Source organism: Pleurodeles waltl, chromosome 7 (assembly GCF_031143425.1).
Source record: "Pleurodeles waltl isolate 20211129_DDA chromosome 7, aPleWal1.hap1.20221129, whole genome shotgun sequence".
NCBI classification, from domain to species: domain Eukaryota; kingdom Metazoa; phylum Chordata; class Amphibia; order Caudata; family Salamandridae; genus Pleurodeles; species Pleurodeles waltl.
The window spans coordinates 1,465,295,333-1,465,367,421 of NC_090446.1; the positions used below are offsets into that span (position 1 = coordinate 1,465,295,333).

The 72,089-nt window shown below is 47.5% G+C and overlaps 1 protein-coding gene across 1 annotated transcript; it reads right to left on the reverse strand.

Annotated features, from left to right (window-relative positions):
* Positions 1 to 3,294: 3,294 nt before the first annotated feature.
* On the reverse strand, positions 3,295 to 49,097 carry LOC138246502 (immunoglobulin superfamily containing leucine-rich repeat protein 2-like). Its single transcript, XM_069201151.1, has 3 exons — positions 48,929 to 49,097; positions 20,934 to 21,080; positions 3,295 to 6,531 (listed from the first exon to the last, which is right to left on the reverse strand). Exons 1-3 carry the CDS (start codon positions 48,948 to 48,950, stop codon positions 6,083 to 6,085), a joined length of 618 nt encoding a protein of 205 aa, XP_069057252.1. The 5' UTR covers positions 48,951 to 49,097; the 3' UTR covers positions 3,295 to 6,082.
* Between the last annotated feature and the right edge of the window lie 22,992 nt (positions 49,098 to 72,089).

Sequence of the window (72,089 nt, forward strand, 5' to 3'; positions counted from 1 at the left end):
TTGATCTGTGAGGAAGCTACCTGGCCCTCCAGACAGCCAATCCAAATTTTTTAGAACCACAACCTAATTTTTAGAATGACAAACTTTCTCGACCCACTTAGCTTTAATGGACATGAAGCATGTGATTATTTTTAATGTAACTATAACAATGTGTGGTAGTGCAGTCACTTCAGACAACATATTGTATCTTGAAATGGCCACTAAATATGCACAGACATACAGATTTACTGATAAAACTATATTGCACCCAAATGATAACGTCTGGAAATATGGTTTCAATTATTATCATTTGTGCATGGGCTTAGCCAGGTATCAATGAGGAACAGCAGGTCCAGGGTGTTGTCATCCAGCAGGTCCCATATCTCTCTGGCGTGTTTGCTGAGCGAACGGGTTTCGAGGAACATATGTACGTGAGTGAGGAGTGGGGTATGGGTCATGGCTGGTTCGAGTGTGTGTGTGTGTGTGTGTGTGTGTGTGTGATGCGGTGTGCTGTTGGTGCATGTGTTGTGTGTTTTGGGATAGTGTGGGTGAGAGTAAAGTGTCTTAATTTGTTTGGATCCTATCAAAATATTTGTTTCTATCAACCTTCAGAATCACAAAATAAATGTGCATCAGTGTTGCTTTCCCAAGTGCTCAATGTGTACAGTCCATTTACAGGTATTTACATTTTGTTGTGTGTTATAACAATTACATATTACAACATTTCCTTTCACACACTCCCTGTACCCCAGCAATACTGTTGCTTTACTTTTCTTTCTCTGACTGCAAAGTGAGAGGAGTTTGTAAACACCATTTCCCATGGTAAGAAAATAAGCAGCAATTTGTCCAAAGACATACCGTGCCTATTGACCTTTGTCTGTGAAGCACAGCAAATGTTACAAGATAAATACAGAATTTAAAGGCATCTCTATTTATTGTTTGGACTTCCACGACCATCCGGAAATCGGCTCACGACCCACCAGTGGGACACAACACACAGTTTGGGAAACACTGCTCTGTACGCTTCTTTGCTAAGCTAAGCGCTATTGGTAGAAGTTGAGAGTGAACAGTCTCAGTTTAGCAGAGCCAAGCTTCCATTATATACACAAGTAACTTACCTTTTGTAACATTCTTTCGGGTGGATGACTCATGTGTTATCGTTGTATGTATTTGTATTTGTAACCCGTAATATTACCCGCTAGGGACTTTTGGCGCTGAGCAGATGTGAGAACATAGACGGTGGGTAGGGGAAATACTCAAAGAGCCTGGTCTTAGATTCTAATGTGTAGTGGGCGGTGGTTCCATGCTTTAGGGGCAGTTCAGAGAAGGCTCGCCCTCTGGTTCTGTTTCTGTGTATGCATAGGATGTGTGTGAGTAGGAGCGTGGCTTAGCGAAGGTGCCTGCATGGTGATGACAGAATACGCGTTTGTTCAAGTATGCTGGACTTGTGTAGTTCTTTATATGCCTGCACACTTGTGTATCGGGACCCTGTGGAGCTCTGTCAGGCGTGGTGTGATGTGTCTTCTGTGCGGGAGGTAGAGGGTGAGACTGACCACTGCATTCTAGATGGTTTGAAATCTTCTGGTGAGATACTTTAAGATTCTCTCACTTCTGAGGCGTATGGGGCCAGAATGACTGTTTAAGTTCATACTATCACAAATGAGCAGGTCCAACCCTTGAATACCAACCTTTTGTAGTCAGCTGATGAGGATGGGGTGTGAAACTGTGTCAAATGCTGCAAGAAAGTCCAGTAGGATGAGAAACACTGTTTTTTTCTTTATCCATGATCATGTGGATGTAGTCTGTCATTGCAATGGCAGCTGTTTCTGTGCTGTGGTTGGGTCTGATCCCAGACTGTGTAGTGTCTGGGAACTGGTGGTTGACGAGGTGGTCAGTGAGGCGTCTTGTGATGGTTTTCTGTAGGACCTTCGTCGGTAGTTTGTGAACTTGCCTGGGTCTGCTGGGGATTTCATCAGTAGGGCGGTGACAGCGGCAAGTATCCAGGCCTCTAGGAAGGTGAATGTGATGCCGTAGAGTCCTTTGTTGAAGGTGTGGTGGAGGCATGGGGCTTATGGGAACCTGGAGCGGATAGTCTCCATAGTTTTGGCAGTCGCGTTTGTGGTGAGGTCTGTCCATATGGTGAGAGTCCGTTCTTCGGCTGATACTGGAAGGCCTGCTGTGAGGTCCGGTTGAAGATCAAAGCTGTCATATATGGACCGAATCTTGTTGAAAATGTCTGAGAGCTCCTTGCAGAGGTCTTCTGTGGTGGTGATGTTGCTGCAGTGGCTGCAGCCGTGATGAAATCTCTCGATGGAGGAGATTTCTTTGCTGCTTTTAGTGCCAGGGTCGATGCAGTCTGCGAGGGCCATTCTCATGGTGTTCTGGATTTGCTGGCAGTAGCGCTTCAGGGCAGATTTGAGGACGTCCTTGTCCCCGTCTCTTCAATTAGTCAATTTCTAGAGCGCTGCTTATCACACAGGGTCCAGTGGTTCAAACCTAAGTGCGCATGTGTGTTTGGCCGGCCTCGGACAGCTGGCCAAACACACATGCGCACTTAGTGCACTCTTCCCTCCTCCCCCCTCCGCCTCCCAAGGCCCAGCCCTGCCCCTCCCTGCACGGAGGTGCCAGAAGCATTAAAAAAACGATAGGAAACTAATTTTTATTTTTCTGCGTCTGACACAACCAGTGGGGCGACGCACCTCCTCCTTAGCGAAGGAGCTGCCCCTGCTTCTATCCTCTCCGTTTCAGTCTCGATGAGAGTGTGGAATATAAGGACAGAAGTGACTTCATCAATGCTGTGGCATGTTGCCACTTTCAGTGCCCACTATCAACATCATTTAGCTCCACCTGACCCCGGTGACAGCTTCTAGGGGCTTAGAAGCTGTCACTTAATAACGTCCATGAGCTGAGACTTCCCTCAGAAAGAACACTAGATAAGCCTTTCGATTTGATGAGCCTCGGGATTCACGGTCCCATAACTCCCAAAATCTTCTAATTTCTTACTGTCTGACCTTGGTTTTATGTTACTGGTTGTGAGATCATGAGGGCTGAGACGGGACAAGGCTCACGATGGATGGATGGATGGATGGATGAATGAATGGATGGATGAATGGATGACATCGACTGAATGTACGAGAGCTGGTCAGCTGACAGTATAAAAGTGGTCATGATGGGAGGGGGGATAGTTGAAGGTATGGAGGAAACTATGAAGAAGATATGGGGGGGAGGGAGGAACCACTGGAGGAACGACAGCTGTGAAAGAAGTGGGGGAATGATAAAATGTGCAGGAAATGAAATAATGACCAGATGGACGAATGAATGAATAGATCATTTATTTATCATTTCGTTCTAGCGTTTCCTGAAGTGTAAAATAAACCCAAACGGGCATCGAAGCATTTTACGAGCAAGAGACGTGGCATTATAGAGCTTGAACTAGGCAATTGAGTGTTATACACTATAAAGGCAAACTGGCTAAATAAAACAATTGAAAAGCAACCTGTTGGGCCAGAAATTTGAAGCAAAGTAATTAACATTTTGCAACCAATATTGAACAAAATAAACAAAAATGGCCTTCAGTTTTCGGAGAAAGTTCAAGTCCTGAGAGGGGAGTGGGGAAGGGATTGGGGAGAGTGTGAGGGAGATGGGAGGGAGGTAAAGATGGACGAGAAGGGGGAAATAAAGGGTTGGTGAACAGGAGACGAAGAAAGGAGGGATTAGGGACGTGATTGGCGGGCTAAGGGCAGTGCTTAATTTGTGCTTATTGTTTCCGGTGCTGAGCACGGCACTTATTTTTGAGAGCCGGTGCTTATTCTTCTGCCTCAAGCATTTACTGTGAGCAAAAGACACATATGGGAAAGACGGAGGAAGAGAAAAACGAAAACGCGTCACAAAGGAAGAAAGCAGAAAGCTGCAAGAGAGAGCTGAAGGGGCAGGGAGTGGCTGTGAATGGATTGAAGAGGCCCGAGATGATTTCAGGATTACGCCGCCTCAGTATTCTGTGATGCAGGAGCCGCGTGTTGAAGAGGAGGGCTTTGAGCGCCAGCACGTATTTATTTACAAATTAAGCACTGGCTAAGGGAGGATCGGGGTACCTAGGAACAAGAGTTTTCAAACGGGAAGGGACGCGGGAAGAGAGGCGGGTCACAAAAAGGAGGCATGGGGGGGGTCAGGGAGAAAGGTCGTGGAGAGAGGAAGAAGGGGCTGGAGAGAAAAAGATGACGAGGTCGGAAAGAGAAGATGAACGGATAGAGGGTGGAAGTGAGGGAAGGAGAAAGAGGGGGGAAATGAAAGGCAAGGAACGAGTAAAGGTAGCGGGAGATTGAAGAACTGGGAAGGAAAAGAAGGAAGTTAAAATCAACCAGTTTTTTAATCGCAGGGTTTGTGTCATTATTTAAACGCCTTTGTGAGGTGAATGTCAAATGCAAATGCTGGGGTATTGTTGGCACTTTACAGAAGTCGTAGCGCTCGGCGAGGCTGCAAGGTGCATGCTAAGGAGGTCGCTTCGTCCTCTGTGTATCAAGTAAATCTACGTCAAGTGAGACACCTTTAACAGCAGCCCCAGGGATAACTGGGACTTGTAGCTCATAGTTCAGAACTACAAGTCCCAGCATGCCCAGTGCTGCTGCATAAAGATCCTGCAGGATTGGGATGGTGGTCGCGGAAAGGGATGGGCACGTAAGTCAGGTCCGTGTGGAGTGCAGTAGAGAAGGGGGGTCACCTCTGAGGCAGACACTCGCCCCGCTTTCTTCTTGTCCTCAGCCACTGCCAGCACAGAGCCTAGATGGCCTCAGAAAAGGGGGTTGGGCAGTTTGGTACACGCCAGGGGCAGTCTTTGGGGTACTGGGATGGAGGTAAAGAGACGGCGGAAGGGCTGGCTGTTCTGGTGGGTATCCTTCTGGGGCATTACTCCTGCCCCCTGCTGGGCCCCAGTGAGTTAGAATGAACACCGACACTACTCACTCTGCCCCCACCCAAGTCCCCAACTTTACACCTACAAACCATTGTTTTCAGCTGTGTTCATCTAAATATTTCAGTGGAATAAAATGACTACAACACCCATAATGCTTTACGTTATCACGTGAGAGTCAATAGGTGTCGCTAAGTGGCCAACTCTGGCCTAACCTCACAAGTCTCTGGAAGAGGGGTTCCCTTGTCCTTTCCTCCTGTGCTACAGAACCTGTAGAGCGATTCTGTGCTACTCTCCTTGCTGGCGGAATGCGGGTCCCTTACCCATGGCAGGGTGTTTACTGTCCTGGCTGTAACCTAGGTCGGCTGTTCTGCTTGACATGAATTGTTTTAGAGAAAGCAATGTTTATCGTTAAGGCAAGGCTTTAAAAAATGGGTATCTGCCATTGAGGGTGGGAAGGAACCCAGGATCTAGGCATATGCAATGGACTACGTAGCAATTTGGCTACTAGTTGCAAGACATGGATGGGGTGACCAGATGGCCCTGTCACTGGGACACCGCTTTTCAGTCCCTGGACTTTTTCACATATTTTTGTAATCAGGCGTCTAGGTCCGGTTGGCTCAAATAAAATGAACTGCGACTATAACTCCCAGAAGGCCCTAATACAGTGGTCTTCAGACGTTTTAATGCCGCTACCCCCCAGTTGAAAAATAAAAATCGTTGGTCCCCTCTCAGAATTTTTCACAATTATTTTATAAAGATGCCAGTGTTTCAATATTTCTAGACTTAATTAAACGCTGCAATAGTTACTGTCACCTTTCTCAAAATGCAATAACACGTTTCTGCATAAAAAAAGCACTGTTAACTGTACAATGCTTCTTTTGGCCAAAGCCATGGTGTCCCCCTATGGGATCACTTGAGGCCCCCTGAGGGGGCCCTGCCCCCAGTTTGAAGACCCCTGCACTAATATGTAAAAGCAAAGTCCAGGAATGGAAACGTGGTGTTCCTGTTAACATGGAGCTATCGGGTCACACTAGTAATAGGACCATGAGGGGGGTGCTGCTGAGCTGCCGACAAGAACACAGCAGAGGCAGCCTGCAGTGATTTAAAGAGGGCAGGGACAGTGCCAGGGCTCAGAGAAATGGACAAAGTCAAGGATCTGAGTGAAATGAGAGAGGCTCTTGGTTCAGAAGCCTCCTATGTATTAGTAGGTGCAGCTGTAGGTGCAGCTGAACAACCCATGTCGTTTGGGGTCAGCCCCAGGAGGGGTCTCCTATGCACGGCCGGAGGGGTGGCACAGGTGATGTACATGCTTTCCGCCACCTTGTCCTCCATCTTCTTCAGCCAGCTCTGCAATGGAAGGAGATCACAGGTGCAGTGCCAGGGGTTGTTGTCCAGGTATAGCTTCTGTAGGGAGTCTTCTAGGGGCTTTAGATGTTCTACCGTCAGGGTTCTCAGGTGATTGTAGCTCAGGTCGAGCACGGTCAGGTGCGTCAGGTCGGCGAATGCTTCAGGGTCAATGCTGTCAATCTGATTGGCGAAGAGGTAGAGGAAAGAAAGGTCATCCAGGCCTTCAAAACTGGACTTGTTCAGCGTTCTAACTTTGTGGTGGACAAGGTTAATAGAGAAGACATCAGCTGGGAAACCTGGAAGAGAAACAGAGGTCAGGTCATAAACGTGCACCAATAAGAGGAAGAAGTATGGTGACTGCCTCAGCAGTCTGCAGTAAGAACCGGAAGTAGCATCCACACCAGAAAAACACCTGCCAATCTAAGCTCTGGTCCACACTTCCTCTCACTTAAGTTTCCTGTGAGATATGAGGTCCAGTGCTCTTATCCTGGAGCTACCATCCTGAAAATTTTAGTTTTTACCTCTGGAACAAACTCCGAATAAACCCCAAATTTTAGAAACATTGTATCACAATCCCACATTAAGACCACATTGTGTAAAATCTGATGAGTTGATGAGTTTATAATTACATCAAACCATGAAACCGAATGCCTTCTGACCTCAATAAAAAATCTAAAATATGTAATTAATCCACTGAGGCAGATGGCCAACATAACATCCTTGCGGAGTAAGAGATGACCCTTGTTGAAGGCACTGTGGCTCTGACCATCTGGGGTACAACTCTTTTCTTGTTGCTATACTCAGACCTGTTTGCGAGATGAGATACACAAATGTATGTGGAGCCTCAGCATGCTTGTGATCGGTCTTACAAGCTGTAAATGAAACCATTATTTATCCTCCCGGTCTCTCCTCCCTGCGTCCCTCAGTTGTAGACCTGTTGCTATGGTTCCTTCTGTGGACCTTCCCACCTACCACATCCTGCTTTGCAGAGAAGTTGTTTTTTAGATGTCTGCCTGCAGAGACAAGGCCAGTTAAAGCAGAAACAAGTTCCTTAGATGCCAAGCTCAGGGAAAAGTTCACCAATAGGTTTTAACAGCTGATTGTCTCTTCCCGCCAAAAAGAGGAAGGGCCACCCCTGATTGGAAGATGGATTGCTAGCCAGATTTCAGTGAGCAAGTTTAACTGTAGTTTTAGCCCCAATACAAGCCAATGTTGACAATCCCTACTCAACCAGACTAACCTGTATTGATGGTCCACAGAATATAGACGAGAACCTGTGTGGTCAGTTCCATACCAAGCTGGAACCAAACTAGGGCAAAACGCAGCCCTATCGATCTGCATGTTGCTTGTGCGGCCTGCTGATGAAGAAGCTGTCTGAAGGCCAAGGTACCCCATGCATCAGCAGCAGGGGAGTCCTTTAAGGCACAAAACATATCTCAAGCAGCAGGGCAGTCCACTGAAATACAAGGCAGTCCTTCTGGATGCCCTCCTCCAGGACTGTACTGAAGAGTTGGCTTAAGGGTCTAGTAGTTATATTATACCTGGTGCCATCCTTTGAAGTGGGGGGAACTCTCTAGGCTTTCACCCACACCCTTTACTGGAAATGTCTTTTCTTCCTCTGCCAAGGATCCAGGTGGTCTAGGATGACAAAATTCTGGTGTTCAGTTCCTTTGTGAGTGGGCTGGAGGGAATCCTTTCAACAGCTCTGCTCCACGCAGTCTGGGAAAACCTAATCTCTCTTTGTATCACTGTCTAGAAACAATACACAACTGCCAACTACTCATAGTAATATGATTCAGGACACAGGCTACAGGCACCAAATAGTTAGGACAGGAAATGCCAACTATCTAAAAGTAGCATTTTCAGAATTGTGACTTAAAATTAGTTAAAGAGGATATTAAATTAGAATTCTTTTGGACTGAACATGACACTTCTATTTCTTCAGAATCAAGCTTTCCGACTTCACCATTGAAAAGGATTTTACATTATAATTCCTACCTGCTCCCAATCACAAATTACTACTTATCAAATGTAATAAGGTAACCCAATGTTATCCTATGGGAGAAGCAGGTGTAGGTGGCTGCCCTGGCTTATAGTAGGTACCTTGTGGTACTTACACCTTGTGCCAGGTCCAGTTATCCCTTATTACTAGAATAGAGGTGTTTCTAGCAGCTTAGGCTGATAGAAGGTAGCTATGGCAAAGCAGCTTAGGCTGAACTAGGAGACATGCAAAGCTCCTACTGTACCACTTATATCATACAGCACAATATCATAAGAAAACACAATACTCAGAATTACTAAAAATAAAGGTACTTTATTTTTATGACAATATTCCAAAAGTATCTCAGTGAGTACCCTCAGTTAGAAGGTAAGTAACATACACAAGTCATTTGTACACAAACCCAAAACAGGTAAGTAATAGTAAGAAAAGTAATGCAAACAGTGTAGGATTACAATAGGATGCAATAGGTGAACATAGGTCTAGGGGCAACACAAACCATATACTCCAAAAGTGGAATGCGAATCACAAATGGACCCCAGACCTATGGGAGCTTGTAGAGGGTCACTGGGACTGTAAGAAAACAGTCAGGGTGTCCAAGATACCTCACCCTAAGACCCTGAAAAGTAGGAGTAAAGTACACCTACTACCCCAATAGGACACAATAGTTGTGATAGGGGGATTCTGCAAGAACCACAAACACCAGCAAAGCACTGAAGACGGATTCCTGGACCTGAGGACCTGCAAGGCAAGGGGACCAAGGCCAAGAGAGGCAATAGTGTCCGGGGGGGCAGGAGCCCAGGAAACCCCAGATGAAGGTGCAAGAAGGCTGCCTCTGGGTGGAGGAAGCCAAGGATTCTGCAACAACGAAAAGGGCTAGGAACTTCTCCTTTGGATGGAAAAGGTCCCACTGCGTGCCAGAGGTTGCAGAAGTGTTTCCACGCAGAAATACCACAAACAAGCCTTGCTAGCTGCAAGGGTCGCGGTAGAGGTTTTTGGGTGCTGCTGGGGACCAGGATGCACCAGGGTGTCGTCCCTTGGAGGAGGAGACAGAGGGGGTGCTCAGCAACTCAGAGAGCCCCCACAGAAGCAGGCAGCAGCCGCAAAAGTACTGGAGCAGGCACTTAGAAGATTTGTGAACCGGAGTCCACGCAGAGTCATAAAGGAGGGTCCCATGACGTCAGAGTCCAAATCAGAGGGTTGAGCACTGCAGACGGAGTGCTGGGGACCCAGGCTAGGATGTGCACAAAGGAATCCTTGGAGAAGTGTACAGATGCCGGAGCAGCTGCAAATCACGCAGTACACAGGTTTGCAGTCTAGCGTGGGGAGGCAAGGACTTACCTCCACCAAACTTGGACTGAAGGATCACTGGACTGTGGGAGTCACTTGGATATAGCTCCTGTGTCCCAGGGACCACGCTCGTAGAGATGAGAGGTGACCCAGAGGACTGGTGATGCAGAAGTTTGGTGCCTGCGTTAGCAGGGGGAAGACTCCGTCAACCCATGGGAGATTTCTTCAGGATTTCCAGTGCAGGGTGAAGGCAGACAGCCCTCAAAGCATGCACCACCAGGAAGCAGTCAAGAAAGCCGGCAGGATTAGGCGCTACAAGGTTGCTGGTAGTCGTCTTGCTACTTTGTTGCAGTTTTGCAGGCGTCCTGGAGCAGTCAGCAGTCGATCCTTGGCAGAAGTCGAAGAGGGAAGTGCAGAGGAACTCTGGTGAGCTCTTGCATTCGTTATCTGAAGAATACCCCACAGGAGAGACCCTAAATATCCAGAAAAGGAGGTTTGGCAACCAAGAAAGGAGGATTGGCTACCAAGAGAGGTAAGAGCCTATCAGAGGGGGTCTCTGATGTCACCTGCTGGCACTGGCCACTCAGCGCCACTCAGAGCAGTCCAGTGTGCCCCTAACACCTCTGAATCCATGATGGCAGAGGTCTGGGACACACTGGAGGAGCTCTGGGCACCTCCCCTGGGAGGTACTGGTCAGGGGAGTGGTCATTCCCCTTTCCTTTGTCCAGGTTTGCGCCAGAGCAGGGCTGGAGGATCTCTGAACCGGTGTAGACTGGCTTATGCAGAGATGGGCACCATCTGTGCCCATCAAAGCATTTACAGAGGCTGAGGGAGGCTACTCCTCCCCAGCCCTTCACACCTATTTCCAAAGGGAAAGGGTGTAACACCCTCTCTCAGAGGAAATCCTTTGTTCTGCCTTCCTGGGCCGGGGCTGTCCAGACCCCAGGAGGGCAGAATCCTGTCTGAGGGGTTGGCAGCAGTAGCAGCTGCAGTGGAAACCCCGGAAAGGCAGTTTGGCAGTACACGGGTTCTGTGCTAGAGACCCGGGGGATCATGGAATTGTACCCCCAATACCAGAATGGTATTGGGGTACAATTCCATGATCTTAGACATGTTACATGGCCATGTTCAGAGTTACCGTTGTGACGCCATACATAGGTAGTGAACTATGTATAGTGCACACGTGTAATGGTGTCCCCGCACTCACAAAGTCCGGGGAATTTGCCCTGAACGCTGTGGGGGCACCTTGGCTAGTGCCAGGATGCCCACACACTAAGTAATTTGGCACCCAACCTTCACCAAGTGAGGGTTTTGACATGTAGGTGACTTATAAGTTACATATGTGCAGTGAAAAATGGCTGTGAAATAACATGGATGTTATTTCACTCAGGCTGCAGTGGCAGGCCTGTGTAAGAATTGCCTGAGCTCCCTATGGGTGGCAAAAGAAATGCTGCAGCCCATAGGGATCTCCTGGAACCCCAATACCCTGGGTACCTAAGTACCATATACAAGGGAATTATATGGGTGTACCAGTGTGCCAATGAGAATTGGTAAATTTAGTCACTAGCCTGTAGTGACAAATTTAGAAAGCAGAGAGAGCATAAACACTGAGGTTTTGGTTAGCAGAGCCTCAGTGATACTGTTAGGCACCACACAGGGAACACATATAGGCCACAAACATATGAGCACTGGGGTCCTGGCTAGCAGGATCCCAGTGGCACATATCAAACGCACTGACAACATAGGGTTTTCACTATGAGCACTAGGCCCTGGCTAGCAGGATCCCAGTGAGACAGTAAAAACACCCTGACATATACTCACAGACAGGCCAAAAGTGGGGGTAACAAGGCTAGAAAGAGGCTACCTTCCTACAGCAGGCCTCAGTAGTGAAAAACGTATTTGTGAATTTTTCACTACTAGGACATGTAAGACTTAAAAATCCAACCTTTTACATTCAATATACCCTGGCCTGTGAACTGTTTAGGGCCTACCTTGGGGGTGACATATGTATTAAAATGGGAGGTTTGGGCCTGGCAAAAGGTTTCTTTTGCCAGGTCAATTGGGAAGTTTAAAACTGCACACAGGGCACAAGGGCAGACCTGAGACATGTTTTAAAGGGCTGTGTAAGTTGGTGGAACAATAGGTGCTGCAAGCCCACTGGTAGCTCTTAATTTACAGGGCCTGGATACATCCAGTGCCACTTTACTAGTAGCATATAAGTAAGTTAAATGTGCCAATTAAGTGTAAGCCAATGTTACCATGTTTAAAGGAGAGAACATCAGCATTTTAGCACTGGTTAGCACTGGTAAATTGCGGAGTCCTGATTCCAACAAAAATAACATTTAGACAACAGGAGGGGAGAGGGCAAAAAGAGAGTTGCAAGGTGCTGGATGTCTTTTCGGCAATGTTTTGATGACCCCTGGTTCAGTATAAGGACCACAAGCACACATGCCACGGAAAACTTCAGATGTGTCAGCCAGAGCTTGGCAGTGTCCTCTATTATGGTTGTAGCGCTTATTGAACTTTTTACTGCTCATTGTCAGTTTGTTTTAATGTAGTTTCCCTTCCATGTTCAGTGCCCTCAAACTTATTTTTGTTTTAGTGCTGATGATGATTCTAGTATTGCTAAAAGGATCGAACGTTGTTGACTTTGACACCTTGATCCCATGTCAATGGCTTATTACATGTATAAGGGCTATGTTGTGTCTTTGTTGAATTGTGACTTATCAGATATATTTATTTTTATCACGTTTTCCCACTTATATTTCTTTGTGTAATTTAAGTGGCAATAAAATATATCTTGTGTTGATAGGACTGTACATACGGATATGATTGTTCTCCCATATGTGTATAATTTTTTTTCATCTCTTAACCCGTTGGGTGCATAGGACGTAACGGTTACATCCTCGGCAGCACTGCTCGGGTGCCAAGGATGTAATCATTATGTCCTGCACCCGGCCCACGGGGGAAGCGCCTCCTACTTCCCCTTCCAACAACACCCCCGTCAGATTGACGTTTGATGACGTCAGCGCGCAATCACACGCTGACCTCAGCAGAGGCCCCCCCAGTTGCGCTTTGCCCCGATTGACCTATTTTAATATGGGGGCAGAAACCACTAGGAACCAGGGATTACATTTTTTTTTTTTAAGGTAAGGGTCGCTCCCCTAGGGCGGCAATTTTATTTTAGGCCATTTCTGCCCACCTTGAGAGCAGATCGTCCTATTTGTATTAGGCCAATCTGCCCCCAAGATAGGCAGAAACCACTAGACACCAGGGACTTTTTTTTTGCACAAATTTCGTGCAAAGGGAGCGCCTCTGGTGGGCACATTTATTTTAGCCCATTTCTGCCCCCCTTGGCGGCAGATCGGACTATTTTTATTAGGCCGATCTGCCCCCAAGGAGGGCAGAAACCACTAGGCACCAGGGATTTTAATTTTTTGTAATTTTTTACAGATGGGGAGCGGCTCCTTGGGCAAGGGTTGCTCCCCTGGGGAGGGAGGAGAATTTATTTTAGGCCATTTCTGCCCCCCTTGGGGGCAGACCGACCTATTTCTATTAGGCCGATCTGCCCCCGGTGGGGCAGAAACCACTTAGGCTCCAGGGATTGGTGTGTGTGTGTTTTGTTTGGAGGGGCAGCCCCTTGGGCTAGGGTCACTCTCCATGAGGGCACATCACTGTTGGCCATTTCTGCCCCCCCCCCCTCTTGGGGGCAGAGTGGCCTATTTTTGTAAGGCCCATCTGCCCCCAAGGGGGACAGAAATCCCACCAGACACCAGGGAAGAATAACAAAAAAAACAAAATTGGTTGGGGTTATGGCCATACTCCCACACCCAATAAATGGGGACAAAGTTGTTATGCCCACCGGTGGGCAGATGGGGCAATTACCCCTCCATCCATTCCCTGGGAGGGAAGAAAGCCTACTAGATGCCAGGGAATTAAAACAAAATAAAACATAGTGGGGTGGTGGCTACCAACCAGTATGGGCTTGGTTATGCCCCACCCCAAATGAAGGGGGTAACAGTCTTTCAGCTCTCCCCCGCACAATAAAAGATCTTATCTCAACGGCAAGCAAGAGGACATTTGATTATTTGGGGTTTTGGTTTTACATTTGGGCCATGAGGGCTTGGCTAACTCTCAAAATCGTCCCACTTGGAATGGTGAGGGCTGCACTTTTTGGACTTTGGGACGCTGCCATGATGAAAAATCTACAAGACCTAGACACATCTGAAAACTAACCATCTGGGTGAGTCCAGGGTGGTGTGGGTCACTTGCACCCCAGACCATTTTCTTACCCACAATGCCCTGCAAACCTCCAACTTTGCTTGAAATCACACATTTTTCCTACATTTTTGTGATGGAACCTTCCGGAATCTGCAGGAATCCACAAAATTCCTACCACCCAGCATTGTCGCATCTATACCGATAACAATTCTGCCCCTCTTGTTAGCCTAAAAACTTTTTTTTTCAAACTGCCCTTTTGGACCTGCTTTGGTTCCCTCTCAATTGCTACATGTTTTTGGCTCTTCCTTGTCACAGGCACTTGGCCCACCTACACAAGTGAAGTATCATTTTTATCGGGAGACTGAGGGGAACATTGGGTGGTAGGAAATTTGTGCCGGTGTGGTGATCCTATACAGAAATGTGGGAAAATGTGATTTTGTAGCTAAATTTGAGGTTTGCTGAGGATTCTGGGTTAGAAAACACTGGGGGATCCACGCAAGTCACACCTCCCAGGACTCCCTCGGGTGTGTAGTTTTCAGAAATGTCTGGGTTTGGTAGGTTTCCCTTTATGGCTGCTGAGCCCAGGACCAAAAATGTGATGTGTCCACATAGTGTTTTGGGGCATTTCCTGTCATGGGCACTAGGCCTACCCACACAAATGAGGTACCATTTTTATTGGGAGACCTGGGAGAACGCTGGGTAGAAGGAGGTTTGTGGCTCTCTGTAGGAGGCTGGCTTGGCTTATAGTGGGTACCTGATGGTACTTAAACCTTGTGCCAAGTCCAGTTATCCCTTATTAGTAGATTAGTAGGGTTCTAGCAGCTTAGGCTGATAGAGGTAGCTATAGCAGAGCAGCATAGGCTAAACTAGGAGACATGCAAAGCTCCTACTATACCACTTATATCATATAGGTACTATATCATAAGAAAGACAATACTCAGAGTTACTAAAAATAAAGGTACTTTATTTTAGTGACAGTGTGCCAAAAATATTTCAGAGGATATACTCCCTTAGGAGGTAAGTAAAATACACATAATATACACACAAACCAAAATCAGGTAAGTAAAAAAGTCAGAAAGTAGTGCAAACACTGTAGAATACAATAGGATGCAATAGGCCTAGGGGCAACACAAACCATATACTAAGAAAGTGGAATGCAAACCACAAATGGACCCCTAGGCTAGTGTAGTGTGTAGAGGATCGCTGGGAGTGTAAGAAAACCCTAAGGGTGTCCAAGATACCCCACCCCAAGACCCTGCAAAGTAGGTGTAAAGTACTACTATTTCCCCAGAAACACACTAAAGTCGTGATAGAGGATTTTGCAAACACCACAACAGACTGCAAAGCATTGAAGACGGATTCCTGGACCTCAGGACCTGCAAAGGAAGGGGACCAAGTCCAAGAGTCGTGAAAGTGTTCAGGAGGGACAGGAGCCCACTAAACCACAGATGAAGGTGCAAAATGGCTGCCTCTGGATGGAAGAAGCTGAGATTCTGCAACAACGAAAGGTGCTAGGAACTTCTCCTTCATGCAGAAGATGTCCACGGAGTGCTGGACGATGCAGAATTGTTTCTTTGGCAAAAGACTGCAAACAAGTCTTGCTAGCTGCAAAGGTCACAGTTGAAGAAAAAGGGTGCTGCCTGGGCCCAGGAAGAACCAGGATGTCCCTACTTGGGAGAGGCGACAGAGGGGGTCCTCAGCAACGTAGAGAGCCCATGCACAAGAAGCCAGCACCTGCAGAAGTCCTTGAACATGGGTTCAAGAAGACTGAGTACGGCGGTCATCTCAACACTACACAAGAGGGTCCCACGAAGCTGGGGGTCAACTCAGGGAGTTGAGCAATGCAGGACAGAGTGCAGGGCAGTGTGAACTGCAGATGCTAGGGCTCCTGTGCACAAAGGATTTATCGGAAGTGTGCACAGAAGCCCTAGCAGCTGCAGTTCACGCGGTGCACAGGATTACTGTCTGGAGAGGGGAGGCAAGGAATTACCTCCTCCAAATTTGGACAGTTGGACCACTGGACAATCTGGGTCCCTTGGGTCCACCACTTGTGTTCCAGGGGCCACACTCATCAGGATGAGAGGGGTCCCAGAGTACTGGTGACGCTGAAGTTTGGTGCCTGCTGGAGCAGGGGGAACATTCCGTCGACCCACAGGAGATTTCTTTGTGGCTTCCAGTGCAGGATGAAGGCAGGCAGCCCCCAAAGCATGCACCACCAGGAAACACTCGAGAAAGCCATCAGGATTAGGCGCTACAATGTCGCTGGTAGTCTTCTTGCTACTTTGCTGCAGTTTTGCAGGCGCCCTGGAGCAGTCAGCGGTCGATCCTTGGCAGAAGTCGAAAAGAGAGGTGCAGAGGAACGCTGGTGATTTCTTGCAAGTCATTATCTGAGGAAAAGCCCACAGGAGAGACCCTAAATAGCCCTTAGAGGAGGATTGGCCACCTAGTCAGGTAAGCACCCATCAGGAGGGGTCTCTTACGTCACCTGCTGGCACTGGCCACTCAGAGGCCTCCAGAGTGCCCTCACACCTCTGGAAACAAGATAGCAGAGGTCTGGGACACACTGGAGGAGCTCTGGGTACCACCCCTGGGGTGGTGATGGACATGGGAGTGGTCTCTCCCTTTCCTTTGTCCAGTTTCGCACCAGAGCAGGGGCTGGGGGTTCCCTGAACCGGTGTAGACTGGCTCATGCAAGGAAGGCACCATCTGTGCCCTTCAAAGCATTTCCAGAGGCTGGGGGAGGCTACTCCTCCCCAGCCCTTAACACCTATTTCCTATTTCAGAGGAAATTCGTTGTCCTGCCTTTCTGGGACTGGGCTGCCCAGACCCCAGGAGGGCAGAAGCCTTTCTGTGGGTTGGCAGCAGCGGTAGCTGCAGAGAAAACCCCAGAGAGCTGGTTTGGCAGAACCTGGGGTCCGTGCTGGAGCCCCGGGGATGCATGGAATTAGCACCCCAATACCAGATTTGGCATGGGGGGACAATTCCATGATATTAGACATGTTACATGGCCATATTCGGAGTTACCATTGTGAAGCTACATATAGGTATTAACCTATATGTAGTACACTTGTGTAATGGAAATGGCCCTGAACTATGTGGGGCCAGCTTTGCTAGTGCCAGGGTGCCCTCACACTAAGTAACTTTGCACCTAACCTTCACTAAATGAGGGTTGGACATATAAGTGACTTAAAAGTTACTTAAGTGCAGTGAAAATGGCTGTGAAATAACGTGTGCGTTATTTCACTCAGGCTGCAGTGGCAGTCCTGTGTAAGATTTGATGAGCTCCCTATGGGTGGCAAAAGAAACGCTGCAGTCCATAGCGATCTCCTGGAACCCCAATACCCTGGGTACCTAGGTACCATATACTAGGGAATTATAAGGGTGTTCCAATGTCCCAATTAGAATTGGTAAAAATGGTCACTAGCCTATAGTGACAGTTTTAAAGGCAGAGAGAGCATAAGCACTGAGGTTCTGGTTAGCAGAGCCTCAGTGACACAGTCACTACACAGGTATACACATTCAGGCCAAAAACTATGAGCACCTTGGTCCTGGCTAGCAGAATCCCAGTGAGACAGGCAAAAACAAACTTACATACATGTAAAAATGGTGGTAACATGCCAGGCCAGATCGTACTTTCCTACACTCCCCTCATATTCCAGAATTGTGCAGCACCGAAATATAAGGAAAACATGTTTTTTAGCCACATTTTGAGGTTTGCGAAGGATTTTGGGTAATAGAACCTGGTGAGAGCCCCAAAGTCACTCCATCCTGGATTTCCCTTGGTGTCTAGTTTTCAGAAATGTCCAGGTTTGCTAGGTTTTCCTAGGTGCCGGATGAGCTAAAGGCCAAAATCCACAGCTAGGCACTTTGGAAAGAACAGGTCAGTTTTCTTTGGGAAAATGTGATGTGTCCACGTTGTGTTCTGGGGCATTTTCTGTCGCAGGGACTAGGCCTACCCACACAAGTGAGGTACCATTTTTATCGGGAGACTTGGAGGAACACAGAATAGAGGAACAAGTGTTATTGCCCCTTGTCTTTCTCGACATATTTTCCTTTCAAATGTAATACAGCATGTAAAAAAGACATCTATTTGAGAAATGCCCTGTAATACACATGCTAGTATGAGGACCCCGGAATTCAGAGATGTGCAAATAACCACTGCGTCTCAATACCTTATCTTGTGCCCAGTTTGGAAATACAAAGGTTTCCTAGATACCTATTTTTCACTCTTTATATTTCACCAAATGAATTTCTGTATACCCGGTATACTGTGTAAACCTATTGCAAGGTGCAGCTCCCTTACTGGCTCTGGGTACCTAGGGTTCTTGATGAACCTACAAGCCCTCTATATCCCCGCAACTAGAAGAGTCCAGCAGATGTAATGGTATATTATTTTTAAAAATCTGCCATAGCTGGAAAAAGTTATAGAAGAAAGCGTGGACAGAAATGGCTCTTTTTTTACCTCATTTTCAATTTTTGTTTTATTTTTCTGTTACTTGCTGTCAGAAATCTTTATAGGATCTACACAAATAACCCCTTGATGAATTCAGAATGTTGTCTACTTTTCAGAAATGTTTAGCTGTCTGGAATCCAGCATTGGTTTCACACCCATTTCTGACAATAACTGGAGGCTGAAAGCACAAAAAATAGTAAAAATAGGGTATGTCCGAGTAAAATGCCAAAATTGTGTTGAAAAATGTGTTTTTCTGATTTAAGTCTGCCTGTTTCTGAAAGCTGGGAAGATGGTGATTGTAGCACCATAAACCCTTTGTTGATGCCATTTTCTGGGTAAAAACCACAAGCTTTCTTCTGCAGCCCTTTTTTTGTCATTTTTTTGAAAAAACAGAAATTGTAGATGCATTTTGGCAAATTTCTTTGTCTCCTCCAGGGGTACCCACAAACTCTGGGTACCTCTAGAATCCCTAGAATGTTTGGAAAAAAGGACGCAAATTTGGCTTGGGTAGCTTATGTGGACAAAAAGTTATGAGGGCCCAAGTGCGAACTGCCCCAAATAGCCAAAAAGTGGCCTGGCACCTGAGGGGGGAATAGACCTGGCAGCGAAGGGGTTAATTAGAGACCATTGTTTCTTTAATAATTATATGTGAACTCCTGGTCCCTGTTATTGATGGGTTTCCCTTGTTGTTTCTAACAACCAGAGCTTAGACTGCACATCACTCTCAGAAACAGACTTAGCACAGACCAGATCAGATTTGTGAGATCAGGGCAGAATTTGTGAAGCCGATGGCTATAGCGCACATCACCCCTGCTCCAAGGGGAGAAGAGGATGAGGCACCCAAAGCAGATCAGGGATTGGAGGCTGGGTCACTGCTAGACCTGTTTTTTTAGCTGCTAGATGACCTGCCTGTGAGGAATTCTGCTGGGCTCAGTTGAATGCCATAGGCTTGAGCGACTTTGTTACTAACCTGTTAATGGGCTTCTTTCTGAAGTGGCTGGAAGGAGATTCTATTTTGACTGGGATGACAACTTTTCTACTGTGTGCAGTAAATCCTGAGGAAGGAGTTATCAAGTGGCCAGGGAGTCCGTTAGTGCACAGGAAAATCCTGTTGTCAGTGGCCCAATTAGTACCCTTAGCATGTGACAGAGAAATTAGAAAAAAGTTGGACTCTGTTTTATTGCCATTTGAGTGGTAAGTGAGAAAGTAAGAACAATTCACCATTCTCTGTTGAGTGCTACAAGGTCATTAAAGGTCCACTCCAAAGTCGAAGGCCTGAGCTGAATGTACGTGGGGGGCTATAAACAAGGAAGAAGGACTAAATGCCAGGTGTAGCCTCCCAGCGCTGGTTATAAAGTGACTATAAAGTGATTATAATATCCTGCCTCATGAGGGCTGAATGTTCTAATTAAAAATATAAGATTCCAGGGAGGCAAAGAGGTTTTTACCCCTCATCCCCATGACTGATGAAGGCAGAGTATAGTCAGTAAAGATGTAAAATGGTTTAAAATTGTCTTTTTGTATTAATTGTCTATAAAATGTTCATGTCTATATTTATTTAGTATACCTGAAAACAAAACAAACTTTTAAATTTAACTTTTAAAGTTAGGAAACATAGTGTAGTCTGCTGACGTCACTGTGGATAATCAAACAATTGGTCTGTAGTCCATCCTTTACTACAGTATATATCACATTTTCTGTACTTAGCACCTGACAGACTATAATACTAACTGTTTTACTCAAAGAATAATGTTCACTGTAAAATAGGAAAATTATTATTTACCTTTCACCCTGCAATACCTAAATATTCCTTTCAACCGGCACATTTCTGTGAATTGAGGGACATATAGTCAGCCTCCTTACCCATCCTTTGTCAATCAATGTCCATCATTGGGCTGTAGCACGTAGTACCACAGTATTTTTTATTTTTCGTTAAGTGCTTAGTACCACAGTATTCTTTATTTTTTGTTGTTTAAGGGCTGTAAATGATTTGTGTTACTGCTGGATTTGCTGGGAGGGAGATATGATGGGGAATCGCTCACGGGTCTCACTCAGTATCTGTTACCTTAATAATCAGCACTCATTTTTGGAGTGGGACTTATTTTTCATGATAAGACTCTGACATCGAAAGAGACAACAACAGACCAGGGAGCGAAAGGTAAGAAAGCAGTGACAAAGAAAGGAAGCAAGGGTGAACAAATACCAATGGCACTGTTAAGCCAGATCTAAAAATCCACGTAGGTTAATGACTTCCAACCTCCCATCTATGCTGCTGCCAGAGGAAAAAAAATATCTAGTTATCTTAGACACTTCAACGGCATTCCATTCTCATGTATATGCCCCTAAAAGTTCAAGCCTCGGCTGCTGGATACATCAAATGATCACAGCTGCGTGGAGGGCGAACACTTTTCTTAGTGGAAGCGCACAACCTCCGCCCAATCAAAACATGTATCACTGGTTCTCAACATGTGGGTGGGGCTAAAGCCCCTCTCTGTTCACATAACTGTCCGGCGAAAGCTGCACTGTCAAGCAAAGGTGAGATAAAGATGCCATGAGCACAGGGGAGTGGAGGGGAGAGATGCAACTGGCCTTAGGCTTAGTCGGTCTTGGTATTCAGCAACCTAGGCTTTCAGCATCACCAAAGACGGGCACCAAAGAAAAATCCTGGGCCTCTGAAATAATCATCATTATTATTATAAATTAAGAACGTGGGTGCAGCGGTGCCTCAATATTACCTTCTGGGACGTCTGCAACTTCGCTGGCCTCCCCGGCGGAGCCGCCGCAGTCCGCGGACACCCCCTCTTCCTCCTGTGAGCATTTGCACTCAGAGGGACACTGGAGCCCCAAGACCATGGTGGGGAGCAGGAGAGCCGAGAAGACCACTGGAAAGAAGAAAGATAAACTCAGCACACTTTAACATGGCATTCTGCTGCTCCCCGAGCCCTCCGACTCTCTGGGCGAGCACAGCCGCAAGCCCTGACCCTCCGCGGGCACCACCCACAGAAACATTATTTCCACTGGTGCCACGGACTCCCCAGGAGCCCTGCGTTTAAGTCCTAGTTTATTTACCATTTGCATACGTCTTGCTACTAGCACCACGGCCATTTCTTGCAATATGCCGCCCTCTAGTGAGCAGTTGTCTCACGACACGCTTGCGAGATAGATATTATTGTAACCTAGCTGACCAGTGGTGTGCATTGTATTCAGCTAGATAGTTTGCAAGGCTGTGTGGACCCTTTAGGATATCAGCTTTTGACGACAGAGCACTGTATTGGATCCCTGAGCCCATTTATCCACTAGACCCACTAGCAGGTTATTGAATGGGTGGGAATTGTCTCTGTCAGCACGAATTGGTTCTTTTTTTACGGGTCTTGCTTGTTTATTTAAGTTATTGTCAGGTTATTGTGGAAGTAACACAGAAAATTAATCTTTTTAGGTTTTGCCTAGACAGCTGCGAGACATGTTCATTCATGAAGATCGTTGCCTGTTGGAGTCCTTGTGCCGTGGTTCTCAAGTAAGTTGGTGCCACGCTGCGCTCTCCCTGTACTTTAGTTCGGTTGCAGCCCACAGCACCTTACGATTCTTGTTACTAGTTGTACGGGTTGTTTGCATACTTGCAGAAATTTCTGCCTTTAGAGTTTTGACTAAGCAATTTAGTGTAAGATGTTACTACCTTCCCTGGTGTGGAATCCTGTGTGTGACCTTCCATTGACTGCTGGGTGTTTTCTCAGGTACATTCAAAGGTGGTGCATGGTTTAATATATTGATGGTTTGTTTCCTTGGTAAGTGTCTTAAGTTTTTGTTGTTGCATATGGTTTATTTTTTGCACTCTGCTTAATTAGATACTCTAGTGGACATTTTGCCTCTCTACTGTTTTTTGTGGTGCTATATGCTAGGACACTTTTGGTGACAGAGCCACATTTTGATTTTCCTTTTTGGCCTACTTATTATTTTATGTGTTGTGAACAGGTGTTAATTGACATTTGTGTACCGTGCTGGGTTCCTCAGGGGTCTGCCCTATTTGCTTCGCTTTCGTCACCCACTCCTGAAGATGGTCTTGCAGATTCCTCAGCCAGTGAGACTGAAACGTCAGCAGTGCACCTGTTGTGACGCGTTTTCGTGTCTTCGACCATTACCAACTGGATTCTCAATCTTTAAGGGACTATGGTCAGAAAGGCTGTGATATGTCGGTGGATATACCGATCAGCATTATTCACCAGCAACTACATTGTAATTTAGATTTCGTGAATATTGTGAGTCAGTTGTGCTTTCTACATCTTGGACCTTGAATGAACATGGATTGTATATATTATGTATAAGTATTGGTACACATAGGTGAATCACCCTGTATGTATAAAAGGAAATGTTTTTCAATAATTAACTTTGAGGTACGCCTTATAATGATATGCATGTTTATTTTGTTTAATTAATTCAATATAGGTTGGCTTCTTTTGATAACAACTCAATTCAGAGTACATGCAAGTTATTTCTTTTCTTTCCAAATAAAGAACACTGCAACATTACTTTTTGTCCCCCAAATATCATTGACTGCATAAACATTTTTACTCCTGCTTTCTTCTACTTTGTCCAAAAAACAGTGCTCACCAGTGTACTGCCTCTGTGAAACATTGACAAAACCCATGAGAGTGGCTTCTAGTCAGAGGTTAAGGACCCTGCAGAACTTGAACTGAGGCTCTGATGTAGGTCTTTGCATTCTTCTAGGCCACTCCACTCTATGCCAAGGCACTCCACGCCACTTTAATCTGCACCGCTCCAATCTACCCCACAGCACCCTACACCACATTCATTCTACGTCACTACACTGAACACCATTTCACTCTATACCACTGCACTCTATGCCACTGTAATCTTCTCTATACCACTGCACTCCATGCCACTGCACTGTACTCCACTACTCTATTTGGCACCACTCTGCTCTGTGTCACAGCACTTTACAATACTGCATTTTACAGCGCTGCGTTCTACGCCACTGCACTCAATGCTACTACTTTACCCTTCACCACTGTACTCTATGCCACTGCATTCTGCTCTAAGCCATTGCAGTGTATGCTAGTTCATTCTACTTTACTCTTCACCGCTCCAATCCACTGTACACCACTTTACTCCACTCTGTGCCACTCCATTGCACAACACTCTGTGCCACTCCACTCTACACCACTCCCCTGTATGCCACTCTTTCCCACTCCACTCAACACAATGCCACTTGGCTCTGTGCCACTCTACTCTACGGCACTTCAAGCCACTCTACTCCACTCAACTCTGTGCCACTCTAATCTACACCACTCCACTCCTCTCTACACCATGCCACTCCTCTTTGCTTCACTCCAATCTATGCCACGTCACTCTGTACCACTCCAGCCTACTCCACTGTACTCTTCCCCACCCTACTTTCACTAACTGTACTGTACGCCTCTCCACTCTACGTAACTGCACTATACTCCACTATACTCTATACTACTCTACACCACTCTACTCTAAACCACTCCACTCTATGCAACTCCACTCTACACCACTCCACTGCACTGTACTTCACTCTGCACTACCCCACTCTATGCCACTCCACTCTACGCCACTCTACTTCACTCCACTCTGCTTAACTCTACTCTACGCCACTCTGTTGCACTGTAATTCGCTCTGCACTACTCCACTCTGTGCCACTCCACTCTATGCCACCCTACTCTACTCCGCTTCACTCCATTCTACACTACTCCAGTCTACCTCACTCTACCCTTCACCACTCTACTCTACTCTACACCACTCCACTCTACTCTGTGCCACTCCACTCTATGCCACTTTCCTCTATACCACTCGAAGCCTCTATATTTCACGCGACTCTATGCCACTCCACTCCATGCCATTCTACTCCACCCCACCCCACTCCACTTTACTCCACACCACTATACACAACCGATTGGATTTGCCAAGGCTGTTTTTTTACACAGTCATCCAAGCCGGGGGAGGCACAGTCTTAGGCCATCTGACTTCTATTGCTTGCCTAGAACACCTATTCTCCTCACCACGGGCTAAATTGTAAAAACTACCCTGAATTAAAACCAGAGTAAACCCATTTTCCACGGTTATGCTTCTTATGTAGTTCAGAATGGATACAAAATGAGCATTCCATATTATTCAATGGTTTTGTACCAGAGGTAAAATGTATTGTGGAATGATTGCTAAACATATAGCACACATTTTACTTATCATTTTGACACATGTTCAATGGAATTATAAACACAGATATACGTGCAGTTAAAAACGACTTAGCACCTTGTTTGCTATTTATGTAAGGACAACTGAACTTTTAAGCTTTCACATTGAAAACCGAGAGTAAATATTTTCTTTTTTTCTCGTTTTATAAACACTGCAGGCATAATGTCAAATTTCTGTGGGTCACGTTTTGCTCTGGTGCAAATACTTTTTCCACATTTCCTATTACACAAGCAGTGATAACTGTGTAGACCTTGCTGAACACGTGAACATTAATTACTGCCTGCCAAGTCTGGTGAGGACATCTATCTACCGAGATGGTAGACTGTCCAGGGTCACAACTAGACCCAAACATTTTGGGGGCTGGCTATGATTTTTATTGGTATGGGCAGACCCATCATCGCAGGTATAGTCACAATTACTCTTAGGGTGTTCCTTCACTGACAAATGTTTAATTTTAATACTCAATCATGAAATGAAGAATTTTGTATTTCAGTTTCTGGGACAATTACAAGCAAACTGTGCTTTATCACCACATTGGGAGTAGTTGAACAGGGTTTAGAACATTATTTCAGGATATTTATAATTACTGCCTCCCTCCTCCCGATATATTTTTGAAAAAAAGAGACCAGTGGTGTAGTTTAAGCACATTTCTTTAGCTATGTTCTGTTCATACACCATAATTAGTAAATAGTATTCTTCTCGTAATTCTTTCCTGCTCTTCCAAACATTGGTAATGAAGTCTTTCACTTTAGTTAAAGTTGCATCCTTACTAAACTCAGTCTCCCATTCCTCCTTCATTATATCATCGCCACTGCCCTCGATTACTGCCACACTGAAATCTTCCCAATCCTCCTTAACCTCTTGTTTTATAGGTAAAGGTGAACGACTTAAATAGTCAGCTACTTTATTTTCCTTGCCAGGCAGATAACTCACTTCATAGATAAAATCTAATAACGTTAAGGTAATTCTAGGTATTCTTGGTGTAGCCTTGTTTATGCTATCAGAGGTTAGAATCTTTACTAAGGTTTATGGTCTGTATATAATGTAAAGCGTGATCCCCAAACATACGGCCTAAATGTTTCCATGTTCCAGACCGCAGCTAACATTTACTTCTCTATGACTGAAAAATGTCCCTCTGCAGGAGACAATGACCTGAAGGCAAATGCCACAGTGTACTCCTCTCCAGTATCTATTACTTGGGTTAAAACAGCTCCAAGTCCCTTCCCAATGGCACCTGTTGTTATTATGCAATCTGCCTACATATTAAAGCCTTGCAGGGGGAGCGCAATACTCAATTGTTCTTTAATTCTTCTGAAATCTCTCTGTAATTCATCGTTCCCTGGGAATTCTTGCCACACCTTCAATAACTACCTCAAGTTATTTGTTTTCCTTGCAAAATTTGGTACAAATTTAGAATACAATTCTGCTAGGCCCAGGCACAACCTAATTTCCTCCTTGAAGGTCGGTGCCAGGACATTACTGACTGCCTCAATATTTTACTTCTTTGGTGATATACAGTTACCCCCTACCTCGTGGTTCAAACATATTACTGTATTTATTGCGAATTAGCATTTCTTTAACTCTGCTGTTAAGCCTTTCTCTGCCAATGTTTCTATTACAGAATTGAATCTTAAATCATGTCTTAATCTGTTCTTTGCCCATAACCAAGATGTCATACTGGAAATATAGCACTCCTTTAATCCCTCTAATTATTTTATGCATCAGGCATAGAAAATCCACCACCGCCAAAGCGAGGCCCAATGGCATGCAAATACATCTATAACATCCAAAAGGAGTGACAAATGTAGCTAGTTTTCTACTCTTAGAATGCAAATGCACTTGATGGTAGGCTGAGGACAAATTAATGGTGGAAAACAATTTCATCCCTCTGGGTTGTGCAAGAAGTTAATCTTTCTTTGTTACGGGAAATTTATCAATCACAATATTCTTATTTAAATCCCTTAAGTCAATGCATAAACACAACCTGCCATCCGATTTCCCAGCTACTACTAAAGGGGCCATTCTGCACTTTATACAGGCTCTATGATCCCTGTCGTCTCAAATTCATCTAGTTCTGCCATGACACTGCCTCTCATGCTTATAGGAATATTCCTCGCTTTATGCCATATGGGTGTAACTCCATCTTTTAATACAATTGTGTGTACAAAAGCCCTCATCGTCCCGACTCCACCCGAAAAAAGAGGTGGGAAATTGCATTTTAATTTCTTCTTCTTCAGATTTTGTTTGTTCACTAAACAACATCACCTGGTCTTTTCTATTTGGGTTTAATGCAATCTACAGGGCTGCTTCATCAATTCACCTGAATACAGAAGGTCCTATTTCCACCGCATATAACTTTCCTTGTGCCGTTCTGTCTTTAAATTCAAATTCAACCATAGGAATTTCCTCCCCAGTAAATGTAACTGGATGTATATCTGTTGGTTTTAGGTTTTTACCAAAAACATTTTCAAACTTATCTGCCCAACCCCTGCATTGGATGTGGTTTATGGTGAACCAGAATCTGGAACAATTTGTATTTTAACACCCCTATGGTTATGTTGTATACTGGTTTCTTCTTTTTGTTGACTCTTACACCTAAAACTGCTTCTTCCACGTAAACATGATCTTCAATACATAAAACCCCTTCATCACTTGAGGTGTCATTTTCCTCCTCCTCTACTTACTCATTCTCATATACGCACTTCCCCATTTTTTTTGTCACCCTTAAATGCTTTTTTTCCTCCATGCTTTAGCAAAATTACCTATGATACTGCAGTATGCACATTTTGATTTTATTGCTTGAAGACACTTATCCCTAACCATGTGCCCTTTATTTCCTCATCTAAAACATTTTGGACGTTTATCATCCGTTTTCATATTATTTTTGGTTGATCCTTTCGATCCCTTACTCTTAGCTTCTTTTTTCCTGCTTCCCTTGAATCTGAAATTTTTCTAATCATATCCCCCTCATTATTTGTCTTTATGGCTGCTTTTGGACATTTTATAGACATTTCTGCTTTCTTAATGATAGCTACTATCTCATTCAAAGGGTAATCAACACACAATTTTTCCTGAATCCCTTCATTATTTGAATGCATCCCTAGTTGGTCTCTATTAGGATCATCGTGTAGCGGTCCAAATTTGCAATTGTCATCAGTTTTCTTCAAGGTTGCTACATAACCCTCTACAGTTTCGGTCTTAGCCTGCTTCCTCTGGAAAAAAAAGAGTATCTAGCAATTGCAGTACACAATGTCTGTTAATAGTGATTATCCAGATCTTCAAATGACTCTTTGAAACCATCAGCGCTTCCCGTGGGTCTCACATTCCTTCTCCATTTGACTGTACACCGGCAACCCTTGAGGTCCCAAACTGTGCAAAAGAATTTTCCTTTTCCTTGTCGCTGAAAACTCTTAGTCATTTTCTTCTTCTAGTGCAGACATATAATTCAAGAAATAATCTTTCCAGTCAGACCATTTTAATGAAGAATCTCCTGGTCATTGAAGAAATGATACTGGTGGCATGAGTCCACAGTTTTGTGAACTCATAATGTGATACTATTAAATAAGAATACGCTTATCTTATCTCTTAGTTCAGCTTTTATATCATTTTTCCTTTTATCCACTGAGAGAGTGTGCATCACCGTGATACACGCTAATATTACTGTATTGTGTGCACGGCTGAATGTCCCATAGCACTATAAAACAGTGTGCGTATCACCGGATACGCTGGTGTATATACTTTAAATAGGTGTGCATATCAGCGGACACACTGCAGTATGCAGATTTAACTTTATTGCGGAGTTTGGGGAGCGTACCACAGGACACGCTGCGCTCGCTGAATTCCCTTGCCCAAACCAATATGGTGTCTCCGTACGCGCGTACGTCAGTCCGTGCGGAGACTGTGGCACTAAGACGTCACTTCCTCTTCTTTGAACACTAACGCGGGCAGGTTCGGAGCGCGCGCACAAGCAGCTCCGAGCAGGGAGCCCAGCGCATGTACTCACCTCACCCGCCGCACAGAGCCCTAATGCTGGCCTCAATTGCTACGAGGAGCAGCCGGCACCTTCACGGTGCCGGCTCAAGGCAGGTCCTGCAGCCCTTCACCTGTAACACCGGCCAAGGCCTTTTCTAGTCCTCTGCGATTCTTCACTGGCCTGCTCTTCTTCACCAGACGCTCCACTCCACAACTCTCAGCCTCTGCTTATAGGGTTCACTGACCTCCTCGTCACCAATTTGTAGGGTACGCCACGCCAGTTTATCAGTTAACTTCCTTTATTGAGAGCAAGCCAGAGACATGTTTCCACAACTGATTCCCCACTTTCAATTGCCATTCTCTCACCCTCCTCGCTCCCTATTCCAGAACCCCACTAGCATTCAGTCACCAGTGCCTTGGTCACTAGGATACCACAAAAAGTAAGCCTTAATGGAGGAGACAGCAATTCTTGCAGTTCGATTTTAGCTTCTAGGGGTGCAGGGATGGGAAGGGGTGTGAAGGGGGAGGAGACGTAGTTGGTGCAAGAAGTTTGTGGCATGATAGGTTCAACTGGGAAAGATGGGAGTGTGGAGGGGTAGGAGGCAGAGGAGGGTTGTGATCGGATGACATGGGGGGGGGACAAAGAGCAGGAAAGTGGTGGTCGAAAATGGGGAGGTTCTGTTAAGAGGCTTGGGTTAGGATGTTTCTATTTCTGTGTAAGGATATAGACAGTTCTCTGCCAACGTTTTGGGATGGGGAAATAGCGAGTTTGGATCAATATGGGATGTTGATTGTAGGAAGTTTGGCCAGCTTCTTGGAGTAGAAGATAAAGTCCGTTTTAAGGCCTCTGTTTGTCATACTGTGGTAAATGTCTTTTATTAAAGTTTCTGGGTGTTCTTTGAGGAGTTTGTGCTTGTATCTTTTCCTGGCATGTTTGGAGAGGCTTTGAGGGAATTCTATGAGGTAGGTATTAGGACCATACCTTTCTAAGACATCGTCGAGTGAGACCATAGGTGACTAAGGGGGTGTGGAATCATGATCGAGGGTGGATAAAGTAGGCAGGCGGGATAATTCTGAGTTGGATGGGTGTGTTTATGAGTGCTAATATAGGTAAATTGGTAGGATTGAAAAAACCTGGACCTGACTTATGACGGTGGGTTTAATTACAGCAGATCTCTAGTACTAGTGACAGAATAAGTCAACAAGTAGGATTTATGGCTTATGGGGTGTCCATGTAGCATTCATGTTTCAGAAGGGTTGTCTGAGAAAGTCGCAGTTGAAAGTTACGCATCTAGGTGGAGCACCTATGCTGGGGCCAATGTAGACCTCTTTTTCACTCACTGAGAATTTAGACCTTATCTGATGAGAGACTAAATTCCTTTATTTATTTCAGTGAGATTTGTTTTTTTTGGGGGGGGGGGCGAGATTGAAAGGATTGAGAGGAAGATGGCCGCCATGTGTGGAAAACGCAAGTAGCAGACACATTAAAATGGATGCATCTGACGGTAAAAAAATATTTCTGGGTAACATTTCTACCAGCCTTAAGAAAAAATCTTAGGGAAGGTGGCAGATAACCAACTGTCTGTACTCCTAGAAGAGGGCAGCTGCTGGATGACTGGTAGATGGTTTTTGTCTAAAGAGGAACACAGAGATGCTGCTAGGCTTTATGACCGATGACATCAGAGCCATACTAATCCATATGACGCAGATATAATGGTACACCTGGTTCACTTTGCTATGGTACATCAAACGGTGCTCTTGAAAAGACGTGCAGGCTCCTGGTTCAAACGTGTGCTCTGCAATTGGTTTAGATCCTTTTTTATGGGGTTCTATCTTTGTTAAGTTTGGATAGCTTTTGGTCACCATGTCATCATGTGATATGATTCATTGTGGTGTGCTGCTGGTTCCTCCTTGTCCCTGATGCAACTTAATCTCTGTGTTCAACCTCTGCTGTGCCTTATCCACTCCTTTGAATGCTAAGCATTTTCATATAAGGATGACATACCGGTCATGGTCCAGCTGAGTCATAAACCACAGGATCTCTGAGCCACTGTGCACGATTGCATGGACACTGGCCAGCAGTAGATGGGCCTGATAACACCCACAAGCCAGAACTCTTACTTCTTGGTAGAGACACTTCACTGGAGCAATTGCTTTCCACCTTCATCCATGGCTCACCCATCAATTCCCGTAGCGAAGATCAAATCATTGAATGTGATTCTACCTGATAATAGGTCCTTCAGCCAGTGGTTCCTGGTGCTTGACAATGGCACTTAATTGTCATCACTGGCACTTATGACAGTCTGCCACATGGTGGAACTTGCCTTGTTGCCATTGACACAATGAAAGCAAGGTGTGGCTAGTGCTGCTATACATATGAATGGGTTGTAGTGAAAAGGGTGAGAATAGACACCATTTTATGTGCAGTAAATATCAACTTCTGCATAAAAAAACACCTCTAGAGCAATAGTGTCCACCAGTCGTAGGTGATGTTAAACTACCAAGTGAATACTGTGCAGAAGGAAATAGTACCATGCCATAGCAGCTATTTGAGGAGGAAACTTGTCTTTACCTACTTGAGACACTTTTTTATGTGTCAGTATCAACATGACAGATATAACTGTGGAGTGCACATGCACCCTGAGTACTTCTGAAGGCACTACTGAGAAACAGCAGATGCTAATTGTTTTCCAAGTCAATGGTACTCATTTTGTCGACATGAGAAGAATGAAAGGTTGAATGATTCAACCAGGATTTAACCTGTAATCATGGCATGAAACACATATCCCTTGTGTGGAAACATTAATCCAGTGAACCAGCATAACCAGCTGTTGTGGGCTCTGTGCTGCAACTGTCAGTTTCAGGTGACAAATGCAAAAAGAACAGATGATGGACAGAATGTGAAACAAATCAAACATTCACCCCCCAGTCACAGATCTGGGTTTAATCAGATTTTTTGCTTGTCATGCCATTCCAGTTTGGACCTAGTCATATGCAAATCAGTCTTGACCCTGCTCCCCATGGGAACAGTCCAGCCCGAACTGCCAGGCCAGGTCCTCCCTGGATCGGAATTAAGCACCCTGGGACTGGTTTCAGGGTATCGCCCCTCATCAGCCAGGCTAACTCGAATCCAGTGGCACGGTGAGCACGGGACCCGCGTCTGGGCATACCCTTCCCACTTTGGGTGATAAATGCAAAAAGAACAGATGATGGATGGAATGCGGAAAAAATCAAACATTCACCCCAATCGCAGCTATGGGTTTAATCCATCAGTGTCTTTGCTCACACTTGTTTGGTGATGCGCACACCAGAGCATTTACAAATTCAACATTTAGGGGGTCATTCTAACCCTGGCGGTCGGCGACCGCCAGGGCTAAAATGACGGAAGCACCGCCAACAGGCTAGCGGTGCTTCCCAGCCCATTTTGACCGCGGCGGTAAAGCCGCGGTCAGAAAAGGGGATCCGGCGGTTTCCCGCCGGTTTTCCCCTTGCTGGGCTGAATCTCCATGGCCATGGAGATTCCAAACCCCTTCCCGCCATCCTGTTTCTGGCGGTTTTTACCGCCAGGAACAGGATGGCGGGAACGGGTGTCGTGGGGCCCCTAGGGGCCCCTGCACTGCCCCAGCATGATTTTCACTGTCTGCTTAGCAGACAGTGAAAATCGCGACGGGTGCAACTGCACCCGTCGCACCCCTGCAACCCCGCCAGCTCCATTCGGAGCCGGCTTCTGGGTTGCAGGGCCTTTCCCGCTGGCCCGGCGGGCGCTCCCTTGGCGGGCGCCCGTCGGCTCAGCGGGAAAGCCAGAATGGCCTCCGCGGTCTTTTGACTGCGGAGCGGCCAAGTGGCGGTTTCCCGCTAGGTAGGAATGAGGCCCTTAGTATGGAACAAAACAACAAGATGACATGCACAACATATTTGGAGTTGTGATTGCATGGTTATCCACAGTAATATGCACACCAGTGTAATTAAAGGACCAATTTGCAGACAATCAAGTGTGTGTCAGTCTCAGTCAGTTACAGTGTCATTCATACCTGTTGCATACCTGAGGAACAATGTGCCATTTATCTGGGATGATGATTAAAGGGAATCCTTTGATAGGGTCAAAATGGAAACGACTAATGGGGAAGGCATTGCATACCTATGACCCTAGCATACCCTGCACTATCACTGTGGATGCAAGTAAGTATGGTTTGGGAGCGGTGTTGACCCAGTGCACTACTGGTGGGGAAGTTACTATTGGCTATGCATCTAGAGTGCTGTGGGAGCCTGAGTTGAACTACTCAGTTATAGAAAAATAACTTTTGGTATGTTACTGGGCGAGTGAGAAATTCAGGAACTATGTAGGGGCAGTTGATTCATAATTCAGATGGATAATAAGCCACTCGTCTATATCCTGAGTGGTGAAAGAGTTAAATATACTACCCCACGATATATTTATGAGGGAAGGCTTTCCAGAACATCTCATATCAGAAAATGGTGTGCAATTTGTCAATCAAGTAATGGAGCTTTTCTTGAAAGAATCTGGGGTGAAACACTTAAAGACTTCCCTCTATCATCCCTAAACCAATGATTTGATGGACAGGATGATTCAGGTAGTGATTGAGTGTATAAAATGGGCTAGAAACAATAGCTATGATATTGAAGTAGCCAGGAAATCTTTGCTGTGGTTCTAGCACACTACTCCACATTCTCTCACTAAGGTGGCTCCTTTTGAATTGCTTAGACGGCGTCAATCTACTTCAGTACTTTACCCAACTTGGTTGGCCAAAGCTGTACAAAGGAAATCTACAAGAAATGTGAACCAGAGGGATATAACTACCAGAGTAATGAACAAACAACAAAATAATAGAGAGAGTTGATGTTAAGAAGTCCACTAGAAAAACTTAATTCTAAATTTCAATGTAGGAGATCTAGTTTGGGTAAAGAAAGCTTCTTTTATTAAGAAAAGGGATGCCAGTTATGGTGATCCTGTAAAGTAGAACAAGTCTGTGGTAACACATTAAGAGTTGAAGGTGGCCACTGGTGGAATGTAGGAAAAAGCGTAAAGGGACTAGAGGATACGGCAAAGTGACTGAGTGAAATTCCACCTCAGCCATAAAGTGTGGTGCCTAAAGGTTGTACTGATTTATCGGGACAAATGATCCCTTAAATGGGGGCAACAGCCAGGACACCACACAGATCAACTTGTGAGAGATATGTACCATGGAGGTTAAGGTAGCATTTCCTACACATCTATGTTTTTGTAATTTAGAACACTTTACATGGTACTGTTCAATATGTATGATGCAATTACAGGTATTGTAAATGCTAGTTATAGCACAGTTTATTTGCACATCCTGTGCTTATTCTTCATTGGTTTCATGATGACTTTCTTTTGCTTATTTGTTGGTATTTTATTTATGTAACTATCTATGCATTTTTGTAGTTTATTTGGGTTGTTATTAATCTATGTATATTAAGTACTGTTTCTTCTTTATGTTTGTTTTTATAAAAAAAAAAAAAAAAAAAAATATTCCTTACTGTCATGGTGGCTTTGGCACCAGCATGTAGAATGTTTGTATTAGGACTTCACTGTTTGAGCTCTTGCAGGGAACGTTCCACTACTTGTTATTTGGAGCTTGTCCTGACAAGGCAACAGTAGTGGCTTGTCTGAGCAAACTCAATGAACTGGAAATAAACATTAACATTGATGTTTTTCTACCTTTGTGTCCGAGTTACATCGCTGCACTATGAAAGAGGTGCCCGGTGATCTTTGCTATGCGAGAGATCTCGCTAGTCTTCACAAGCCTCTTTGATTAGTATTGAGCAGCTGGTTAAAGATTACTAATGCAACATGTGTCTTTGTCCTCCAGTTGCCAGAAGTGTCCCACAGGTCCTTTCATGTATCATATCCCTGGCCCATTGATGAATGATGGATCAGGTATTGGAGTGGCACTTGGTGTTATCCACATCAGATTAGATCAGACTAAGACAGGAAGAAGTGTCAGAAAGGCTAGTTTTACCATCCTCCATCTTGTGATTAAAGGTCAGAGGTAGGGCAAGGCAACATTGTTTTTTTATGTGTGCTCTTAGTGCATGGGGTGTTATGGTTGGAGTCCTTCATCTCAGGCAGGATGCTGGTCTTCAGGTGCTAAGTGGCAGAACATACTTACTTACAAGACTAGTTGTGAGGCACACCTTCCAGTAGGGGTGGCGTAGTTATTAAGTTCCGTCTGTATGGCAGCTTCATTTACAAGCTATATTTGGTGGACGTTTCTGGTTTAGGTCGTTGTGATGGTTGGGACTGTTCTATGGCTCTGGGGCATACCTGTATAGATAAGAGGGTTGTATTGCTCCATCTCAGGGTCAGTGGTTGATTTCATTATCTCTGAATGCTTCAGGCTGGCAAGGAGTTCCTGAGCGTTGGTGGCTTGTACGCAGAAAGCGCAGCCTCCAGTGGCTGACAGTATGCCAATACATGGTGCTGTGCTGGAGCCCAGTGTCCTATTTGATTTGTGTCGCTGACCTTGATTTGCAACGCTGGCTTGTATGGCCAGATTTATCAAGGGATTGTGTTGCCCTTGAGTCATTTAGGGTATCACAAGGGCAACGCAATCCCTAAGTCAGATTTACCAAGCAATGCAAGGCAGCTTGTGTGGCCAAGCATTGCTTGATAAGTCTGGAGTAACGCAAGCCTGCATAGAACGCTGCCATTTATTACTCTGCCCTGGGAGGGCATTCCATGGGAAGAGCATTGGTGTTCCCATAAGAACACCCATGGATTTTGGCGCACTCACATATTTACTAACACTGGAGAACTTGGCAGTGTGTCAAAATGCTGCATCTTCCCAGGGGAGATGTAAGGAGGAGAAATATCTCTAGTTCTCCTCGTTTCCTCTGATGATTTTATTGTGCAGGGAGCTTCTCCTTCCTGGACAGAAACACTCCTGCCTGCAATGCAGACACCCTCGCACCATTGTGTTGTGCGAGGATGCCTGAATTGGTGCAAGGCAGCACATAATGTTAAATATGGTGCTTTCCTGCCCTCTCCATTTTGTGCAGCAAGGTGTCCCGTTGCTTTGCATGAAAGTATGATGAATCTGGCTCTTAGTTTGTAGGTATTTTGTCCGTTTGCCTGGGAGGCTCGGTGGTGCTTTGAGCAGTGATTGCCTAACTACATATAATTAATGAATTAATGAATGGATGAATGAATGAATGAATGATGAATGCATATAGAATTCTAGAGCACTACTGTTATCCAATGGGTGTTCTTGCACTTCTGATACCTTTCAAACACACATGTGGGAGAAAAAGGAAGGTAAGAGCTGGATCAATAGATGACAATTGCTGTTGAAAAGACAGGTTTTGATTTTATTTTCTGAAAGAGAAGGTGGTTTTGAATTGCGTGCATATATAGAGAAAGTGAGTTCCATAGTTTAGCTGATAAAAAGGAAAAATATCTTCTTCCAGGTTTGCACCATCTAATTTTGGGAATGTCCAGTAATGAAAAATTGGTGGAACGAAGCAACCTTGCTGGTGCATGGTGAGTAAACTTTTTAGAAAGGTAAACAGCACCCGTATTGCAGAAAGCTGCGCGCAAACCACAGGGCTGTGAACTAAATATATTTAGCCCATCTCAGTGACAAGCAACCAGTGCAGGTCATTGAGATGATATTACGGATCCGGCAAGTTTCTACAGTTTGCACTAATTGCAAGCATTGAATAATATGTTGAAGAGCTCCCAAATATAGGATGCTGCTGTAGTCTATTTCAGAGGAGGTTAGAGCAGTACAACTGCATGAATAGGAGGCAGTGGAAACATGTCATCAAGAGTTCAAAGAAGAAGCCAAGGATCCTTGGGGGAGACTTTAAATTTGTAGCTGATGTGGATCACTCTACTATGCCACCGATAGACTCAACCATGTTAAAACTGGAGCAGACGTTTACAGAACGGGCGGAGCACTGGGGACTGGGAGATGCCTGGAGACTTTGAAATGAAGAACCCAAGGAACATTCCTTCTATTCTCCAGTCTATGACTTGCACGCCTGTCTGGATTAGGTGATGTGCTCATATAGACTAATTGGCGCAGTGGTAGGTTCGGAGTACCTCTGTTGCGTGCTCTCAGGTGACACAACATTTCAATGTAAATTATGCTGCAAGGTACTAATAAATGTTTGTACACAACCTCACAGTTTGAAATACATAACTGTCCAATGGTACAGATGAGTTGGTAAGAATTGCTCGGAAACACCAATAAAAATATATATTTTTAAAAAGGCCTTGAAGAAGAAAGCAGACTTCTGTTACCTTAGTAATGAAATTAGCAAAAGCAATTAGGTTATCGAAAATAACTCTTACATTGCTTACAGGTGTAGGAAGCATGCTTAGACAGGATACGGAGTGCTTACTAAAAAAAGACTTCTGTATTCTCACAAATGAGTTTCATATAATTATCATACATAGAGTCAGCAGTGGCTGGCATGCACTGTTGGAAGGTCATGCTAGTGATTTGTTGGTTCTCAGAAATAGAACCAATGACTTGTGTGCCATTGGCATTGGAGACCAGAGTTATGCCACAAGATGTAGATGTTGAATAGCGTTGGGTTAAGGGATGAACCATGCAGAACACCACAGATAATCGAGAATGGAAAGGAACAAAAAGAAAAACTGACCTCTTGGCCAGAAAGGTGTTACATTATCTCAGAGCTTTTTTTGCAAATGCCAAAATGTGTATCTGGTAACCTGGAGAGAAGGCCATGGTGTGAAACCATGTCAATGGTTGCAGAGAGATTGAAAAGGAGGAGTTCCGCCGAACCACACTGATCTAAGATGGCGCTGAGATTGTTAGTAACGGCTAATGGGGCTGACTCCAAGTATGTAGTGGCCTGATGCCTGACTGCATGGCTTCTGGAAGGGAGTATTCTTCTAATTAGGAAAGAGGTTTAGTACTAACTACTGCTTTAAGGATCTTGGCAGGAAGAAGCAATGGCGAAAAAAGTGCTGTGGTTGGAGAAGAGAGTGGAATCAGCTATTGGTTTCTTAAGGAGAGGCTTTTTTCCATGTGAGAGATACTTGGGCAGATTACAGAGACAGATTGGAAATGTAAATATAGGACTAACTTTATTGACCAAAAGATGTAAGGAGGCATGGGTCCAAGGTGATCCACGAATTGATTGCAGAACTGATGTCATGTGTTCATTGGGTGAAGGAGGAGAAGCCTTGCTTTTGTTTTGGATTTGTTGCTTTTTGTGTATGATCAAACATGGTATACCAAAGTATAGGCTACTGGCAAAGTCAAGCTTGGAGGTCACGAGAGGGAGGATAACTTGTAGTTTTGTTGGTATCCAAGGTGATGAATGATACATTGCTGTGTTTCCATTGTGTTTCTTGTGGCTTGGTTGATGTGCTACAGTGAAAGATCTGAATCCATGGTTAACCTAAGTTTTTTCCCTTTTCTCGATGTAGATGGAGCAGTTCCATGGGCCATATGTCCGTAGGTTGGTTTTTATCCCATTGTCACATACCATTATCTCTGTCTTTGCAGTTTGAGAACACAGGTGAGGTAAAATGGAAATCTTTACAGAATTGAGCCGCACCGGCACTGGGTCTCAGTGTGCACCTTTGTACTGGTAACAAATTAGTGTCATGAAAGAAATTCATAGAGGGCCACATTGTGGTCTCTTACCTTTCTAAAAAATGTGAAGAACTGCTCTCATCCACAGCAATGAAAATTAAACAAGCCTTCAGATGAAACTTTCCAGGTGACATGATCAAGACATCCCCTCACACTGCTGTGTCAAGGTTTGTATTTTTCTTGGGACATTGGAGCTTTAATGTTGTCACAAAAAAGTTCAAAGTGATTCATACATTGGGAAAACAGTATTTGAGTTTCCACTCATACTGATATCAAAATGCACATAGAGACATCATTAAATGATAGTTTCTTAAGAGTTATTGTACATAGCATAGAACTAAACTCTATAGATCTAGGACCAAACACAACACATCTCTCTAGATTTAGCTCCTCAACAGCATGCAGTTGTCCAGGTTGTAGGACTCAGGATAGCAGAACATTCGCAGTACGACCTCTGCTGTCTTCTGCACTCTGTATCATTTACACCCAGAGGCTTGGTGGTCACAATTATATTCAATTGATGTCCAGCATAAAGCCTCTGCTAACCTCATCATCACAGTGCTCTTGTTGTAAGACATCAACTATTTTTAACATCTCAGAGAACTCACTGCACCGTACATGCTCACCCTCAGTGTCCAAGACCTTTTGCTCTACCTGAGCACTCAGAAAGTCTCTACTCTACCTGCCCACCCGAGTATCCTTGTGCTTTCTACTTACTATACATGCTAGCCCTGAGCCTCCTAGAGTGTCCTATTCTATCTGCTCACCCTGAGCATCTTAGAAATTGGTACGCTACCTGCTCACTGTGCACGTCCTAGAGTTTTCTACTTTACCAGCTCACACAGCGCAGGAGTTATGAATCGCCACTGGATGTATGTGTGCCTAGGAGAGGTACAGGACAGTGGTAGAGCAGTACTGTGTAGTACATGCGGGATTAGTGCATCTACTAAGCGTACATATGGCCAGGAGGAATAAATGGCATGAAAGCTGTAGTGCTGTGCATGCATAATGTGGTGGATTTGTGTGTACTTGCATGAAGCACAATACATGAAGGGTGAAGTGTTGTACAGTGCTCACGTGATAAGTGTGTGTGATGGCAGAGTGCTTGTTTGTAAATAGCACACTCTGGTACACTACAGAAAGCATACAGTACTGAGCAGTGCACCAAGACTGAACATGTGTGTTGAATGTCTGTGTACCTGTAATGCTACAATGCATGGAGGTAACAGTGCTGGACAGTAAGCATGCTGTGAATGTACACTGAGTAAATGTGCCTGCAATGGCACATTACATGGAGGCACCTGGGTTCCATTTTGGGAAGCCCGGGCCTGCCTGGTGAAGACATAAGGAGGAGAGGCATTTCTCCCAGACAGATTTGTGTATTGCTGAACTCCTGTGAGCTGAATGGGACACACATGTGGAAAGGAAGAAGAGACTTCCTTTATACATCAAAAGGCCGCTCTTTGACTCAGTGCTCGATCACAAGGACGGGACCTGAGAACATGTCAGGAAAGGAGATGGGGCTGATAAGGGAATCATAAAGGGTAGGGCTGGGAGTCTAGGATTAACATTTTGATGCACATATCTCTATGGATGACATCCAGGTTTAACCCTTGTTACTCCCATGAATAGTGTTGTGGGTCAATCAGCTTTAGGGTCATGCCTGCCAGTACAGACATCCTTTCAAGGGGAAAGAAGAAAAAGGGAAGTGGACATTTCAAAGGACGCAGACTCCCCAACATAATGCCTCAAAGATTCAGACTCTAAATTACATTTTGGTGTCTAGAAACAGACTATAAGAAGGGGGAGGTTGAGACCTCAAACTTTGTTATATGCCAAGCAGCCTCATAGGCTGTGTGAGAAGGAGAAACTCTGCAATACTTTTGCCTGTGATCAGGACTGGGGGCAAAGGCCTGCCAGTCTCCCTGCTGGGTGAAGGAACATCACCCAGGAAAACCAAGACCACCTGCCCAGTGTACCCTGTGAGGAAGAGGAAAGCATTGGGAGTGAGGTCCAGTGGGAAGCCCTACCGTAAGGACTCAATGTGTGAAGTGTGAGGATTTGGCTGAGCACTGATCAGGTTGTTGCCCATGTACAATGTTTGCTCGGTGACCCCCGTATGCCAAGATAGCACCCCCGTGGACTAAGACATGAGTTAAGTGCTGTGCGGGACTGGATGGGGTAGTACCAGAGGGGGCCACAGACAGAGTTGCTACTGTGAGAAGTGCTAAGACTCATAGTCATCTTGTCTGGGGAACTTGTGCCAGAGAAGCTTGTGGTTATAGTATCCAGTACAGCGGCAACCCAGTATGCGAGGAAGACCTGCAGGTTCCAACGTTGCTGAAGGTTTTGGGCTGCTGTCTGAAGGACAGACTGAGGCTACGTTTGCCAGGTTGGACCAGCACTGCCAGGAAACTGCCACCGACTGACCGCTGAGGACTGCTGAGGATGACATCCCTTCCTCTTGGGCTCCACTCGGGAGCTGAAGAAAAGATCCCCTCCACTGGGTAAAGCCAACTTACATCATCCTGACAATGTGGGAGCTGCGTTGACAACTAAGAGAACTCTGGCAGCACTGCTCAGGAGAGAGAGAGAGAGAGCCTGCGATTGATGCCAGCACTGACACCATACATGCCAGAGATTCCCCTTAGTTCTATCCACCACTTCAGAGGCCTGATTAGTAGGGAGGCTCTCGAAACATGGGAAGCTGTGGGAGTTGATACTCTTGCGCAGTTACAGATGGACTGCAACTTACCTGTGGGACACTTCGTGGTACAAAATGCAGCGACTCTGGCAGATAGCTGACAGCATAAAAAACACATCCCCTGGTACACACCATACCATAGGTAGTGGCCCCAGACCGATCACATGGTTGACTGGGATCCAGGCATACTCACGTATTATCCTCTGGAGTACACTAGACAGAAGTGGGAGTGTGACATAGGGCGCAACCTGACACAAATGGAATGGGAAAGGACCTTAACATAACCACGCAAAATCTCTTGCAAATATAAGTTCCAATATATCCAACATAATATCCTGCACAAGGCATATCTCACACTGGAGCACTTACACAAGGCATTCAGCTCCACCTCAAGCAGTCTTAGGTGCGGAGCATTAGATGGCCCATATGTTTTGGAGCTGCCAGATGGTGGCAGCCCTAATGCAGGAGGTCACTGATGCGCTGACATCACTGAACGCACAGGTTTGTGCTCCATTGAGTGCGGAGTCCTGGCTTTATACTAACCCTTTTTAGAACTGGCGCTGCTCATGGTTTGGAGATCCATCGCCATGCACTGGAAAGCAAGCACACTACCAGATTTACAGTATTGGTGTGCAGCAACTCTCAAATGGGGCAAGGCTGTATCTTATCTGTGACCCTCAGACATGAGGAGGCTACTGGCCTTCACAGGGTCCCCATAAAAACAGAATAGGTTGCTCTGCTCCACGAGCTACAAGGACATAAGGAAGACCTACTGGAATGAGGGAACCCTTTTATGACTCCTTACCCACTATGGTACTCTGACGCGCTGCACAGTCAGTTAGTCTGTCTCTTCCATTAATTTGGGCTCCCATTTGTGGTTGTTATTATATGAGAAACGTTCTGACTCCATATGAGCATAGCACTACCTCAACGTGTTGAAATGTACTATAAGATAGGAGGGCTCGCCCTTAGGGCCATAATGCACACATACCACTCCTTACTTAGCTATATTGCATGAACGGCTGCTATCACCTAAAAGTTCTTATTGTTTACTTACCTGCTTGTAATTTAGGACCAGTACTCCTGCTGGAAAGTACTTTGTCATACAACGTCCAGGCCCTTTACAGGAACGCTTCCCATGACCTCGCCTCTTGTATCCGTAGGTATATGACATGCTTATGTGATGTTATGTTAAAATCAATAAAAATTGGTTCAAAAGAAAAAAGGCGCGAGAGAGAGCCTAAGCTGCTAGGTGCTGCGGTGAGGGCCACGGGAAGCCCTACTTCTCCATGCAGAGCAGGATTTGCGGGTGCTCATGCAAAGAGAACCTGCTGCGCTACTGAACGCTTCCATGCTGCGGAATTGGGTAAGACGTCAACTGGAAAGGTTGGACCCCGGGGTACTCGCCATTAACTATGCTGTGGCACCATAGATATTTTTTTACTAAAACGCAAACTTTTGAGTATGGCCTAATAGTGAGCATTCTCTGATGCGGACTCCATTGAATTGGGAATAACCTTGAACATGTTACACGACGGAGGGTCTGACATGTATTTGCCTGACAACTATCAGAGCCCCGACCTCAAGGTGATTGTGCTGTTGCTCCTGAATGTCTTATTCCTTTGCATGTGTAGAGTTAAAAATAAAATACTTCTTTCCCTATAAAAGCAAGTATTTGACTGACATTGATTTATTTATTTGTACTCTGTGCACGTCGATTGATTAGTCTGTTCACTGATCTGTGTCTACATCTCACCCCAGCTTAATGGGCGCCTTGACTGCTTCACCACAGCTACCACTGAGAGTTAAGTGCAGAAAGAGTATGTGGCCCAGTTGCTTAGGATCTGTAGTGGTTGGGCCCCTGCACAGGAGGAGGAAAAGGCCTCAACTCTCCATAAGTAGCCCCTGTATGTCCCGTGGCCTTCGGAAATGGGTTCTGACATATTGGTAAGATAAATATATGTATATATAAACAGAGAGCCATCATTCGGTGATTAGTAAGTGCACAGTGAGGAGAGACAGAGAGCCAGTGAGTGGCTGAGTGCACATGGTGATGAGAGACAGAGATCCACTGATGGAGTAGTGCACAGGGTGAGGAGAGACTGACACCCAGTGATGCTGAATGCAAATAATGAGGAGTGACAGAGAGCCAATGATGGGTGAGTACACATAGTGAGGAGTGGCAGAGCCAGTGATGGAAGACTGCACATGATGAGGAGAGTTTGAGAGCCAGTGATTGCTGAGTGCAGTGGGTGAGGAGAGATGGTGAGCCAGTAATAGATTAATGCACAGCAATGAGAGACAGTGAGCGGGCGATGGCTAAGTACACAAGGTGAGAGAGTCCGCTATTGATGAATGCATGGAGTGAGGGGAGACACACAGGATGAGGAGAGACAGAGAGCCAGTGATGACTGAGTACACAGGATGAGGAACGGCAGAGAGCCAGTGAGTGAGAGAGTGCACAGTGAGGAGAAACAAGGAGGAGGGCCGATATCCTGTGAAGAATGAAAGAGGTGGTCCTGATGGCTTGATCAGGGGAGACAGAGAACATGTGATAGACTGGAGAGTGGAGAAAGGGTGAGGTCACAGAGAGGTTAGGGAGACAGCCTGTGATTGATGCGTATTGTGGGGTTGGGGGAAAAGGGAAACTGTGATAGATGAGTCTTGTGGGAATCATAATGAGGGGGGAACAAGAACTTGTGATGGATGGGTCTGGGGGTTACAGTGGGGGGGCAGAGAACGTGAGAGTGATGCATCTTGTGAGGGTCAAAATGAGGGCGGGTAAGAGAACCTTTGATGGATGGTTCTTGTGTGGGGGGTTCACAATAAGGGATGTTGCAGAAAACGTGTGATGGATGCATCTTGTAGGAGTCAAAATGAAGGGGGGGAGAACCTGTGAAGGATGGGTCTTTTGGGGGTAACAATGACAGCAACGGAGAATTTGTGATGGATGGGTCTTGTAGGGTTCAAAATGACGGGGCAGAGAACCTGTGATGGAGGGGTCTTGTGGTGTTCACAATGACAGGGTGTAGGGGCAGATAACCTGTGATGGATGAGTCTTGTGGGAGGATCACAATGATGGGGGACATAGAAACTTTGATGAATGGGTCTTGTGGTGGGCACAGTGATGGGGACAGAGGATCTGTGCTGGATGTGCCTGGGAGGGTGGGTCACAATGAGGGAGGACAAAGAACCTGTGATGGATGGGTCTTATGGAGTTCACAATGGGGGGGGGGGGTAACTTATGTTGAAATGGTCTTGTGGGGGTCACAATGATGGGGGCATAGAAACTGTGATGGATGGGTCTTGTGGGGGTCACAATGACGGGGACAGAGGACCTGTGATGGATGTGTCTTGGGGGGAGTCACAATGAGGTGGACAGAGAACTTGTGGTGGATGGGTCTTGTGGGGCTCATAATGAGTGGGAATAGAACCTGTGATGGATGTGTCTGATGGGGTTCACAATGATGGAGTGGAGGGGCAGAGAACCTGTGGGGATCACAATTGACGGGGGGCAGAGGACCTGTGATGGATGGGGCTTGTGGTGTTTGCAAAGAGAGGGGGTGGGGACAGAGAACATGTTATGGATGGGTCTTTTGGGGGATCACAGTGAAGGGGAACAGAGAACCTGTGATGGATGGGTCTTGTGGGGTGGGGGGTCACAATGATGGGGTAGAGAGAACCCACAATGGGTGGGTCTTGTGGGGGAGAAGGTCACAATGACGGGTGACATGGAAACTGTAATGAAAGGGTCTTGTTGGGGTCACAATGAGGGAGTATAGAGAAACTGTCCACAATTGGGTCTTGTGGGAGGGGTCACAATGATGGGGGACATTGAAAGTGTAATGGAAGGGTCTTGTGGGGGGGGGTCACAATGAGGGAGGATGGAGAAAGTGTGAGGGATGGGTCTTGTGGGGTTCACAATGAGGAGGGACAGAGAACCTGTAATGGATGGATCTTGTGAGGTTCACAATGAGGGTAGACAGAGAACCAGTGATGGATGGGAATTGTGGGGTGGGGGAAGGGTCACAGCGAGCTGGTGGTAAGACATTGTGACAGATGGGGATTGTGGGATTCACAATGAGGTAACACAGAGAACCTCTGACAGATCGATCTTGTAGAGGTCACAATGAGGGGGGAAGGATACCTCATAATTGATGGGACTTGTAGGGGCTCATAATGAGGGATGACAGAGAACATGTGATTCCTTTGGGGTCACAATGAGGGGGGCAGAAAACCTTTGATGGATGGTTGTTGTGGGGTTCACAATGATGGGGTACAGAGAACCTCTCATGGATGGATCTTGCAGGGGTTAAAATGAGAGTGAGCATGGAACCCATGACGGATGAGTTGTTTGGGGGTCACAATAAGGAGGAAGAGAACCTGTGATGGATGGATCTTGTGGGGTTCACAATAAGGGGGGGCAGAGAACCTGTGATGGATGGGTCTTGTGGGGTTCACAATGATGGGGGACAAAGAACCTGTAATGGATGGGTCTTTTGGGGGTCACAACGAGGGGAAACAGAGAATTTGTGATGGATGGGTCTTGTGGGAGGTCACAAATGAGCGGGGACAGAGACCCTGTGATGGTTGGGTCTTGTGGGGTTCACAATGAGGGGGGGGTACAGAGAACCTGTGATGGATGGGTCTTCTGGGGGTCACAATGAGAGGAAGGAGATCCTGAGATGGATGGGTCTTGAGGGGTCACAATGAGAGGGGACAGAGAACTTTTAATAAATCGGTCTTGTGGAGTCCATAATGAGGGGGGGACAGGAACCTATAATGGATGGGTCTTGTGGGGGTCAGACTGATAGGGACAGAGAACATGTCTTGGATAGGTCTTGTGAGGTTCACAATGAATGAGGACAAGGAACTTGTGATAAGAAAGGGTCTTGTGGGGGGGGGGCACAATGAAAGGGAGAGAGAACCTCTAATGGATGTGTCTTGTGGGGGGTCACAATGAGGGGAGACAGAGAACCTATGATGGATGGGTCTTGGAGGGGCACAATGTGGGTGGAAAGAGAGCCTGTCAATTGGTCTTGTGGGATTCACAAGCAGGGGGACAGAGAACCTGGGATGGTTGGGTCTTGTGGTGGGGTCACGATGAAGCAGGGGGACCTGGGATGGATGGGTCTTGTGAGGGTCACAATGAGGGGTGGCAGAGAACCTGTGATGGATGGATATTGTGGGCTCACATTGAGGAGGCGACAGAGAACCTGTGATGGGTCTTGTAGAGTTCATAATAAGGGACGGGCAGAGAATCTGCGATGGATGAGTCTATTGAGGTCACAATGAGGAGGGATAGAGAACCAGTGATGGATGAGTATTGTGGGGTTCACAATGAGGGGGACAGAGGACCTATGATGGATAGGTCTTGCGGGGTTCGCAATGAGGGGACACAGAACCTGAGATGAATAGTTCTTGGGGGGGTCACAATAATGGGCACAGAGAATGTTTGATAGATGGGTCTTTTGGGGGTCACAATGAGAGGTTGGAGGGAGGAGATCCTGTGATGGACGGGTCTTGTAGGGTTAACAATGAGGGGGATAGAGAACCTGTGATGGATGTTACTTGTGGGGGTTACAATGATGGGGAACAGAAAACGTGTGATGGATGTGTCTTGTGGGGGTCACAGTGAGGGGGCAGATAAACTCTAATGGATGTGTCTTGTGGGGGTCACAATGATGGGGCAGAGAAACTAATGGATATGTCTTGTGGGGGTCACAATGAGGGGGGAGAGAACATGTGATTGTTGAGTCTTGTGGAGGGGGACACGATGAAGCAGGGGGCAGAGAAACTAATGGATTGGTCTTGTGAGGGTCACAATGAGGGGTGGCAGAGAGCCTGTGATGGATGAGTCTTGTGGGGGTCACAATGGGGGGGGGGCGGAGAACCTACGATGGATAGGACTTGCAGGTTTCACAATGAGTTGGGCAGAGAACCTGAGATGGATGGTTCTTGGGGGGGTCACAATAATGGGCACAGAGAACGTTTGATGGACCCCCCTTAGGGGGTTCACAATGAGGGGACCCACAACCTATTATGGGTCTTTTGGGGGGTCACAATGAGAGGGAGGAGATCCTATGATGGATGGGTCTTGTAGGGTTAACAATGAGGGGGACAGAGAACCTATGACGGATGTTACTTGTGGGGGTTACAATGATGGGGAACAGAAAACGTGTGATGGATGTGTCTTGTGGGGGTCACACTGAGGGGGAGAGAACTAATGGATGTGTCTTGTGGGGGTCACAATGAGGGGGGAGAGAGAACCTGTGATGGATGGGTCTTGTGGGGTTCACAATGAAGGGGGACAAAGAACATGTGATGAATGGGTCTTTTGGGGGCACAATGTGGGGGGAAAGAGCACATGTGAATTGGTCTTGTTGGGTTTACAATGAGGGGGACAGAGAACCTGTGATGGTTGGGTCTTGTAGTGGGGCCACGATGAAGTGCGGGGACCTGGGATGGATGGGTCTTGTGAGGGTCACAATGAGGGTTGGCAGAGAACCTGTGATGGTTGGGTCTTGTGAGGCTCACAGTGAGGGGGCGACAGAGAACCTGTGATTGATAGGTTTTTTGGGGTTCACAATGACGGGGGACAGAGAACCTGCAATGGATGAGTCTATTGGGGTCACAGTGAGGAGGAAGGATAGAGAACCTGTGATGGATGAGTCTTGTGGGGGTCCAATGAGGGGGATAGAGGACCTATGATAGATAGGTTTTGCGGGGTTCACAATGAGGGGGACAAAGAACCTGGGATGGATGGTTCTGGGGGGGTCACAATAATGGGCACAGAGAACATTTGATGGATTGGTCTTATGGGGGTTCACAATGAGGGGGGACACAGAACGTATGATAGATGGGTCTTTTGGGGGGTCACAATGAGAGGGAGGAGATCCTGTGATGGATGGGTCTTATAGGGTTAACAGTGAGGGAGGACAGAGAACCTTTGATGAGTGGGTCTTGTAGGGGTCGCATTGTGGGGAGGAGAGAACCTGTGCTCGATTGGTCTTGTGGGGGATCACGATAAGAGAGGACAGAGACTTTGTGATGGATGTGTCTTGTAGTGATCACAATGAGAGGGGAGAAAACCTTTGATGTATGGGTCTTGTAGGGGGCTCCAATGGGGGCTGTGGTGGATGGGGCTTTTGGGGGTCAGAATGACGGGGAGCAGAGTTACTCTGTGATGGATAGGTTGTGTGAGTCTCTCACTGAGGGGGGGGACATAGAGTCTGTGATAGATGGGTCTTGTGCGGGGTCGCAATGAGGGTTGGCAGAAAACCTGTGATGGATGGGTCTTGTGGGGTTCACAATGAGGGGGACGGAGAAGCTGAGATGGATGGAAGTTAGTGGTGGGAAGGATGAGGAGAGAAATATTACCTGTGGTGGGTGGGAGGTGGCAGGATCAAGGGAGAGGGTGGACAGGTGATGGATGGAAATTGTGAGGACAAGGAGAGGCAGAGACTTGTGATTGATGGGAGTGACGGGCCGATCAGAAGAGACAGTTACCTGCATTGAGAGAGAGCGCTGAGGGGTAATAACTTGTAATGGATGGGAGTGATGAGGATGAGCTGTGATGGGTGGGAGTTGTGGGGGAGGAATGAGGGGAGATAAAGAACCACTGATTGATGGGGGTTGTGGGTGGTAGGGTGAAAGCAGATGCAGAGTCTGTGAAGGTTGAGGGGACCAAACCAGGGTGTCCAGAAGAGATGCAAGGGTTGGCCGGGGGAGAGACCCAAAAAGCCTGTGATGAATCTAGGGGAGACCTGGGAGATGCATCAAGACCTTAAGGCCTGGCTCTTCGACTGAAGCACAGAAGACCCCCACCTTCAGCGCCTTGAGACTCTTACGGGCGAGTAGTGAGCTCTACAAATTCTGATTGATTGATTGGTGCATGGCTGCGAGAAGGAACAGCGGGTTTAAAATTAATGAAGGGAGAGCTGGAAATATGTGTCTGGCTGGGGAGGAGAGACGGTGATCCTGTGATGGATGAAGGGGAGAGCTGATCTGAGATGCATACCTGGGTGGGGAGGAGACACAGTGAGCTTGTGATGACTGAAAGGGAGAGCTGGGAGATACATGTCTGGCTGGGGAGAAGCGGCAGAGAGCTAGTCATGGGTCGAAGAGGAGGCTGAGAGACAGAGGGTGAGGGGGAGAACTAATAAACCTGGGGAACGGAGGAGAGAGTAGACAAACACATGATTTTTACCTTGAATCCAGGTTGGTGCCATCGCAGAGTGTCCTGCCACCGCCAGCGGCTGCCTTTTCTGTTGGAGAAATAGTTCAGTTCTGCTGCTGCAGCGGAGCTAGTGTAAGCCAAGTTATACCCTCAACCAATCAGGTACCAGCTGGTACAACCACGCCTAGCTTTCCTGGCCCCGCCACTCCCTGACAAAGGACCTGTCTGTCTCGAATCCAGGAGAGAATGAGCAATTTCCACTAATCCCTGGCTCAGACAGTGTCCGCCGACAACAGGAAAATTGAAATGTTTGTGTACGTGTTGCTGATGAGACTGCGCCAACCAAAACCGTAGAAGTATCGGCTTCCTCCCTGGAGTGCCAGCATCCTCCATTGGTGCCCTGCCAGTGCCACGGGATTGAGAGCACCCTGCAGCTGTGCCCTGTCAGTGGTACACGACCCCAGCAGTGTCAACTTCCTCCAGTTGTGCCCAGTCAGTGCCACAGGACCCCAGTAGCGTTAGATTCCTCCAGTTGTGCCCAGTCAGTGCCACCGGACCCCAGGATTGTGAGCTACCTCCAGTGGTGCCCTGTCAGTGCCACTGGACCACAGTAGCATCAGCTTCCTTTAGTGGTGCCCTGTTCTTGCCCTAGGGCCCCAGGAGTGAGAACACCCTGCAGTGGTGCCCTGTCAGTGCCACAGCACCTCAATAGCGTCACATTCCTCCAGTGGTGCCCTGTCGGTGCCACAGGACCCCAGTGCGTTAGATTCCTCCAGTGGTGCCCTGTCAGTGCCACAGGACCCCAATAGCATAAGATTCCTCCAGTGGTGCCCTGTCGGTGCCACAGGACCCCAGTGCCGTCAGATTCCTCCAGTGGTACCCTGTCGGTGCCACAGGACCCCAGTAGCGTCCTGTCAGTGCCCCAGTACCACAGCAGTGTGTGCTTAGTCCACAGAGTGTGCAACATGAGTGTGAGATTCCGCCAGTGGCGTCCTCTCAGTGCCACAGCACCCCAGAAGCATGCGCTTCCTGTCAGTGTTTAACAGGCCCAGAACAGTGCCAGCGTCCACCAGTGGTGCGCGGTCAGTTCCCAATTGCCCCAGAAGAATGAGCTTCCCCCAGCAGTGCCCTGGCAGTGTAACAGGACCACAGCAGTGTCAGTGTCTTCCAGTGGTGCCCGATCCATGCAACAGGACCTCCAGTGCCAGCTTCCTCTAATGGTTCCCTGTCATTGCCCAGGAACCCTGGAGTTCCCTGGAGAGGCCTGGAGTGTGCGTGCCCCCCGCCACTGCCTTGTCAGTGTGACGGGGCCACCTCGGTGGCAGCTTCGCCTGTTTATGGCATAGGACGGTAGCAGTGCCAGCTTTCCCCTGCAGTGCCCTGTCATTGCCACATGATGCAGGAGTATCAACCTCCTCATGCTCTACGCTCTCAATAACGTAGGGGTTCAAAATTGCCAACTTCTGCCAGCAATATCCTGCCAGTGTGCTGCAGGACTCGAGCAGTGTGAGCTCCATCCACCAGAGTCACTTGCTTTAGCAGTTCCATGTCAAAAATGTAAGACACCAGCAGTGCCAGCTTCCTCCTGCAGTGCCTTGCAGTGCAAAGGAACGGCGACAGTGTCCTCCTGCAGTCCCTGCCAGGGCACACCAGCAGTGAGGCTTGACTGCTAAAGCGCCCTTTCATTAATACAGAACTCCAGCAGTGCCAGCTTCCTCCTGCAGTGCCTTGCCAGTGCAAAAGAACGGTGACAGTGTCCTCCTGCAGTCCCTGCCACGGCACACCAGCAGTGAGGCTTGACTGGCGCCCTTTCATTAATACAGGACTGCAGCAGTGCCAGCTTCCTCCTGCAGTGCCCAGTTAGAGCCATAGATCTTCAGTACCAGCTTCACAGGACTCCGGTGGTGCCATCTCATTAATACAAGACTCCAGCAGTAACAAAGCCTTCCTGCAGTGCCCTGTCAGTGTGCTGCAGGGCTTGAGCAGTGTGAGCTCCATCCAGCAGTGCCACTTGCCATCTTAAGACACTTAGAACACTCTTAACATTGTCAGATTCCCCTTGCAGTGCCCTGTCAGTGCTACAGGACTCCAGCAGTGTGAGCTGGGTCCCGCAGTGCCCTGTCAGTGCTAAATAATCAGTAAAAACACCATTAATAACAAATAATAATCAGCCACTAGCTAGTGGATGTTTTCATATTCTTAAGTAATAAAACATTCTCCTCCATCATCTTTGATTGTTGATACACCCGATCTTTGTAGCCTTCCATTTCCACGTCTATTGATCTTTTCCTCTTTCTTAATTTATTATTATTCTTAGTCGTACAATGTTATCTTTCTCTTATACGCTCTAGGAATTTTAATAAAAGGAATTGAACAATTGTACAGATTATTATGATTGTTATATGTGTTAAAACTGGTTGAAGAAGACCACCACATATATTACCTAACCATTCACCTACTTAAACAAAACTCCTCCCTAACTCACTTATCCAGGATTCCACAGCTTCCCATAGATCTGGTTCCACCAAAACTCGAATAGCGTGAGTAAAATATGTCATGTTAGTAATAAAAGAATCAATAGCTCCAGTATTGCCAGGAACAAACATAGGAGTTCGCAGAGTTTCACTCCACGGAATTCCGCGGAGTTACCAAAAAGCGAGCAGGGATAGCATTTTAAGTACCAACAATACCCACCTGTTCCTTTTCAGATTCAAAGTGTAGTGACTGGAGGGAACAGGGCACTAGATGACACTGTTCCATATTTAATTTGGGCTGGTGTACGAAGCTGGCCTGGTGTGTGGGGATACCTCTGGTATTTACACCTTATACCAGGTCCAGGTATCCCCTCTTAGTGAAGTGTAGGCAGTGTCTAGAAGCCAGGCTCTCTAGGGGTAGCTGTAGATGAGCAGCCAAGGCTTATCTAAGAGACATGCAAAGCTCATGCAATACCACTGTAGTCACACAGTACTTACGCACATGAAAGAAAATACTCAGTGTTACAAAAATAAAGGAACTTTATTTTTGGAACAAATCACCACAAATTACTAGACAGGTGACCCACTCTTAGGAGGTAAGTAATACACTAAATATATAAACTAGCAATCAGAAATAGGTATAGGAAAGGTTAGAAAACAGTGCAAACAGTAATAACCAATAGTGACCCTAACCATATATTTTAAAAAATGGAATGCGAATAAGGTACCCCCACCTAGGTAACTAAAATGTGTAGAGGGGAGCTGGGAGTACTAGAGAACCACAAAGGTAAGTAACACAGTACTCTCCAGCGACCAGGAATGCAGGAGTAAAGCACTGGATTTTCCCTAAACCACCCATAAGGAGAAAAATAAGACATCCATATAAGACTGCAAGAAAACCAGCGGTGGATTCCTAAAGAAAGAAGACCTGTGGAGAGAGGGGGCCAAATCCAAGTCACAGTGGAGTCCAGGAGGAGTAGGAGGTACTACCCACCCAGCTGTGGATGTAGGAGTTGGTCGATGGTTCTGAAGAACAGGTCAGCACTGCAGCCTAGGAGCTGGAGAAGAGTTCCAGATGGATGCAGAAGGTGTCCCACACCGGAAGGAAGATTGAAGACGGGTGTCGGTGCCGGATTTCCACCAACAAGCCTTGGCAAAGGCAAACTCGCGGTTAGTGGAAAAGAGGTGCTGCTGGGGAACCAGATAAGACTGCAAGAAAACCAGCGGTGGATTCCTAAAGAAAGAAGACCTGTGGAGAGAGGGGACGAAATCCAAGAGTCACAGTTGAGTCCAGGAGGAGTAGGAGGTACTACCCACCCAGCTGTGGATGTAGGAGTTGGTCGACGGTTCTGAAGAACAGGTCAGCACTGCAGCCCAGGAGCCGGAGAAGAGTTCCAGATGGATGCAGAAGGTGTCCCACACCGGAAGGAAGATTGAAGATGGGTGTCGGTGCAGGATTTCCACCAACAAGCCTTGGCAAAGGCAAACTCGCAGTTAGTGGAAAAGAGGTGCTGTTGGGGACCAGCAAGGCCCAGGAGGACTCTACCCAAGAGGTGGAGTCACAGGGGACCCTCGGCATTGCAGAGAGTCCACAGGAGCAGAGGCAGCACCCACAGGAGTCCCACAGGACAGGGACACAGGAGTCGCAGAAGGAGGCCACGCAGCACTACAGAAGTGGATCCCACGCCACAGGAGGCTGTGCTTTGCAGGATGGAGTGCTGGGGGCTGGAGCTACATGTCCAGATCCCTTGGAGGAGATGCAAACAAGCCTTGGCAGCTGCAAGAGACGTGGTGTAAGGAGGTACTGTCCTACGTGGGAAGGCAAAGGCTTACCTCCACCAAAGTTAGGCAGATGGTTGAGAGGACCAAGAGGACTACTCCGGACCACCACCCATGATGTAGAATCCACACAGCTCAGCAGGAGAGGGTAACAACCCAGCCGGTCCTCGCTTGTTGTAGGTGCCTGCGGTTGCAGGGAAGTGACTCCTTCATTCCAAGGGAGATTCCTTCTTCTTCATGTGCAGGCGGAAGAGTTGCAGTCTTCTGAAGATGCACGGCGAGGAAATTGTTGTAAAGTTGACAGGAGCCTTGGAAACAATGTTGCTGAAGAGTCATTTCTTCTTGGAAGCAGCTTGTCGGGTCCTGGAGGTTCCAGTCATAGTTCCGGAGGCCAGAAGTCGAAGTAAGGGTTGCACAGGAGTCCTGCTGTATTCTTGAAAGCCGAATCTGAGGACCCACCCAAGAGAGAGACCCTAAATAGCCCTGAAAGGGGGATTGGTCACCTAACCAGGTAAGCACCCATCAGGAGGGGCCTCTGACGTCACCTGCCTGGCCTGGCAACTCAGATGCTCCCAGAGTTCTCTGTCAACCTTAGAATCAAGATGGCAGAACCCAGGGACCCTCTGGAGGAGCTCTGGGCACCACCCCTGGGGTGGTGATGGACAGGGGAATGGTCACTCCCCTTTCCATTGTCCAGTTTCGCGCCAGAGCAGAGACTGAGGGTCCCTGAACCGGTGTGGACTGGTTTATGCACAGAGGGCACCAAATGTGCCCTTCAAAGCAAACCAGTGGCTTGAGGAGGCTTTCCCCTCCCAAGCCAGTAATACCTGTTTCCAAAGGGAGAGTGTGTAACCTCCCTCTCCCAAAGGAAATCCCTTGTTCTGCCTTCCTGGGCTTGATCAGATCAAGCAGCAGGAGGGCAGAAACCTGTCTGAGGGGTTATAGCAGGTAGGCTGTCTGGAAAACCCTGTAAGACTGGTGATAACAATACTGGTGGTGGTCCTCTGAGGAGCCCCCAGAGTGCATGGGATTATACTTCCAATACTTTCAACAGTATTGGGGTATGATTCCGACATGTTTGATACCAAACATGCCCAGGTTCGGAGTTACCATTATGTAGCTAGACATAGGTAGTGACCTAGGTCCAGTACACATATAAAATGGCGTCCCCGCACTCGCGAAATCCAGTAAAATGGGGCTGGAGTTCCTGGGGGCACCTCTGCTAGTGCAGGGATGCCAACACACACAGATAACTGCACCCTGCCCTCTGGGCTGAGAGGGCCTACCATAGGGGCGACTTACAATGACCTGGTGCAGTGACCTGTAGTGAAACTGGGTGCATGCACCCGGTTTACGCAGACTGCAATGGCAGACCTGCAGAACCATTTGCATGGGCTCCCTATGGGAGGCAGGGTAACTGCCCATAGGGATCCCCTGGAACCCCAATGCCCTGGATACATAGGTACCATATACTAGGGACTTACATGGGGGCACCAGTATGCCAATTGTGGGGATAAAAAGTCACCAGCAACCAAATTTAGAGAAGAGAGCACAGTCAAGGCTAACCTTGGCCAGTTGAGACTTTATTGTCTAAGTGGTGATAAGTGCAGAGTAGCTCTGCAGTATAGTTGTTACTCCCTTTATCATCCACTATGTGGTTCCTTCCCTGTGGGGAGGTGAACCACCCTGTTTGGTTACTTCTGCCTGAAGTACATTTAAACTGTGGACCCTGTGATTCCCTAATAATAAGGTGTGGTAAAAGTGATAGAACAGGACAGGATGACTGTCCCTGGGGCTCTATGTTAGGACAGGGTTGCTGTCCTAAGGGTTTTAAAGGTAGACAGGGGTGCTGTCTTAGAAAGCACTAGAGCAGGACAAAATAAGGGTCGTAAAGGCTCTAACGGAGGACAGGGTTGCTGTCCTGGGGTGTCAGGGGTGGTGCAGGGTTGCTGCACCAAAGTTTCTCTGGGAGGGCAGGAGGGCTGCTCCAAGTTTTCTATGACAGGGCAGGTTTGCTTTTCTGTCTTAGGGTCCTTTCAGAGGGGTACTTTCACCCATGGAAGCTCAGCTGTGATATCTTTTGGTTCCTGTGGTTCAGGCTCCACCCTAGAGGTGGTATCCTCCCTCAGAGGAGTGGATTCCTTAGTGGGAGAGTGCTCAGGGGATAATTTTGTATCCTGTTTGCCTTTGTTTTTAGGAGTCTCCTGGACCATAATTCCAGGCTTCAGTGCTCCTTTCCTACTTTGCTCTTTAGTCTCCTTAGAGAGTAAAGGGAGCAAATGGCTGGGGATGACCAGCATGGCTGCATGGGGAAGGAACTCTACCTCAGCCAAATCTGAGGTCTCTAGGTCATTTCCTAAGAGACACTCAACAGGTGGGTTAGGTGAGACTACCACCTGTTTAGGTCCAGTAACTCCACCCCAGCTAAAGTGTACTACAGCTAAGGGGAGGGACTCAGTGGAGTTATTCACATGGTTGACTTGGCATTGGTGACCAAATAGGTGTTGTGCAGGTGACAGTTTTCATTAACTATGGTGACACTGGCACCGGTGTCCCTGTAGGCCTCAGCCTCAACACCATTTACCTGAATGTGTTGCTTGTACCTACCCATTTTAAGGGAACAAGCAGCTAGGGTGGCAAGGCCAGTGCCACCCTGTGAGACAGAAACTGTCTTGGGAGTTTCTACACCTACCCCAGTTTCCACTATGGACCCAAAGGAGAAACCAACTACACTTTTGGGCTGACTACTGCCAGTAGTCCCACCACTACTAATACTACCAGGGGCACCAGGAGTGGAAGTGGTTGTAGTAGTAGTGGAAGGCTCAGGGCCTTTACCAGGACAGGGGCTGTCCTCTGGCCTCTGGCCTTTATTTCTGCAAACATAGCACCAAGGCTTTTTACTGTGTGCAGAGGAGGAAGAGGTTTTAGACCCATCACCAGAGGAGTTTTGTGGGCCCATTGAGGAGTCTTTACTTTTGTCTTTGTTCCCACCCTTGTCCTGAGACATACCTGTTTCCTTTTTCTTATCTTTGTCACCCCCAGTGTGAGACTTTCTGCTCACCATTGTTCTGACCCATTTGCCTGCCTTCTTTTCCAGTTCTTGGGGAGAGGTCAAATCTGAGTCTACCAAGTTACTGGTGCAACAAATCAGACACACATTTGTTTAGTATATGCTCTCTCAAAATCAGATTGTACAAGCGGTCATAGTCACTGACTTGGCTACCATGTAACCAGCCTTCCAAAGCTTTTACAGAGCAGTCCGCAAAATCAATCCAATCTTGGGAGGACTCTTTTCTGGTCTCCCTGAACTTAATTCTGTACTGTTCAGTGGTAAGAACAAATCCATCTAACAGAGCATACTTTAAAACAGTGTAATTATCAGCATTCTCCCCTCTGACAGTAAGAAGCCTATCCCTATCCTTGTCAGAGAAGGAGAGCCAAAGGATAGCAGCCCACTGTCTCTGGGGGACTTTCTGAACTTTACAGGCCCTCTCCAAAGCAGCAAACCATTTCTGGATGTCATCCCCCACCTTTTATGGGGGAACAAACCATGCTAAGATTTCTGGAATCAGAAGAGTCCTTCCTGACCCTGGGTTCCCTGAAACCCAAGCTGCTGCCACCATGGGGAGCTAACTCCAAACCCTGCCTCACTGTTTCCACTTCCAAGGCCCCCCGTCTAGGGCTAGGTGTTGCTGCTGCAGCTGCAGCCTCAGCTTGGCCTCCTCCAGCCTAAGTTTCCTAAGTTCCATATCTAAGGAGTCATTTTCTAGAGTTGAGCAGTTTGTTCCCTCTGATACAGAGGTGGCATGAGAGTGGCAGGATGAGGATCTGTCCCTAGGTTTAGTAACCCTCTGAACTAGTCCCCTGGGAACAAAGGGGGGGCTTCTAAATGGCCACCTTTGGCACTACCTGCAGTGCTCCCAGCTATACCAGGGGGCTTACTAGAAACCCTGTGATCCTCTGAGGAACTCTCCTGACCCTCCTCAGTATCTAAACCTTCTCTTTTTTAATACTGGGGGGGTTAGAGTCTAATTCCTGTTCCCTCTCCTCCTGGCTACCAGCCTGATCCTGGTCATTCTGGAGGAGAAGTCCCAAGAGTATACTCTTACAAGGGTTCCTCCCTGTCTTCAGTTTACTACTCCTACACACTTCCATCGGCTCCTGAAAGGTAAGGTCCTCATAGTGAGAACCCATGTTCTGAGAGCTGTTAGGTACTGAAGACATGTTAGAGCGGTTAAGGTATGCCTAACCTCCCTAAATTCTAGTCTCTCTTACAGAAGTTTGGAGCAAGGGCTATGGCTAGACCCCTCTCTTACCCAGACCCTAGAGCTATGGTGGTCATTGTGACACTGGCGGTGAGTGATAAAGTGGCGGAAATACCGCCAACAGGCTGGTGGTAATTACCGCCAAATTATGACCATGGTAGTGAGAACTCCCATAGACAGCCAATGTACCATACCATCCGCCAGGGCTTTAACACCACTCACCACGGCGGTAGCCATCAACAGCCAGGCGGAAGACACAGCACGCCGCCACGATTTCCGGGGCGGAACCAACGCCATCAAAAGCCTGGTGGAAACAGTGCACAGAAGACGAAAGACTCACCATCAGAGACACAGAGAAGAACAATGGCGCCATGGAACCGGAACTGTAAGTCTTCCCAGTGCTCTTCTATGCCATGCTCCAACTGGAACACCAACCCAATGAAGATGACAACGGTGTTTACAGCCGCCTAGCACACAAGGGAGGGAGAGAGGAAAAGGAAAGTGACACACACATGCACGACACACACCAGACACACACACCATACACACAACCAGCGGCACACGTAAGCCAATGCACACAACAGACGGCAGAATAATACAAGGACTAGAGGTCGGGAGTACTGAAAATGTATTAGCAAGGCAAAAACCACCACATTAACCAGATATGTACAGTTGTCCACAAAGGGCCAATGCCCAGTCCAAAGTACTAAGGGCTCACATGGCCACAGGGCACAGTCCAAGGCCCAACTCGTTTCCTGACGACAGCCTCACAGAACTGTGCAGGTACATCATTATTGAAGTGGGAAGGCACCTCAAGGCGTAGGGGGCACCTCAGACAAAGTCGGGAACTTGCTCACTGGTTCTGGAGGGGGCTCCATGCCCAGTTCTCTTTGCTGGGGAGTGCAAGGTCACAGTCTCAGAGGTGGGGGACTTGCCCTTCCCAAACATTCCCTGCGACTTAGACGGAAGCTAGAGACACTTGCTAAGACCAAGACCACTGCCAGGAAATGAGACTCTCCTGATTGTCCCCATTGTGTCCCACCCGGTCACCTTGTCCACTTTAAAAAATGCCCTTGCTACCTTCCTATGGCCCATTGGATACTGCACGTGTGCTACAAACAGACTGGAACAATTCCCTGGACTTTCCTCTACCATCACCCCATTCCATTGCACTTTACCTTCAATTTTATAGCACCACAATAAACACCCTTGAACACAACTTGACTGATTCTATTTTATGTGATGAAAATGTGCATTTAGGGGAACAGTCACATCTAGTGCAAATTATATGGACACTGTGATAGCATACAATTAATGACCTGTAACTGCCTGTAGTATTTACATCAGGACACTGTTGTCATATCACCAACATCTGTAAAATGACAAGCAATAGATGACAGTAAGTTTAGATGCAAAGGAAGCAAATGCCATCATGCCACAGTCACAAAGATGAAATCAATATTCAGAGCAATGATCAGTTCCACTGTCTCACCTGTGTGTCATTGGAAGTATTGACGTATAACTGATGTTCTGTTGTCCACATCCTCATCCTTACTGTCCTCAGGGTCCACTGCTGCCACAGGAGCATCTGCAGTCTCCTCCTCCTGCAGAAAAGGCACATGCCGTCTGAGGGCCAGGTTGTGCAACATGCAGCATGCCACTACTATCTGGCAGACCTTCCCGGGTGAGTAGCACAGGGATCCACCTGTCAGATGGAGGCACCTGAACTTGGCCTTCAGGAGGACAAAGGTCCTTTCAATTATTCTTCTGGTTCGCACATGTGCCTCATTATAACGGTTCTCAGCCCCTGTCCTAGCGTTCCTCATAGGACTCAGGAGCCACAATAGGTTTGGGTAGCCAGCGTCACCTGCAAATAGTGAGGGACAAACTTTAGCCTTACACAATCCTATGTGGATAACACCTCAAGGCATACACTGACATACAGTGGGTGGGGACTCTGGCTCACCCATTAGCCACACCCTGTGCCTCTGTAGTTGGCCCATCACATTTGAGATGCTGCTATTCCTCAGGACAAAGGCGTCATGCACAAACCCAGGATACTTGGCAGTGACGTGGGAGATGTACTGGTCAGCCAGACAGACCATTTGCACATTCAGTGAGTAGAAAGTCTCCCGATCCTGAACACCTGTTCATTATGATGGGGGGGTGGGGGTACTAACGCAATATGTGTACAGTCAATCACCCCAATAATATTGGGAATATGCCCATTGCACAGAATCCTGCCTGAACAGTGGACAAATCTTCCACCTGGGGAAAACAATGTAGCTGCACATGTGCTCCACCAGGGCAGACAGAACCCTTGCCAACATGATTGAGAACGCTGGCTGTGACATTCCTGCTGCCAAGCCCACTGTCACTTGGAAAGAACCAGTTGTCAGGAAATGGAGCACTGATAGCACTTGTACAAGAGTGGGGATCCCAGTGGGATGACAGATGGCTGATATCAGGTCAGGTTCCAATTGGGCACACAGGTCTGTGATTGTGGCCCTGTCCAGTCTATAGCTAAGTATAATGTGCCTGTCCGCCAGCGTAGCCAAGTCCACAAGGGGTCTGTACACGGGGGTTTGTCTCCTCCTCCTAATAATCCGCAGCAGTAGGTATCTAAGGGACACAAGAGTGAGTAGGCTGTCACAATTTGAACAATGGAACCACCACCTCAGTGTACATACAGCATCAATGTGATGGGACAGTGGGAATGGCATGTATGTGCTATTTTAGGCAATGACGCAGTTATGGTTTATCTGATGGTTGTCCCCCACCATGAAATGGCGACTGCCTGTCCTGTATCTTGGGACAGGTGGAAGTGAGGTAACTCCATCAATGTTAAGCGTCATGGCAGAAGGCGGTCTTGCACTGCAGTGCAATTCCTCATTGGCTAATATGGGGCTCTATGGTGTACAGTGTCCAATGGGGATCAGCGCCGGCGGTGACGGTATACACCGCTGCGGATTTGACCGCCATTTTCTATCCAAATTCTCACTTGTTTCTTGACTTTCCACAGGACGACACCTACACTGCGTGTGCTGCTGTGACCTGTGTCTGAAACCTACCATGGCCCGTGTGACCGGGGAAAGGGCCTTTGCCTTCACTTCAGAGGAGTTGGAGCGACTGGTGGATGGGGTCGTACCCAAGTATGGACTGCTGTATGGGCCTCCAGACCAACAGGTGAGTACACCATGGGCACGATGCATGTGGGAAGGATGCAGGGGGATGTGTGTGCAAGCATCGTGTCATCGGGCGGGGTGTCTAGTGGTAGTGTACATCGTGGGCTCCGGACGATATGTGTGCCAATGGTGATGGAAATGGGATTGGTGACATATGTGTGACAGGCTGGATTGTATGTGTAGTGGTGTCCTCCTGTCTGCATTCCCTCTGCAGGTCAGCGCCCATCAAAAGAAAGGATTGTGGCGTCCCATCGCCAAGGATGTGCGGACCCTGGGGGTCTACAGCAGGTGGAGCACCCACTGCAGGGAACAGTGGGAGGACCTGAGACGCTGGGCACAGAAGACGTGGAGGCCCAGCTGGGGATGGCCCTCCCAACGAGGAAGAGGTGCCCGTCGGAACCTGACCCCTGTGATGGCCCACATACTGGCAGTGGCGTACCCAGAGTTGGATGGGCACTTGAGGACATCACATCAGCCACAAGGGGGTGAGTACAGTGGGTATTACTGCAAATGGTAGGTGGAATGGGATCAGGGTGCTGCGTGTGAGTTAGTGGGTGCCCCTTAATGCCAGGCCAGACATTGCAGCGTGATCCAGCTCAAGGGTAATGGGTGTATGGCAAATGCAGGTAACCTAGCTTGTTGGCATTCCATGTCAGTCAGGGCTTTGTGGGTCCCAGGAGGGGTGCTGTTGGTGGTGTTTGGCCCTCATCTTGCTGTGGCATCTACCCAAATCAATGGCAGTGTAATGCATAGTGCTCAATTCTGATCCCTGTGTGTGACGGTGCTGTGTATGCCAACTGTGGTGGTGGTGCTGTGATTGACCCAGTGTTCCCTTTCCCTCACCCCCCTTTTTCCTTCTGTCATCCTGTCCATGTGTGCATTAGCATCATCTGGTGGAGGAGCAGGGGCACCGGCGACAGAGGGAGCTGCATCCCACAGGACCCAGGAGGCAGAGTCCACCAACGCCGAGGGAACCAGTGGGACAGAGGACGAGGGGATCACCACGGCAGAGACAGGAGGGGACAACACTGACTCAGTTATCTCCTCCGATGGAAGCTCCCTGGTGGTGGCAGACACCTCTGTGACCACCCCATCTGCAGGTACAGCCACCACCCCCGTACCAGCACCGCCCTCCCTGTAGCCCCTCAGTGAGTTGCCTGTGTGCGCTCACCCAGGAGGGTGGGCATCTCCTTCGCCCCAGGCACCTCAGGCCCTGCCCCAGTGAGTCCTGCTGCCCTGAGTGAGAAGGCTATTGACATCCTGAGATCCATCCCTGTAGGGCAGTCAACCATTGTGAATGCCATCCAGGGGCTGGCATCCCAGATACAGCAATCCAATGCATTCCTGGAGGGCATCCACAGTGGATTGGCAGCCCAACAGAGATCGATTCAGGCTCTGGCCTCCTCTCAGAAGGCAGCCATTGTCCCTATTCCTACCGTCCCACCTCCAACTACCACTTCCCAGTCTCCTGAACACCAACCCATCCCATGCACACAAACCGATGAGCATGCACACAAGACATCACACAAGAGTGGCACAGTCAAACACAGGCACCACACTTCAGCCCAGAAGCACTCATGCAAACACAAGACAGTTGCAGACACAACCACATCCACTGCCTACATGGTCTCCCACTCCTCCTCCTCCACATCCCTCACAGTCACGTCCACACTCAAACCTGCATGCACTGTTTCAACATCCACCACCAGCATCACCACACCAGAAGCACACACACCTTACTTGCAGACACCTCCACAACATCCATCCATGCATCCCATGTCCTCTCTCACCCTGTCTGTCCCCCCCTCCTAGAGGCCACAAACGCAGGCACTCAGACACCCAACAGCCATCCACCTCACATAAGCACACTCCCCATGCACCTGCACCCAAGGCCAGCAGACGTACTCCTCCAACAACCACTCCCTCAACCTCCCCTCCCTCCTTCCTCATCCGGCCCCACCGTCCCTAAAAAACTTTTCCTTGCCCAACTTGACCTCTTCCCAAAGTCCTCCACCCCTGTCCTGCCCGTAAGAGCAAGGTCCCAACGACCCAGACCAGCACCTCAGCCAAACAGTCCAAGGGGATAGTGGAGGCACCTCCTAGTCGTGGAGGCAAGACAGTCAAGGATCCCACTCCACCAACCAGGAAGGGGAAGGATCCCACTCCACCAGCCAGGAAGGCGACGGATCCCACTTTACCAGCCAGAAAGGGAAAGGATCCCACTCCAACATCCAGGAAGGGGAAAGGTCCCACTCCAACAGCCAGGAAGGGGAAGGATCCCACTCCAACAGCCAGGACAGGGAAGAAGCCCTCACCTCCTGCCAGGAAAGTGAAGAAGCCCTCACCTCCAGCTGAGACACAGCAGCCCTCGCCTCCAACGGAGGCTGCCCAGGAGGCACCTTCCACAGCTGCAGCTGAGACACAGCAGCCCTCGCGTCCAACGCAGGCTGCCCAGGAGGTGCCTTCCACAGCTGAGACACAGCAACCCTCACCTCCAGCAGAGGCTGGCAGGGTACCACCACCACCAGTGGTCACTGAACCCTCACCTCCTGGTCAGAGGGTGCAGCCCTCACCTCCTGCAGCAGACATGTAGGCCACCCTCCAGGGACTGCTGTACAAGGAGCCCCCTCCAGAAGCAGTGGGCAAGTCCCCCACCTCAGAGACTGTAAGCTTGCACTCCCCAGCAAAGAGAAATGGGCATGGAGCCCCCTCCAGAAGCAGTGGGCAAGTCCCCCACCTCAGAGACTGTGACCTTGCACTCCCCAGCAAAGAGAAATGGGCATGGAGCCCCCTCCAGAAGCAGTGGGCAAGTCCCCCACCTCAGAGACTGTGACCTTGCACTCCCCAGCATTGGGAAATGGGCATGGAGCCCCCTTCAAAACCAGTGGACAAATTCCCCACCTCAGAGACTGTGACCTTGCACTCCCCAGCAAAGAGAAATGGGCATGGAGCCCTCTCCAGAACCAGTGGGCAAGTCCCCCACCTCAGAGATTGTGACCTTGCACTCCCCAGCAAAGAGAAATGGGCATGGAGCCCCCTGCAGAACCTAGGCTAGGGTGTCCGACTGTCCAGTGGTCCCTGATGGGCCAGGTTGTTGATCCAGATCCTGAAGTCCAGAGTTACTGTCATCACTGGGGGCATATTCTATTGGGGGACTAGTTTGTAGTGGCACCTCCTCTCCGCTGACATTGGCTGGGGCACCTGCGGGGATGTAAGTGATGTATTATTCTTCATGCCTGAGACATATTGTACATCTCTAGCTTCCCCACAATAGTTGCTGTTTCCCTGCCACCCTGGTTTGTGTATATTGATGTATTGTGGGATTGTTAGTTCCCCTATGCTGTGCATGCTTTAGTTATGGGTGTCCATGCAGGGCTGGGAGGGTTGTCCATGCATTGGTATTGCATGCAGGGCTGGACATTGGGGTTAGTCATATATGTGCAGTGTGTGGTAAGGAGTGGAATGATGAGGGTGAGGGGGTGTTTGGCATGCAGGTATGGGGGGGTGATAAGTAGTAAATATTGACTCACCAGTGTCCAGTCCTCAGGCAACTCCAATGAGTCTCTGCGGATGTAGTATTGCCAAGACTTGCTCCTCCCATGCTGTGAGCTATGGGGGAGAAGGTGGGGGTCCACCGCCAGTCCTCTGGATGGCGAGCTTGTGCCTTGCTGCTATAGAATGTACTTTCCCCCGTAGGTCGTTCCACCTCTTCCTGATGTCATCCCTTGTTCTTTTGTTCTTGGATGCTGTCCCACGACGTTCACCCTGTTCACTATTCTCCGCCATAGCTCCATCTTTCTGGCAATGGAGATCTGCTGTACCTGTGCTCCAAACAGCTGTGGCTCTACCCTGACTATTTCCTCCACCATAACCCTCAACTCCTCATCTGTGAAACGGGGGTGCCTTTGTGGGGAAATAGGTGTTGTGTGGTGTGTGTAAGTGTGTGGGTGTTGGGTACTGTGGTTGGGTGTGTGTAGTGATGTGCGTGAGGGATGTATGGGTGTATGAGGTGTGTGTGCCTAGTTGTCGCATTGGTCTTGGTGTCAGTCTGGTGGCAATGATTTGTATTCGGTAAGGGTTGGGTGTGATGTGGGTGTGTGTTTTATAGTGCTGTGGGTGGGTGTGGTGTGTGTATGAGTGTCAGGTGTGTGTTTTTGGTATTGGCCAATGTTGTGCAGTTTAGTATTTGGGTGTCCGTTCTAATCACGCTGATGTGAACCGCCAATGGTTTACCGCCGTTGAATGTCCACCGTGGTGATTCGTGGATCATGATGTAGTGGGTGTTGTTTTGTTGGCTTAACGGTATGGGTGTTGGTACCGCCACTTTAGCACTGACCTTTGGGCTGGCGGATTTGTGTATGTGGCAGTATTCTTTCGGATTGGTGAGTATATGTCGTGATATGGCGAACAGATATTTGCAACCGTGGTGGTATGTTGGTGGCCGTCACCGTGGCGGTAAGCAGGATTTACCACCAGTGTCATAATGATGGTCTATGTCCTAACACTAGGTGTATGTATTTGTCCCTAGCTAGTAAGTGGTCTTTCCTATGGAAAGTACCAAGTGACGGAGTCGTAAGGCAATTGCAAGTGTTTATCCCACCGCTGCACTACCAATGTAGGAAGGTGGCCTGGTGTGTGGTGGGTACCTGTGGTACTTACACCTTATACCAGGTCCAAGTATCCCCTCTTAGTGAAGTGTAGGCAGTGTGAGAAGGCAGGCTCTTTAGAGGTAGCTGTGGATGAGCAGCCAAGGCTCATGCAATACCACTGTATTCACACAGCACTTACACACATGAAAGAAAACACTCAGTTGTACAAAAATAAAGGTACTTTATTTCTGGAACAAATCACAACAAATTATTAGACAGGTGATCCACCCTTAGGAGGTAAGTAATACACTAAATATATACACTAGTAATCAGAAATAGGCATAGAAAAGGTTAGAAAACAGTGCAAACAATAATAACCAATAGTGACCCTAAGGGGAGAACAAACTATAGACTAAAAAACATGGAGTGTGAACAAGGTCCCCCCAACTAGGTAAGTAAAATGTGTAGAGGCGAGCTGGGAGTACTAGCAAACCACACAGGTAAGCAACACAGTACCCTTCAGCAACCAGTCATGCAGGAGTAAAACACTGGATTTTTCCCAAACCACCCAAAAAGAGGAAAAGAAGAAAAAGAAGACACCCAGAGAAGACTGCAAGAAAACCAGTGGGGGATTCCTGATGAAGACCTGTGGAGAGAGGGGACCAAAGTCCAAGAGTCACAGTGGAGTCCAGGAGGAGTAGGAGATACTACCTACCCAGCTTTGATGTAAGAGTTGGTCGATGGTTCTGAAGAACAGGTCAGCTCTGCAGCCCAGGAGCCGGAGAAGAGTTCCAGATGGATGCAGAAGGTGTCCCACCCAGGAAGGATGTTTGCAGATGGATGTTGTTGCAGGATTTCCACCAACAAGCCTTGGCAAAGGCAAACTCGCGGTTAATGGAAAAGAGGTGCTGCCAGGGACCAGCAAGGCCCAGGAGGACTCAATCCAGGAGGGGGAGTCACAGGGGACTCTCAGCATTGCAGAGAGTCCACAGGAGCAGAGGCAGCACCCACAGGAGTCCCGCAGGACGGGTACACAGGAGTCGCAAAAGGAGCCCGCGGAGAACTACAGAAGTAGATCCCACGCCAGAGGAGAACCACGCAGGAGGCTGTGCTTTCAGGACGGAGTGCTGGGGGCTGGAACTTACAGGTTGCCTGAAGATCCCTTGGAGGAGATGCAAACAAGCCTTGGCAGCTGCAAGAGACGCGTGCACAGGGGTAGTGTCCTGCGTGGGAAGGTAAAGGCTTACCTCCACCAAAGTTAGACAGCTGGCAGAGAGGACCAAGAGGACTTCTCTGGACCACCAATCGTGATGCAGGATCCATGCAGCTCAGCAGGAGAAGGGATCCACCAAGCCATTTGTTGCTTGTTGTAGGTGCCTGCGGTTGCAGGGAAGTGACTCCTTCACTCCAAGGGAGATTCCTTCTTCTTCTTGTGCAGGCTGAAGAGTTGCAGTCTTCTGAGGATGCACGGCGAGGAAATTGTTGCAAAGCTGGCAGGAGCCCAGGAAACAATGTTGCTGAAGAGTCCTTTCTTCTTGGAAGCAGCTTGTCTGGTCCTGGAGGTTCCAGTTGCAGGTCTGGAGGCCAGAAGTCGAAGTAAGGGCTGCAGAGGAGTCCTCCTGGAATCTTGCAGGCCAAATCTGAGGACCCACCCAAGAGATAGACCCTAAATACCCCTGAAAGGGGAGCTGATCACCTAACCAGGTAAGCACCTATCAGGAGGGGGCTCTGACGTCACCTGCCTGGCCTGGCAACTCAGATGCTCCCAGAGTTCCCTGACAACCTTAGGATCAAGATGGCAGAACCCAGGGACCCTCTGGAGGAGCTCTGGGCACCACCCCTGGGGTGGTGATGGACAGGGAAGAGGTCACTTCCCTTTCCATTGTCCAGTTTCACACCAGAACAGGGACTGGGTGGTTGCTGAACCGGTGTGGACTGGTTTATGCACAGGGGACCAAATGTGCCCTTCAAAGCAAACCAGTGGTTTGGGGAGGCGACCCCTCCCAAGCCAGTCACACCTATTTCTAAAGGGAGAGGGTGTTACCTCCCTCTCCCAAAGGAAATCCTTTGTTCTGCCTTCCTGGGCTTGATCAGATCAAGCAGCAGGAGGGCAGAAACCTGTCTGAGGGGTGGCAGCAGCTGAGCTGCCCGGAAAACCCTGTAAGACTGGTAGTAGCAATACTGGGGGTCTTCTAAGGAGCCCCCAGAGTGTATGGAATTATACTTCCAATATGTGCAACAGTATTGGGGTATGATTCCGACATGTTTGATACCAAACATGCCCAGGTTTGGAGTTGCAATTATGTAGCTGGACATAGGTAGTGACCTATGTCCAGTACACATATAAAATGGCATCCCCGCACTCACGAAGTCCAGTAAATGGGCTGGAGTTCGTGGGGGTACCTCTGCTAGTGCAGGGGTGTCCTCACACACAGGTCACTGCACCCTGCCCTGTGAGCTGAGAGGGCCTACCATAGGGGTGACGTACAGTGACCTGGTGCAGTGACCTGCGGTGAAACTGGGAACGTGCACTCGGTTCACGCAGACTGCAATGGTAGACCTACAGAACCCTTTGCATGGGCTGCCTATGGGTGGCAGAATAACTGCTGCAGCCCATAGGGATCCCCTGGAACCTCAGTACCCTGGGTACCTAGGTACCATATACTAGGGACTTATATGGGTGTACCAGTGTGCCAATTGTGGGGATAAAAAGTTACCAGCAACCAAATTTAGAGGAGAGAGCAAATTCACTGGGATCCTGGTTAACAGGATCCCAGTGAACACAGTCAAACACACTGAAAACAGGCCAAAAGTTGGGGTTTCCTACAGCTGGTGATTGTGACTAATACAAATACTAAGGATTGATGATGTTACATATCTTGAAAACTGCTTTCACAATTAATATGAATGTCACTGAGCATAGCCAAGCACGCATCTGGCTTTTACATTGGGCGAACTTCCATTCAGGAGTGTCTGTCATGGCAGTCACAAAAAACACATGTATTCATTTGAACGGAAAGCTTACATAGTTTGATGCAAAGTTTTCCAGATCTTCAAAGTCAGAAGCTGCGAAAACCTGTCTCGATGTGGAGATATGGTTGTAACTTGTCACCCAATGATAATGCTATTGCACATTGTAAATGCCTACTTTGATGTTAATGATGCACAGATACTGCAACCTCTGGTGAGCGAGCCAGTGTACTAAAAAGCAAAACAAAAAGCACACGCTTCGATCAGCCACAGTGAAAAATGCAATGGTGTGCTTGCACCAGTCTTCTTCCACACCCCGATTGAGTGAGCAAACCTAAATCAAGAGGTGAACTGGGCAACATTTGGACTAACGTACCTCCCCAAATATACACGGCGGTGGAGGGAAAATAAAGAGGCTTGCTTGTAAAGAGCTGACACTTCCCTGCTTAATTTGGAGGTACACAAAATGTTAAGCATCTCGCGGTTCACAATACAACCACAAAATGGCGGAAGAGTAAAATGCAACAGTCTACATGCAGCATTAAATGCAGACCATCTCTCAGCAATAGAAAACACATTAATGACAAGCTAGTTTATAACAATCCATAATCTGCACACATCGCATGCGATGAGCCTGCCTCCTGGATGTCCACTCCTGACCAGTGTATACTCTAGTCACGTATGGTGCCCTCCATTTGACACATTTAATGTACGTGACCCTCCCCCCATCATTGTTTCAGCATGTTGTAAGTACACATCTCACTTAAAGGCAGGAACCACATTGTAAACTCAATCCAGTGTGGCTAAAAATAAGTGGGGAACAAAATGTGGACTTTCCAAATGATGAGCATGTCCTGCGTAGGAGGGAACATCAAAATAAATATAAAATTGACTATGATGCTAAGAATTGTGCACATGAATCAAAGTTTCAGGTCGGTGACAGAGTTTTAGTGAAAAGACCTAATATAATAAGAAATGGGTATTCAAAATTCATGTTTGATAGCTCTTTTTTGATTCTGTGGGTGGTGGTGCATGGCCATTCGTAGTTGGTGGAGCGATTTGTCTGGTTAATTCTGATAATGAATGAGACTCCTCAATGTTATCTTGTTATGTAACCCTCAGCGGTCGGTGTCCAACTGAAAAAACTTGAACTTATGAACAGCACTTACTGGGAATTCTTCGTTAATGGGAAATAATTGCAATCCTCAATCCTTATCAGAAATTGGGTTCAGCGGGTTATCCACACCTGTTGGAGAAGGGTAGACACACAGTGATCCGTTTAGTGTAGTGCACGTGCAGCCCAGGACATCTAAGGCCATCACAGACCTGTTATTGCTCAATCCTTGTGCAAACCACAACACATCTGCTTCTAAAATATAGTTTCATCTACCTTTTTTTGGGTTGTGGGTGTTACCATTACTAGCCTTCCTATGCACCATTGTCCTTTGATATGCATGATCTACCAACCTTTGGGATGTAAACATGCTGTGAGTTGTGGTGTCTGCATCCCCTAAAATCATCTTTCTTCCTCTACGTATGGAGGATTTCTCTCCCCAGCACAAGGCAGCTCCCTCCTCTTCTCTCCAGCCAGGCCCATTCTCCCCACCACCTGGGATATTCAACTCTCCTCCCTCCACTGCAATCCCTTTCTTACTCTGCCTGTGGAAGTGAGTCAGTGCAGCAGGCCAGGCTGTGGCCTGGGTGTGGGGGGCCTGGAAAGGCTAGCCAGGGTGCAATGAAAACCCACCTTGTGTTTCCTGGTCTCGGGAGTGATGCTCCACACCAAGCACCGGTAGATAAGAAAGTAGCAGCCTTGTTGGTTTCTTATGGGGAATATCTGCACTGGGCTACTGTTTTAAAATCAAGCAATCTTTAAAATGCATGCCAAGAAATGAAAACACTGGTCTTCGAGACATGCCCAAAGCTACTGTCTCTTTAGCACATGTGTAGACGAAAAGGGACTCGTGCAAGACAAAAAACAGGACACAACCAGGCAGAAACTGGATATGTGCACTTCAGACCTAGCATACCTCAGTGAGTAGTGTCTTTCCCCTGAGCATCATCATCACCGATTATTCACTTAGTTTACAACCTACTAAACAATGGCAACTAGTACGGGAAGGGATTAAAGTCTATGCCCCACATTTAGGCCCATATTTATACTCGGTTTGCGCTGAATTAGCTTCATTTTTTTAATGCTAATTCAGCGCAAACCGAACTCCATATTTATACTTTGGCGCTAGACACATCTAGTGCCAAAGTTCTGGAACATACGTTGTTTTCTGGAGGGGAAAACCTACCTTGCGTCAATGAGATGCAAGGTAGGTGTTCCCGTCCAGAAAAGGCTGATATAGCCTTTGTGCCATATTTCTCCCCCTGTGCTAAAATCCAGCACGGGATGGGGGCCTTAAATAATGGCGCTAAACTTGCTTAGCGCCATTATTTAACGCCTGAGTATGGGGAGGCGTAAGGTGACCTGTAGGCAGATTTCCATGGTCGGAGGCCATGGAAATTGCCCACAGGTGCCCTTCCCTGTCCCCAGGGACACCCCCACCCACCTCTACCCACACCAGGAGGTCACCTACAGATGGGGGACCCATCCAAGGTAAGTCCGAGTGAGTCTATTTTTTTTTTTCGTCCAACACCACTCGGTGGCCCTGACTTGGGGCCCCCTGCATGGCACTGGCACCAGTGACCATGCCCAGGGGACATTCGTCCCCTGGGCATGGCCATTGGGATGGTGGGCATGGCTCCTGTCTTTACTAAGACAGGAGCCATGTCCATAGGGCTTGGGTGCCAGAAAATGGTGCTACACTGCCTAGAGGCAATTTTTTCGCCTCTAAACAGTGTAGTGTTATAATTTGGCACACAAGCCCCGGTTCCCCCTACGCCTCCCCGGCCCTGTTCACGCCTTTCCAAGGACGCGTACAGGGCCTTAGCACCGGCTAGCACCATTCCATAAATATGGCGCCCAGTCGGCGTCTAGGAATGGTGCTAGCTGGTGCTATACTTTTTGGCGCAAACCTGCGTTTTTTGCGCAAGCAAAATTAAGCAACGAAGACCAGGGAAACATATAAATATCAGAAGTTGCACCCATGTGAGCAATAAGAAATGCTAGGAAGGTCTTAAAACTACTGCAAAGCACCAAAAATGGAAGATCACCAACTTAGTGCACTTGTAACCTCAGGTGCATTGCACACACACTTTCTCTTCATTCCTCCAGGGAGGGCTAACCTCCTAGAGGTCAACACATCGTTATTTGATTAATGGTCTATGGGGAGGAGGAATGCATTGGACCTCCTCCCTGAGCACCAGATCTCCCTTGGGTGCCATCATCTACAGGAGCAGTGCATGGACTATGGGGACCGGGAACTGCGAGGCTGAGTAGTATTGGTGCAAAAAGAAACTCTGTCCCCGGGACCTCGTGGGCACAGTTCTTTTGTGTGACAATCTCAGGCATTGCGGTAATGTGGGAAAATGACCAAAATGTGTTATTCTAATGCGAGATGCATGGCACTTGGCAGGGTTGCACTTCAACTTGTACCAGGCATTGCTGCTATCATCCTAACGTCTGTTGGTGCCATTGGTACCACTCCAATAGGAGCCTGTCCTAAGGTAGCATCTCCCCCAGGACCTGTATCAAGCCTTACACCAGGATGGGTAGTCTCCAGTAACCTATCTGCATGCGAGAAGGTCTAGAATTCAAAAGCTCACATAAATTTATGATCATCATCTGTATTTTCATCCTCATTTTTGTTTTCTCTTCGTCCTGCTCTTCTTTTTTAGTAACTATAGCACAAAAGGCCTTTTTATTTCCTATCATATCTTCTCTCCAACCTTTCTCCTGCCTATGGAGGTTGTTCTCAGGTCATTTTCTAAATTAACTCTTTGCTTCTTTAGCCATGTAAGCCCATTTGTTAAGCACCTCA

What these genes read in the sequence shown, in the direction of transcription:
- LOC138246502 (XM_069201151.1), bottom strand. Translation starts at nt 48,950, where the DNA reads ATGGCACCAACCTGGATTCAAG. An exon ending in GGCACCAACCTGGATTCAAG is followed by an intron (nt 21,081 to 48,928) that starts GTAAAAATCATG and finishes TCTTCTTTCCAG; the next exon opens with TGGTCTTCTCGGCTCTCCTG. An exon ending in AGTTGCAGACGTCCCAGAAG is followed by an intron (nt 6,532 to 20,933) that starts GTAATATTGAGG and finishes TTTCTCTTCCAG; the next exon opens with GTTTCCCAGCTGATGTCTTC.